Raw genomic sequence first — 70,659 nt, forward strand, 5'->3', positions numbered from 1 at the left:
CTCTTTTCACTCAGTGCCAATCACAACCGTTTTCTCCTAATTCAGCACCAAGGTAGAACTGAAACAGCTGGAATAGCAAATGCAGGATTTTTATGGTACTTTATAAGAAACTGTTGGAGCCATTGCCAAATCCACCCAGACAAAACATCCAACTGTTCTATAAAATGCACTATCTCACTGCAGAATTAGGAAATGTTCCTTTGCAATGCAGGAAAGCTATTCAACTTGGTGGTATTTATAAATAGACACGTATTGCAGTCATGAGCTTCTGAAGAACACATTCTTTCCAAGAAGAATGTCAAGTTAATCCACTGAAGAGTGAGTGGGTGAGTGCGAGAGACAGTGTGAACGTGTGAGCACAGCGGTGCAGGGTGCCTGGCAGGAGCTGTGCTAGAAGAAATGAAGTGTGGCTCTTGCCTCAGCCAGCTGCCAGGGCTTGCTCACCTCCTGCCCCCGTGCAGTCCCCCAGCTGGGTCCTCCAGCCTCCTGGCACCGGCATGGTTTTAAGCCTTGTGCATTTCACAAGCTGCACTATCTTGAGAGAGGAAGATAGGAAAGAGAGAGATGGGAACGTAGCACATCAGGAATAGCTTCCATTGCATCATGGACCGTATCTGTGCACTGACACTATGGCAGGAAAAAAGTCCTTTTCCGAACTTTGGAGGCTTTCTGTTGAGCTGCTCTTGGAGTAGGATGTGGAAACAGATTGTGGGGTGGCCTTGAGAAGTCTATCCTAGTCTTCAGATTCTCCTAGACAAGGGGACTCCTTGTAGGAAGTCACGATCTTCTCCTTAGCAAGAAAGGAAAGCATCCATCAGCACGGTCTGAGTAGCGAAAAGAAGTAAGAGTTGTTATCCATGTGTAAGGCTTCTTATAAGTGGACAGGACAACCTCCCTTCTTATCTGAGCCATGAATAAGAAAGTCTGCAAAGGGATTCCCATGAAGATTTCCATCAGTCACACTGGTATGGTTACTCCGTCATGAACAAGCTCACACTCTACTGAGACAGGACTCTTATCTAGATTTTTTTCTGCTTTTTCATTATACTAAAATGTCTAGCAGTGTTAAATAAATAGCATACCTCATTTATTTTTTAAAATGAGAAAAGAAGTTGCAAGTTACTAAAAATATTGAAAGCTCAAAACCCTAAACCCCATTATATTACAATAACAAGGCTGAGGTCTAGAGGGATTTTTTTTCTGGGCTTTCAATTTGTGGCAGAGATTTAAAAACTATTTTAGTAAAGGAAAAATAATCCTCATATGAGAAAAAATTAAGAGAAATTAGTTCAGCACTGGACCTTTCACAGACACTTGGTCATAAAACAACAAACAACTCGTCATTCTTAATGTTATTTTTCTCTAGGGAGCTAAGAGTTTTGTTTGCTGTAATAAAGTTTTATAATTGAGCTCAACTTTACTGGAGCAAAGCTTTTTTCTTAAACAGCTGAGAAATTGAGATATTGTGATTTAAAAAGATGCTTGCAGCAGAATAAACATGCATGTGGTATAACCAGGTCCTTCTCTTTGGAAAATGAAAAATGAAATTCTGTTGCTTTTATTTTATATTTTGTCTTTCAAGGAAAGGCATTTTATTTTCATTGCTAATATATATGGGGCAGAGAAGATCAGATGGTGGATATTGTAATGAACACTTCTTTGTTTACAGAAAAATTGTGTTCATGATCTGCTTAGAATGTCTGACGGTTTCATCATAAAGAAATGGAGGTCTCAGGTGGAATTGTTGTTAGTTGTGCCTGAGGTTGATTTATTTTCTCTCCAAACTGAGCTGATTTTATTGGAACTAGTAACTGAAACTTATCTTGCACCTTTTGCTATGGCAGTGCAATGAATGAAATCCTAACGCACTGTTGTATCTCAGAAAACTCCCCATCTGAATGCAGTCTTTCCCTCCCCGCGTGTTAATTTTTGGGACTATAATGTTTTATTAGGAGCTACAGGTAGTAGGTAAATCAAGATACAGACATCTCTGCTCTTAACCTTTACAACTACCTTTCTCATCAGAGCTGCTCATTTGTACCGAATCAAGAACCCACTTACAGCACAGACCAATATATAGCAGATACAAAAGCAGAATAAAAGTCTTATTTATGCAGCTTGATCTCAGGACCATAGTGAGGTTTGTGGTGTGGCTGGATAATCAGCCCACAGGTGCAATTTAAATACCATCTTACCAAGCACATCAGATAGAAAACCTCAGAGATAATCGTTCTTGTCTAAATTGGGCTTGGCATGCTGTTTTACAGCACCCATTGGAAATCACAGAGGATAAGCCTGGCAAATAACTTTGTCTAATGAAAAAAACGTGACATATAAGTGCTGCTTTTGATACAGCCAAAAAATGCTCTAGTGAAAGAAAAGCACTGCGACAGCAAAAGATACGTGAACCTCCCAAAGCCCATCACCTACTGGCTCACTAACCAAAGGCCAGTTCCTAGCTTAAGCTCACTTCCAGAGGAGCATCAGCCCCATTGCAGTGCATTGCAAAACAACCCATGAGTTTGGGGTGTATGATTTTTTCCATTTGAATCGCAGTTATGCGTTTTACAACAGCAAAGGAAATCTGGGGACTTGAGGCCTGGTTATCATTTATACAGTGGTTTGCTTCTAAGCACAAATCAAAACCTCAGCAGGAAACCGTGTGCAGGTGGAACTTCCTTCTCCTGTTCCTGCTAAAGGCAAGGCATGTAAAAACCATGCTATTTTCTCACTGAAAATAATTCGTTTTTGAAAGTAAGTTTGAATGGAGACAGAAGAAGGATATTTTCCAATAGACATCAGTTAACATGACTAATTTCCTATTTCCGTCACTACTCATACAATATGAAGTTGTCTTTGTACAAAAGAGAATCATATCTTCCCTCAGACATTTCTAACCTTTCCTTAACTCATCTCCAAACTATCATCTTTTCTACCTTTCCTTATGCTAAGCTAAACAGAACAACAGCTTTACTTTTAGTTCATGTTTGGAAATGCATTCAGACTACTCTTCAACCCAACAGCCTGTATCTATTCCTTTTGACAATGGCAAAGACTGGAAGGTTTATGTTCTTTTAAGACACTTTTCATGCAATCCTCTGAACTACAGCAAGATGCCTGCTTCTTGCACAGAAACCCCAACGCATATATGGCAGAAAGACGTGATTTGACCTCCAGAAGAAAAACCTTCCACTTGGCATGACGAACTAATTCATGTTCCAAGTCCATATTTTCTTTTTGGTTCTCGCAGTCAGAAACATCTTGTGATACTGAGTAACAGCAACATAATCTGAAAATTATGCACAGATGAATGAGCTCGCTCATAGCTGTTATTCCTCAATCTATGACTTACACATTCCACATATTATGCATTTTTTACCTGCATACTGTTCCAAGGGATACACACATGGACAAGTTTTTGAAGGGACCCTGGGGTAATGTATGATCCTACTACCCACAAGTCTTATGATCATCCTGTAATGACCTATTTTTGGTTTGAGATTTTCTCCATATCTTAAGAAAGTCTAACTTCTTATAATTGTTTCTTAAGTTTTGTTTTCTAGACATATTAATATATATATTTTAGGTGCTGCTTAACATAAAGCATTATAAACAGATTTGCACCCAATATTAACCAATTAATGTATCCAGACATTAGCTAATAAGCCAAAATTCGTGTGTTGCAACAAGTTATAGTAGTCTGTGGCTGCCCTTAGAGGCCAGCTGAAACGAACGGAAGACTCTTTCCCCTCACTGTTACTTGAAGTAAATCCTGGGCTCACCAACCTTCCCAGAGCAACCACAAAACGAACCACAGTCATTCAGTCTCACTTCCGCTAAAAAACTGAGAACATCAGTTTCTGCAAAGCAGCAAGATCTATTTGCTTTCGTGAGTGCTCACTTAGCTTTCTGCTCAATGCTCTCAGCCCTGTGATATCAAAAGGAGCAATCCAATTCTTTTGAGGAGAAAGACTGAGCTGCTAAGATAACTTGCAGGTGTTCCTTTTTATCATTTGATACTAGATTCTTTAACAAATTGCTTGCATGAAACCACCACTACCAGTGCCAGCCAGCCTTGAAGAAAATTATGGACCCTCAGAACTGAATCCTCTCTCATTCCTGCTGCTCTAGATTAGGTCAGAAGAACGCTAATGGGACAGCACGAGCGCAGCAGCACTGCATTTGTCTTTCTTCTGGCTGCATTTGCAGCCAGATTGCTTTCTCTGCTATTGCACTTCTTTTGACCCAGACTTTTGAGTGTTCGACATCAACTCTGAAGAGAATAAGAGTAACGATGCACAGATAAGGAGCTCATCAGATTGTACATTTTCCCAAAGACACAGGAGAAAGAGAAAGAAATATTTCTCAGGAAAGATCATTCCATTTTTGTTCCCTTGGAGGCTTTTGGGAACTGGCTACATAAAAATAAATTGTCTTATACTTCTGAATTTTCCATACCGAAGGAAACCTGATGGGTAAAATTAACTCTATTCATATGGGAAATGAACTTTATTATCTCCCACTACCGTGCAATAAATAACTGTAACAGAAGCCCAGTAAGGGATGGGACACTTGGTCTAGCTTCATCCCATAATCTGTCCAGGCTGGAAAGAGTATGTGATGGTATGTGTGTAGTATATGATAGCCGTGGCCATGGTTTGTTCACAGCCTCCACGTGTCACTTTCCTTCTTCCTTCAGCCAATCCAAGGTGCAGTTAAAACACTGTTCTCAAATGCCACTCTCCTCTGTTCTTCTTCTGACCTCCAAGTAGCTCCTATCTCTTGTTGAACTTGACCACCTCAAGTTCTTATCCCCATGCTGCCAAAATCCAAACAACTCTACTTAAATTATCATTCAGGCTATGACTAGCTCTGGTCCTCAAGTCAAAAATACCTTCAGACTGAACACATAAGCCTTCAGAGCTTGAAGTCAACCACTTCCCCCCAGAAAACAAACAGCGAGATCCAAATCCAAAATGTGTTTGGAGAAAAGACATTCTCTGATCTCATAGACAATCAGGGCTGTCTGCATACCTTTCTGTTCACATCATCTTCTTTCCTCAGTAACGCTCTGTGCTTTTCTTTCTCCCATGCTGAAATATAAAACCATAGCTTCCCACATCTCCGCCGTACATCCTCTCAACGCATGCCTTTGCCAAACTAAAGGCTCATGAGGACTAGTGCTGCCTTTTCGTCACCTGCGAAGTGCCAAATATATTTTTGGTCACAGGAACTAAAATTTTTGTAAAATGGTCTGAAAAGTTTTAAGCTAGACACAATTCAAGTTCCATGATCTCTGTCTCAGTTTTACTGGGGACATACCTGGATTTTTCCAGGAAGATTTCCCCCTCATTCTTGACTTGAGAGAGATGATTATTCGTGAAGAGTGAAAAAGTAAAGTAAAAGCTGAACTCAGGGCTTTACAAAGAAAATGTTCTGGATGAAAATTTGTAGACTCAATATATATATATATATATTTTGTAGCAAGTCAATAAGAGTATCAGCACTGAGAGAACAAAAGAAAAAAGCAGAAACAGAATATAGTACACTACACAATCTGCTAATTTAAGAAAAAAATATAAGCTAATTAAGATAATGATCCCCACAGTTAATTTCCCCATGAAATTAGAAAGCACGTCCCTAATTCAAATACGATTCTTCAGTGATGGAGTACTCGGTTCCCTTTGCTCATCTCCACAAGCTGTAGTATCTCCAATGGAACAGGATGAAATCAATTTGAGAAAGACTTGAGAACGTCCTTCTAGATGGGATAGCAATGACTCCTGCGCATTCACTTTTACAGGGACTTCCTATGGAGACCTATTCTAGAAAATTCATCTGAAAATACTAAAGCTGCATACTTAAAGCAGATTCCTAAAAATTGCATTCCTGTTTAGCTTGTAGTTATACACTATTGTTGAAAATTAAGGCGTCCTTCATTCAGTTTAAACTATTTCAGAATAATAGCAAACTGATTATCAGCATTATAGTTATGCATGGGTGTGCACCCCACACGTTTAAACACAGTTTAACTACGATAACTGTTTCATTAGCTTGTATGCAAATCTGATCTCACACATCAAACAAAGTATTAATGCCCTCACTCTTAATATGCAAATATCTATTTTTTTTATAACCCCTTTTCTTCTGGGACACAACAGGATGCTGATTTTCCCTTAGTTACTATCACAAGATGACGTGTAGTAAGGAAGTCCTTTTTGGAGTGCTCCGTTTCTGTGGGTCACAGTTAGCAGCTGATTGCCAAGCCAAATGAAAGATAACGAACAGAGAGAAAATTTCAAATTGGATATGCATCATTTACTTAAATAAGGAAAACGGATGATGTTTTGCTTTACTGTTTGGAAGAAGGCACAGAAGAGCCTCATTCTCTGAAGGTTGAAAGTGACTTGAACAGGCTTTGCTCAGTCTCTTCCTCCCCATTTTTCTATTCCCTATCTGAAATGGGAGGGACAAGATGACCTTCCTGCGAACACTGGCATCAGGCTCAGCTGCCCGCAGTTCTGGCCATGACCTTCTCTCTACTCTACAATACCTAGCGCAAGTTACCTCCAACTATTGGTAGGGCCATTAAATGCAGCCACAATAAGCGTGCCCTGTACTGTCACAGTGAGGAATTGAATAAAGGGATATCCAGTCTGCTCCCAAATTCTTTTAAGCTTATGGAGTCTGTTTTTGACACAACTATGTTGCTACTATATAAATCTTGATATATTTATGAGATATATATATTCAGAGAGAGAGAGAGAGTGATGTGTACAATAAATAAATCCATACGTGAACTAGTTTACTTTCCTCATAGACAGGCACTCTGCACTATCTGGCTCTCTTCACCATTAGATAGCCAGAGTCAATTATAAACCTTTTATGTTTCCCTAGCAGGAAGGTTAAAATTCAATTCTCTTTTATTGCAGTTTGCAAATATAATATACTCTCCAGCTGGCTTGGAAAAGCTTTTTAGTTAAATCATCTTGTGCAACACTGCTTCTTAGGTGCTGGTACTTTCCTGTTCAACAACAAACTGACAGCCATGCACTTCCAGGGTATTTATTGTTCTGTTCTTTAAATATAATAGTTATTTTACAACTTTTTTTTTCTTTTTTTTTTTTTTTTTTTAACTGGGAGGAGGGTGGGGGGAAAGCAGGCAACCATGCTTTTAGATTTAAAACGTCTCCTAAAGATGGTAAACGCTGTCCTTTGTGCCTCTCCCCAGTAAATCAGTTGCTTGATTCTTTTTGTTTTCAGGGTTTAAAATACTGCTACTAACAGAAAGTAAAGTGATGTGTTAGCACAGCAGAGCTTGCTGTGTTATTGAGCTGAGGCAAGAAGCCCAGAAAACCAGAAGAAAATGATCCAGTGAAATCTATAATCCTTCCTTCTGCCCTCACCACAGCTCCATAGCATGAGATTATTATGCCTGTTAGAATAACCACTTATCTACCCATGGCCAGTTCTGGTGTCTACTGGAATGTTAAAAAGGTTCACTCCTAATTACTGTGCTGACTCAATTCTTTTTGTCCAACTCCAACTTCAAAGAAATTCATTATAACTTATCCCCCAACCAAGGGAAGTAAATGGACTTACTGGAAGGATGAATATGCTCCAAAAGGGTGAGAGAGAAATAAAGAGGAGAAATTGAGGGTCTTTCTATAGGGTCTTATGAAAACTGAGAGCCCTGACGATGAGTTAATTATTTCTGTTACCAATGCTGCAGCTCACAAACCCAGTCAGGTTTTCCTGATCTTCTTGCAACAAGGCTATCATCTGGCAATCCTGTTTGTTACAGGTCTGAATAATTTTGTCTAATTTTGACTGCGTAACTGCTTGGGACACAGACTGTTTCTTCTCTGCATTTTAAGAGTTAAAGCAGAAGCACCCAGTGCATAAATACTATGTACAATAAACTTAATATTCAAGGCACCTTTGTTGGTTCCTATTTTCTATGACTCAACAAATTTGATGTGCTGAACACAGCTATGATCGCAAGAGGAAAAAAAAAAAGGTCACTTTTTCTGTTATAGGAGTTTTGTAGAAACCCACTGATGCTGACGCCAATATACTGTGTGTAGGTTTCCCCTCTCCTCCAAGATGTTATTTTTGTGAAAGTGCAAACCACCAGCCTTCCAGCAACATCTGTGGGCTAGAAAGACTGAGCATCTTTGGCATTTTTACAAGCAGAAATGTACTGCCCTGAAAATAATACCAACAGCACTAATGATGCTGAGGGGTATCATAGAAAGTTGCATTAATACAGTAACTCCAGAAGAAAAAAAAATGAAGTCCAGCTAATAAAACACTTTCTGTAGGAAAAAAATGTGACATGCGCTTTCCAGATGCCTGTCCTTGCCTGCCCTTTTCCTAAAGGGTCCAGTTAATCTTCCTATAAAGTTTATTATGTACACAAAATCCCCCCTGCCCAAGAGTCTTAGTGGGATGATTAAATCAACATCTTACACAATGTCTCATCTTAGGAAATCTTAATTAATGATTGCCGTGTTATATATTAGGGCACCTAGGTGGAAAAAGCATCACATTTTTACCTCCAGGGCTGTTATGTGTTTCTTTTCACAAATTCGCCACACATGGTTAGGCACAATTAGCACCAGCAGGTCACAGGAGGCCCGGGTAACAAGCAAGCACAGCACCGAAATGGGTCTTTTCTCCTGAGAGTCCCTCTGAAGGTCAGGGTTGGAGTGGGCAGCAGAGCGGCCTCACAAAACTGCCCATCCATACATCTCCCTCGAGCTGGATATGAGGAAAGTGAGTACAATTCCCCCGTAGTTTCCCCAATGGCCAAATGTATTACCTTAGGATCTCTGAAGAGGAATTTCCTGCTGCAGCTCTTCTTCTTTCTGCCTCTTTATTATTACTGTTCATTATTTCTGCCACATCAGCACGCTGTAGGGCCAGTCCCTACATTTTCCCCCTGACAGACACCCTACAGACAACTGACAAGGGTGAGTAGAACAGCTCTTGGGGTGCGTTAAATCTGGAACGTTATTCCATGAAGCTTTTAGGGAGCTACTTTCTGACTGTATCCTTTCTGTAAGCACGGCCGGTAAGCTCCATTTCAGAGCTGGGACACCCCCTGCCCCCCTTTCACTTCTACTTCTGAAAAACAGAAGATTAAGTTCAGCTGAAAGAGTTCATTCCTCAACATTGAAAAATGCATTAGCTTGAATTTGTAACAGAAATTCAAATCTCTCTGAAACGTAAAAATAGCGCTCAGCTGCGAATTCAACTGCAAGTTACCGAATAGAAGAACTTGCACTATAACCAACTACAAGACGAGATGAAGGCATCCCCGGCCCCTTTGCCTTTAAAATGCCCTGGAAGCAGTGGCTTTCGGCAGAACACCTTATCTGCTCTCGAGAGCTGTGACTCTTCATCCTTTCGTTGTGAAGACCCAGGGGATTGCTTACTTAGCATACACCAGAGGCAATGGGTAGGGTGAGCAGTCACTGCAGCCAGAAAACCCCAGCACGGAGCAGAGGCAATTACCCTCCGCACACGGAGACCGTGGAGCTGAATCGTGCTGAATAGAGAACCCCTCCGGCTGGCAGAGCCATGTGTGGCTGGGAAGAGCAGCCACTTTCGCTCCGCTGAAAAGCAATGCAGTAAGTGACTCTGAGATTGCAGCAGGCACTGGTTCCCGAGGTTAATAAGGAGCCGAAGCCTTGCAGCTTTTGCTGTGAGAGAGACAACCTCTGGTCCGGGACCAGTGTCAGAGCCGCACAGTTTTTGTTGCTGTTGTTTCTAAATCGAGTGAAGGAACCGAGCCGATGTGCAGTGACACTAAGCAAATAATTTTGCATTGTGTGCATGTGTGTGTATTGCAGGGGAGTGCTTGCTGTATGGTCCTGTGCCGAAGTAGTACTGCTAGGTTTGTGGCTTTTTTCTATAGTCATGTTTGACAGCATTTAAACAGGGATGCTGCTTAATAACTTATTGTCGGCGTGTGTTTCTGTGCTCTTTAACTAGACAGCATGATTCCTGTGCTTGGGTGCAAACTATTTTCTGTACTATTATGCTAGATTTACAGAGACTGTGTCACCAAATAATGAAAAATCAGAGACTGCAACTATGTGAATGAGTGCCTTGATGAAAATAATACTTTAATTTTACTTCATCAGATGCAGCTAGCTTCTAGTTTGAGGTAAATACTTCAGTGTGGTTTGAAACTGCAGATGCCTTTTTTTTTTTGTAGATAAATGTTTATAAGCAGTACTTTACCATAGCATAGCTGTGGGTTTCTTCAGATTCAAATGATGTTTTTCTGTACCCTGCAGTAGCACAGCTTTCTATTTGTAACGTGTAGTAAAGAGAAGGCATGCTTTAAAGTTTGGTTTATTAGAAGAGAGGTTTTTACATAGCTTGAAAGTGTTTGTAAAACAAGAGTTTGGGAAATAATTGCAGACCTTTGGAAGAAAACATACAGCATTTAAATCAAATTTGACTGTGCAGTTTTCACTCTGTTAATTTTGGGACTATTACTAAGCTATGTTCATCTGGTTTCTTAATACAGCTTTTTTCAGTGACTTACAAGACTCTGGTTTAGACTAACTGCCTGTTTTGAGAATAAGTGCCATTTTCGGCTTCAGGCACATTTAACTCCTTGAGGTAAAGCATTCTGTATTATTTCAGAGGGCAGTACATATAGGCCCAAAAGTCAGGTATTCTTTTTTGCTGTTAAGTCAAATCAAATGTCAATATTAAATAATCATGGATCTCTTGAAAAGGGCACTCATGAAAGCAGTCTTTAGTTCTACGACTCGGTTTTTGTCTAAAAGTTGGAGCTCATTTAGTTATTGTAAACTATTGGGAAATGTACAGGAAGTGCCCACATTTTGAAGAAAAAAATTCCTTCTTGGCATGTCTTTGTCAATTTAGTTTTGCACAAAATTTGGTGTGTCATGTTATCAGAAGGGATGCTTCTCACAAATAAGACAACTGAAGCTCAGTTTCTGCTAACAGAGGTTTTGCAGGAATGCTGCTAAAGATGTGTAATGTTTAGTAACAGGCACAGCTAAAGGCTTGGAGGAATTAATACCCGGGAATTACAGCTCTGAGTTACCGCTTTTCTACTCATATGCAACATGCATGTCTTAAACACTTTACTCCTTGAGAGAGAGGGACACGGGTGCCAATAATTGCTATTTCCCCTGACAACGCCATCGAGAATTTTCTCCTTTTGCCTAAGACAATCCTTGTGACTTATGGTGCTATTGATTCGTAATCATTAAGTTAATGAACCATTAATAAGTGATAAATATTCTTCACTATTTGTACAACTTTGAAGACGGAGAAATCTACAAGGAAGGTGAATTGTGTCTGACTCTGACCTGCTCACCTCTTCCCTTTCTCTCCTATCTTGACTTCTCCCATTTCCTTTCTGTGTGCAAACATTTGGTAGGTGTTAGAGCTGCTCATGATTCGGGACCTTAACCCATGATCTGTGCTCTTTTTCCAGTAGCAGGTCCATGATCAGCGTGTCATCTACCTCTGTCTTCTTCATCCAGATATCTAGCTAAGCCAATAAGGAATTTGGAACATATGAAGATTTATTATAAGATAGTTCAAAAATAGATGTTTAAACCTAGTGTTGATTATCTATCATAAGGAAATAGCAGGGATTTTACCTGTAATCAGGATATACGCAGAACATGCAGTTTTGACGATATTATCAACAGACATTTTCAGGTAAACTAATCCTGGTAATTTAACAAGTCACTGTTTTCAAAAGATTTTCTCCGAGGAAAAAAAAATATACAAATTAGGAGGAAAGAAAATGCAAATAGGAGTTGATGTTGGAAAGATACTGGATTCATAATAATAATCACAAGAGGAAAAGAAAGATTATAGTTGTTTTTATGCCTTCATGCAATTCTGAGTCCCTAATCAAAATGTGTTCCCTGAACTGGAAACTTACAGTTATTTCCCAGATATTATTGTTCATGTCAAAATTAAAATGGGAAAACATTAAGCATGTAATCTAATACCTCAGCCGTCTAGAATAAGTATATTAGTAAACAAATGCTTTCGCTATTTCATCCTGTCTTTTAAGTTATCCTGGCGAGAGCCTTGCCTCATAAGTCAAGTTTACTTTATTGCACTGAAACCTTAGAGAGGCGCACACAAAGAAAAGTTTACTAATTTTAACTTACACTGTCAGTAATCAATTGCAACCCAATTTAATTAACGTTTAGAGTACTTGAATTCATGTTACTATGTTGCTACCATTTTTTCACTTGTAGAAACACTGACAATTCTTTACAGTATGAAATATGACTGCACCATCTTGACATCTAAGCACCAGAGACAAAGCTTCCAGTACAAAGCTGGAATGAAGAATATACCATAGGCAGATGAACGCGCTCCTTAATTTCAACGCACAGTGAAAATGAGTCAGTTGCAACAGGAACCAATGGTGCAGACAATGTTAAATTAAAAGATACGACATTTAGCACATTCTCAAAGAGAAAAACTTAGGGATTTTTGAACAAGAGCAGTGAATTTTTCTACCATGCTTAGTAGAGCTGTCATGTTTATAAAGAAAAATGTCTTACAGCTAGTGAAATCCAAAACGTGCCATATACAGTCAATACTTTGTTTCTGACTACAAAAGAAAGGACACTTTCTTCCCTTTCTGTTATTCAAGGGTAGACTTTCTGATGGTGCCTAACTACTTAGATATGCTGCATAATAATTATTTTATTCATATGTATGAAAGCAAATGGCTTAGAATCTTTGTTATACTTATCTGCTGTGAGCATCAAGATTGAATTTAATTGGGATTTTCAGATATATGTTTAGACAATCCATTTTCAACAACAAAATGAATATGCTAAGTATTACTTGCTAGCACTTCTTACAAAAGGCAGTAGTTTAATAGTCTGCAATAGTTACAATTCAGAATACTTTCCTTGCCAGGGGGACTATCTGCACTTTCCACACCCACACAAGTCCCCAGAAGCTCCTGTGCATAAAGCAGCAGTGCAGTAGTGTTCAAGGAGGATTAAAGGACTAAGATCAAGTACCTCCTAAATACTGCTGCCTGAGCTGTCGTTTTAAACAGGAGCAAAAATAATGTACCTGCCTCTTCCAAGTGCTGTTCAAAAGGAACAGATATGCATCCAAAATACATCCAAAAGTAGAAAGATCATGGTCTACATTTTGCAAAGTACCTTCAAAGCGTACCTAGAAGGCAGTTTGACCTTCAGAAGATACAGAAGAACTGGTCCGTGATTCCTCCACCTCTTGTACAAGTTCTCTAGAGCTTTAGGAAAGTATTCTGGCATCTGTCTTTTTGGAGGATAGTTCAATAGAATGAACTTTAAAACAAGGCTGTGAAAGTGCATATCCTAATAAACTAGATGATCAGTGACAGACTGCAAATCAGACATCTGATTTTCACAGAAACATCTGGAGGAAACTTAAATGCTGTATGCTCAGTTTTGAATCTTTAGGAGTTAGTTCATGGAATCTTTAACAATCTTTTCGTCCCTTTTGAACATAAATAGAAAGGAAAGAGCATGTCAGCTGAACAAGGGTTTGCTTGAACAATAGCCACAGAGATAAGTACACTTTCCCAGCATCATTTTGGCATTTAAATTTGAAAACTACTTCACCTAGCCCTGGCAAGACTAAGTCTCTGGGGGTCCTATCCACAGATACTCTGAATCCACAGCAGCCAGCGAGGGAAAGATTCTTAGACAGGAAGAACATCATATTCCCAGTGTGTCAGTCAGTACTTTGTTCAGAGGGAAAGATGAGGAAACAAGACAGAAGGTTGCTGAAAACACAGATGCTCACATTTCTTCTGCTAGAAACAGAGAAAAAATTTATTTCATTTTATGATAAATCACAGGTTTTCTCTCAATGTTATGCTTTAGACTTTCAGTCAGGGCCAACGGCAATAAAGAACCACATCCTCAAGCAAACAGAAACTATCTGGTGGAAAACCTTTCTTCCCCTTTCTGCTCCTGCCCCTTCTGATTGATTTCATGATTTTCGGAAGAATTTGCTGCCTTATACCTTTAGCCTGTATTATAAACTGGTCCAAAGTAAGCTGATATCACCCATCCAGTATTATTTTTTCCTGTGTTCATATTCAGGCTCCTGTTGCCTCTGCCAACATCGCCAACCTGCTTACAACTTCTTACCAAATAACCACGTCACACTGTACGTTGCAGAACTATACTGGATTTTCATCAGCCTAGTTTAAAATTCAGCCCTCAGCCTGAGCATAACCCAACTAGGAGAGCAACTAAGAGATATAATAATAGAAACTTTTTTTTTTGCCTTCTTTGGAGGCACTAAGTATTTATCATACTTAGTTTTGCCGTGTTGATTCCTTTACCTCCACTCTAAAAATGGAGCGTGTTGTCAGTTGCTCTGCCCAAGTCATTTTGTGACTTTTTTTTTTTAACGGGGAAAATCAGGGAAAAGAACATGTTATATCAATGTGGAACATCAACATAAGGCAAGGACTATAACACAAGGAAGTGTCTGTAACGGAGAGGTGCTATGGAGTTAGAACAAAGGTGAGCATATACACGTTTACCAAGTGACCCATTTCCAGTGAGATTTCCAGAGAAGTTCAGGAAGAACTGGAACTAGGTTGGGAAGGGAGATCATTCCAAACTGACAACTTGTCAGGAAAGTATCTGCCATTATAAGAAGTCCAAACAAAGACAAATCATAACTACTCAGAGTCATGAAACTTGGGTAATCCAAAATAAAAAGACTGAACTCTGAAAAAAAATAAACACTGCATTCTTTTTGTCTTCCATTTTCTGGAATATTTTAGGATTCATACTTCAAAATGTTCATCTACAAGCACATGAGAGATTCTCACACAAGAAGATCACAGCTTCAAAAGCATCACCTCAAATAAAAATCATACAACTTTAAAGTCAGGCAACCTCTACATTTAGCAGCACAAATTCACAAAACATTTTCTTTTGTTTTTATTCTTACCATTTTACATCCCTGTCATTATGTCTTGCAGCCAGTGGAAATGTTTACTAGTGAAAGAAAGTAAAGTATTTTCTAATGCCTATATCTGCAAACCACCAGAAAATATTGTTTTCCCCATCACATTCTGCTACTGAGTTCACTATATCATCATTGCATTTTGCGAGTTGTAAGCAAAAGGCAGCAGGAAAGGAAATATTAACACATACTGATGCAGCTCCTGTTCAGCTGCAAAAGTATTCCAAAAAACTTCTCCATTCTCTTCTCACGTGCTGTATTTGATCAGCACTTTGAAGATGACTAGTATTATATTCTCTCACCTTTCAGACTCTGTCACACCACTACAGCATTTGCAATTCTCATCTTCACATTCAACATAGGTATTTTCTGGAAAGAAGCAGACTCTCCTGTTCAGAAAACACCTGCTCTCACTTCATAACATTTTCCTGCTGCCATACATAAGTAGCAATTTCTTTTAAGAGTTGGCTGAAGAACGGGAACAGGTTGGTAATCACATTCGAGCAAGTAGAAAAACAAAATGAACCCATAATTGCTCCTGTAAAGGGGTTTTCCTACACTATTCTTCTAGTTTGGGTCTTGATCCCAAATCAGCAGGCAGCAATGAGGAGACTCCCAGGGACTTTGGATCAGAACATATCAGACTTCTAATAAAGGTAGCTTGAGAATATTTTAATAATCAACAGCTACTCACATTTGAAAAATCCTGCTCATATTTTTTCTTCAGAAAAAGGAGTACAAAAAGATCCTGACCTTGCAAACACTCACCTTTGTGAGCAGTTCTCTCTTTTGTAAATAGCCAGCCTCTCATCAGTGGCTTTATTTGCCTAAGTCCTTGCACATGCATTAAAAATTTATAACAGCTGTTACAGACAACGAAGTTATCTGTCACCCTGGTGTTTTCTAATAGCCATTTGATTTAAATTGTGGGAAACAAAGGAAATAATATATTAAAAGAGGAATGAAAACATAATGCAACCACAAAAACTTTGGTTACACATGGAATTTAAGTAGATGGAATAACTTTTCTTATGAAGAAATACTGTGCCTCAATAATGCTTTGTACCCTTGCTCCCCAGCCTGGGACTTGATGTCAGCTGCCCTTTAGACACCCTTGGTTCTCAGAATGTAGCCTGCTGGAGCAAGCCAGCAAAGGGATATGTCTTTATTTCTAGCATTTATTTCATATAATCTTCATAAAACTGATATTTTGGTAAGAAATAGGAAGTGCATAAAAATGAAGCAGTATCTTTAAATGAAACAGCACCAAAAAAAAAAAGGCAATAAATCAAGATCTGGAAAGAAAATGAAAGCAGCAGATATTCCATAAGGTTTGCTTAAACAGTATTTAGTACTAAGGCATTTATTATCTTTAATCTGTAAGAAAAAAAGCAAATCTGTAAGAAAAAAAGTAACGTGCCACCTGAATGGGTCCCACCTGGAAATACGCATCTCCTGATGAAAGCAGCTAACCATTTCAACAGCAGCTAAGGGGATGCTGTGACCAGTTTAAAAGGACACTGCCTAGCTGTTAGGAAGCACAACCCATGCAGAAACTTCATTGTCTGTAACAGCAAGAGGTTAAATGTCAGTAACGTACAGCTGGGGCATTTTATATCTAAGTGTGTACGTGTACACATGAACAAAAATGTAAACCTTAGGGTTCATCCTTGGTCCTTTCCACCAGCTGCCCATTAAAAGCACTGCTAAGAAGGACTTGAAAACCACTGGAGCTCATAGGCAACATGATTTTTCTAGCTCTTATCCACAGTATGGGAGGAATATACCAAATTTCTTATGGAACAACACTCAAAGCTTTTCTATTCTCCTGTTTTTAACACTCAGCTGCAGATGTGGCATCTCTGAACTTTTTTCCTTGAGCTCCTGTAGGACTCCAGAAATAGTACCTTACAGGCACCGCTCCCACCCCTGCCCGCAGGTGAGGGAAGTGAGATTAAATTCAACAGAGGCTGAACTGAATGAAGAGGTGTGATTTGAGTCAACAGAACTGTTTTCTTCTGATTGCCCCGCAGCTAGGATCTTGCTCCAAAGGTGATGTTATGTTTTCAGGTGATATTTAATCAAATAGTCACTTGTACATTAGAAAACACCTGAACTGTCTGCTAGGGTTTTTATGTTTTATTTTTTGGCTAGCACTGAAGTATAAACATACCAAGCACAGAACAGACACTTCGCACCTGTACAGCCTCATCTCCCAGTTGTAGGAGGGCAAATTGCTCCCCTTACTTAAAGTCACTGAAATCTCATCAAAGCACTTGAACACCATACTTGGTTTAAAAGGCCCCAGCAGCACAGGTGAGGAGAAAGACTTCATCACTTCAGGCACAGATCTTCTTGCTACCTCTTGTCCTTTGCACCTGAGAGATCACTGATGCAGACAGTACAGTCAATTTTCTTCAGATCTACACAAAACAATGTCATTGACATTGTAATTCTCTCATGCTTTCCCTCTCTGGCAAGGCTCCCTTTTTCCTCCCTCTGCCGCTATTTATATATTGAGTTTTCATTCCTGTAAGCAATATGCTCCTCTGTTATTCTCCAGCCTCATGGGAAGGACTTGTGGTTTCATGGGCAGTTCGGTGTGTAAATAGCAGTCACTCCCACTCCAGAGTCCACCCTACAACAGGTGCTTCTCTGCATCTGCATGAAATGGTCACAACTGGGCTGGTGACCAGGTTGGGGAACAGATCTGGGTTAAAACTAAGCTAAAAAAATATGGTTTGCTTTATCCCAGATCCATACCCTGATCTACCCAGTTTGGTGTGTGGCTTCATAACTGTTTTGGCCATCCCAAGTGAGGGATCAGGCATAGATAGGAAGGAATAGTTCCTGGCAGGTGAAGAGACTGGACTGCTGCACAGGGTTAAACCCCGCCAGCAGCGGTCTTCCTTCCCATAAAATGCCTGGCTCAGCTCTTCCCTCACCTGCTGCTCTCTGAGATCTGCATACTGTTTACAGTCAGATTAATAAAAACAGAGCTTTTAAAACATCCGTGATATTTTCTTCTGTTTCAAATACCTGGACTTGTTGTATATGTAGTAGCTGAAACCTATCAGCCTATGCTTTGCTTCCAAATAGGAAGGATTATCTTCCCATTTATATACAATAAGCGTGCATGATAGCACCACTGCTATCATAGCAATCCTGTCCCGTGGATTCAAAATTAAAATGCGTGTACAAATACACTGCTCTCAAGACCATTTATATATGCTCCAGTGACATCATTGGGCAGCTTGGTAACAGAAAACCTCATTGAATTTTCTTAGCTAAAATTCACAGAAGTTACAGTTTAAAACTAAATTTGCAAGACTCTGTAAAGGAAATGCAGGTGCAGTCAGCCTAGGTTGAGCTTTTTAAAAATTCTTTATATATTTATTTTTTTTACAAAGTCTGATTTACTGGTTTAGACTTATTTGGTTTTCTCATATGGGCTAAGAGCACCCAGGCAGTCCATTACTTTGTCTCAGCTGACAGAAGGTAACTTCTAAAGATTCATTACCTCCATTACTGGCTGTCCTGAAAACATAACCCTACCATATTACAAGTATTAGACTATAAAAAGTTCCCTACCATACCTGCAGTTATTGCCATGATACGTGTTACGGGGTAGTAATAGCTGAAAGATATCAACATGAAGTTTGCTAGAAACAGCTCTAACACAGCTTTGTAAGCTACTTATTCAGGTGAATGAAGAGCTTATGCTTGAAACTTTTAATCTTCCTGTGTCCAGGAAAGTCTTTCTAGTGCACTTCAAAGACTTGGGCAACTGGAAGCAGGCTCTACAGGAAACTGCTGTAGGATCCATTTGGAAGCTGACTCCAGCGCAAGAATTCAAAGAAATGAATTTGGCATCTATAGAGAGAGTGGAGTCAACACTTTCTAAGCAGGGGACAGAGAAAGATTTGGCAAGGCTTGTGCATTTTTTATTGACATTTTACATCACAAAGGGGCAATCCCAGATCTTCTAACTCCCTAAACCAGCTCAGCCTGGAGTGGTCTTGAAGGACCCCTTCCTCAGGTGTATGGTCTCTGTAGCATAGGCCACGGTCTCTGTGGGTAGGTGAGTGGTAGAGACCAACAGAAAACACACACGTGCAAAAAAAAAAATATCATTTTCCATGAACCCATGCTTTTCTGCGCTCCCTACTACCCACCAACCAAAGATAAAGCTTTTATATGGACAGTTGTCAGAGAATTAGCATGGGAATGTAGAGAAAGGGAATAATTATGCCTGCTTCAGGTGATTCAAACTGAAACACTTTTTAAAGGAATCTTTGGGAAATAGAAATCAACAGTGGTTGGCATCATGCTCAGAACATTGCCTTGGGACAATGAAGCACACAAATGCTTTGCTGATATTTTGGATGCAGCACAGGAGAATTTTCCAAGTGATTTTTCATCTCACAGCAAGAAAAATGTTACTTCAGCCTTAAACATTTTCTTATTTACTTGTGGACATGTATTTGCAGCTTAAGCAAGCATCTGCAAAACATGAATGCCTACAGCACTTTTTAAAATTAATAGCAGAGGAGGAAATAACACTGCTACTCTAAGCAAAATTTTATCTATTGGATTTGCTAAGAATGGGATGCTCTGTATAAACAAAGTCTTGTTTCCTTATTTGTGTAAGGATCAGAATGGCTGTCTTCAGCTTGCTTTTCTCCTGAAAATTCATTCCTGTAATCCCCTTATGCTCCTACATTAAAACCTAGGGCTCAGTTGAGAGGTCACTTAACTGACAATGTAAGTTAGCTGTAAGTAAACCTAACAGAATGCAGCGTGGCAAGCCACCCCACAAACAAAGCAAAACAATAGCAAATCTGTACTACCTCACCTACTACTTCATTCCTTTAAAAAAAAACAACACACTATTTCTTACTATGTCTTCTTTCTCTGTTCCCTTGCAAGTTACATCTGTTTATACTGAGTTGCCGATATGCCAGTTTGCTCAACAGCCATGTCTGTTCTGAAGAGATCCTTGTTATTTAACAGTGGTGGGCACATAACCGCATGAATAACTGCATGACTGCAGGATGGTGAGAGTCTAAGCACATCCAGGAAGGACCAAGGCAAAGACCTGAGAGGGGCCACTGTTTGGGGGCATACAGGATTCCTCCAAATGGCTCAGCATCAACAGAAAGCATCTTTTTGAGTGCAAGGCAGATGGCGTCACAAAACCTGATCTGAGAAATCACACAACAGGTAGCTCTAGGTAACTCCTCAGAAATACGGACACCATTTACCACACTAGGAAATCTCCATATTGAGTCAGACAGACGTGACTGTAGCTAATAGCACTGGCTTCTCTGAAACGCTGGCCAACCGGGATATTCTGGGCACATATAGATGCTCAGAAAGGAGTAGTTCTTGCCATGAGCTCACCTCTCGGCATAGGCAGCTGGACAGCTATGAGAGGAAGGAATAACTTGAGGAAATTTGTTTCAGCTACAGGGAATTTCAGTCAATGATTCTTCAAGAAAAACTGGGCAATGCAGTCCTGTGTATTGTACAGGGCATTTTTGCTCCAGGGAAGGCAGTTATGGAATCATTCCCCAAAGAGTATGAGGCAACATGACAGCTTGATCATCTCAAAGAAGTGCAGAATTCTTCATTCTCTCTCTCCCCCCTCACAATTGATACTCAGTACAAAGCATTCTCCTATTGCACTACCAGCTGCACCAAAATAGAACCCCAAGAAAATAATCACTTCCCCAAAATTCCTGTCTCAGTCAGAGTTATGAGCTTGGAGGCAGAGAACTGGAAACCTCTCAAAGGATTTTGCTAACACTGTTTCCCTGGGCAAAGATCACAGACAACAACCACCACAATTAGTATTTCAAACCTGTTTTCTGAAAAAAAAAAAAAAGAAAAAAAAAGAAACAGACTTTGCATCTAAAAATAATCTTGTGATAAACAATCTCTTTTTCAAAAAGGTTAAAAACATTTGGTATTTTGCCTTTTTTCCATTAACAAAACAATCCACAACTTCTGGACAATCTGTTCCAGTGCCTCACTGCCCTCAGAGTAAAGAATTTCTTTCTAACATCTAACCTAAATCTCTCCTCTTTTTGTTTAAAACCTTTCCCCCTTGTCCTATCTCTATCTGCAAGCGTAGATAGATTTTGTACTGAAAATTTTAACAGAGTTGAAAACTTCTTGTCCCATCGGTACGGTGAGTCTCATTCTAGCAGAGCAAAATTCAACCTGACCCAATTTCATGAGACGGTACCTCAGCCAGGAGCTGGGGCTGCACCACCAAAGTGACCTGTTCCTCAGAGAGAAAGAGGCTGCGTTCGAAGGAATTCGTCTGAAGAAGCAAACTAGAGCTGCACCTACTCTGCTCTCCCATATCCCTGTCTTTTCCCCCTCTTTATCATGGGATACAACACAGTGTCTCACCCACCAAATGTTGGGAAAATATAATAAGTTTGATCAGGAAAAGAAAAGTTTATCGAAGAGCTCTACTAAATTCACTAGGTTTGCTGAGAGAACAGGATCTTTGAACAGCAATGGGATGTGTGATTGCAAGCAGACATTAATTTTATTATGCAATTGCCCAATTTCACTTTCCTGAAATATCTGGTTCTACTACACAGAGAAAGTCAGCATTTTTAGAGCAGTTTAAGCCATAAAATAGACTAATAGCATCAGAGGAAAAAAAAAAGAATACCTGTTCCTTCAAAAATTTGAGTGATTAGACTCATTTTCAATCTTTCATACACATGATCTCTTATTTAATCTCCCCCCTTACTTGATAGTGGCAAACAACATCTTTTTACTCTAAACTTTTGTTTTTCCTCCATTATTGATGCATTTCTCTCGACAATAATGGATTTTCGCAAAATGCTTCTGTGAGAGATCAGAAAGCAGGAGCGCTTGCAAGCAAGGCTTCAGATGGCTGTGCCAGTTCTCCCCAGTGCAATGTCATGTTGCTTCTATTAAGCATATTCCTGCCTTGAAAGCCAAATCAAAGAGAATTTTAAAACAATGAATAAAATTATGAGGCCAAAAACGTAAGGGTGAGGAAAACCAGAGATGATCCAATACTCACTAGGATAAATGAAATCAAAATTAGGCTCTCTTCTTCCTAATATCTTGTGATATTAGGATCAGGATGTTCTTTCCCATATTTGTATTATCATTAAATAAAAATCTCTAAATACAACCTTTTGTCAGAGGAAAATGAGGGTAGTGCTTGGATAGTCAAAGTTGTACAATTTTTTGACTTTTCTCATAGGATACATGGGAAAACTATTGCTTCTTTTTTCCACTTGGCCTCTTTGTAAGATAATCTTCATGAGTTCCCCCCAGAATTTGATGAACTGAATAAAAAGAATGGTCTTTCTGCACAGAGTTTCTGGGCAAAACTGATTTCTTATAGTCCTTTCTGGTTGTTTTAGCATTTTCTCTTTTCCGTACAACTCTGCCTAATATAAATTTGTACTTGAATCATGTATCATTCAATGAGCACATGAAAAAATTTGCACATAAGGTATTAAATAACCAGTAAAGTTCTTGTAAAAACAAATTTGGCAAGTGAGAAAGCTAAGTCATGTTTGAATAACTACCATGTCTTCAAAATAAAGATAATTCTACAAATTTCTTTTTCTAGATTTTTAGTTCTCAGTAACTTTCTGAGAAGCCATTATTTAAAAAATGTGAGATTAGTGTGAGAACAGAAAATATTATCTGGGGTCCTTTTCTTGCAATTATTCTCAAGTACGCTGCATGTGCTTATACAGCATAACAACTACCATGACTCTGAGAGGGTGCTGTGAAAATCACTGGTCCATAAATCCTTGCTGGTTACTGTTTAGAAAATGAGTTTGTGAAGGAATAAAAGCAGTTTTTCACCAGGTTACAGAAAAAAAAAAAGGAGGAAGAAGAAATAGTTTCCAACTACAAGAGGAGGTTTTAAATCAGGCTTAGCAGGCCATAGCAAGGCCAGGCCTGCCTGCAGGCACCACACCTCATGACATGGAGACACGGGGCTTTGCCTCGCAGGTCTGAGCGGCCTGCGGCTGCCGTCTGGCCACCCACCCGCTGAAGGGCAGGACCCTGGGGGATTCAGGCTCCCTCAGGGCTCTCCAGGCTTTAGGGCTCAGATAAAAGCTCCTGCCTAGCTGGGGGCCATGGGTGTGGGCACCCTGTGGCAGACAGGTTGGCCTACCCGAGGCCCCACAAAACCAACGTGGAGCCAGGGTGCCCCTCAGCAAATCGGGCTGGAAATAGCTCTGGTGCCAGGTCCTGTGTACTTGGCCACACAAAATTGTTGGCTCCCCTCCCCACTTCTACACCATCTGCGTCTTTATACAGCATGAGGAAATATTTATAATCAATTTTTGGTTGTCCAATAGTGGTTCCTGACATATTTCCTTGCAGGCCGATGTTGTTTTCCCTGCTTGAGTGGCATAGCAATAACAAATACATCTATTATTCATTAAATGACATCAAAGTACATTAATATGCATCAGCATTTCTGAATGACATCCACATCGCAACGATACACAACACTTCTCACCTCATTTGCCTTATTAACAGCTAAACATTATAGTTTGTGGTTTAAAATTTGAGTGTTGGAAGGGGAGGCAATTTGTTTCACTGTGCATTGCAAATGAGATACGATGAGAGAGCTCACGGTGGCAGGAGAGCAAAAGCTTGTGCTGCTGAAGCACAGGACCAAGGACCAGAGCAGTTGTGTCTCTCTGCGGAGATACCACAGACTGACCTGGTGAGCGTAAGACAAGAAATTTAAGGCCACCGCTGAAGATTTCAGTCTATGGGTTTGTCTACAGAGCCCATCAAAGCCCCAGTTTGCTAGCTGACTCTCAGCTTGCCATCTACATGTGTGCAAAGTAACCACAAATCCTTACAAGGTCAGAACACGACATTTTTAGACGCTTTGTATACCAGTAAATATTTCCAAGCAGAACAGAGAATCACTTAGGTCAAAGTCAAACCCATAAAGAGGAACTTTCTTTTTAAAAGTGAAGGGATTTAGTCCTACAGAGCTCAGTTTTAACATATTTTAAATCAGGATTTAATAAAATTCACCAAGCTCAGAGTGTGAGAAATGTGGAAAAGGACATTTCTAAAGTAAAGGTCAATCCATAAATACATGCTCTTTGTGATATGTGCTGGCGTTGTTTTGTTGTTGTTGTTTGTTTTGTATACAGAAAAAAAATAGGAAAGGAAAGAGGAGTCAAGAGTATTTACTCTTGTGGCTTCCCTGCTCACTGCCTGGAAGCAAGCCTTAGCATTGCTGTATTAACTGGCACCACAGCCTACATTTGCAAGATGGAGAGCTCTGCATAACATTTTCCTGACTGCCAGTGTAAGTCAAACTAGATGGAAGATGATTTATGGACTTTGCTGTTTACGGGGATAAATGAGAACAGAATTATGCCTAGTTCACTGTGTCCCAAATAATTCCTTGAGGTTATGAAGTCTGTATAATGCCGTGTTACCATAGTTTTATGCGAGCATAAAATCAAAATAACAGAAAATGAACTACTGAAGCAGAAAGCATAGGAAACATACCAAAACACATAGTGCTGTGGAAGGTGAATTTCTCTGTAGCCAAACCACGTCAGTGCTGGAAGCCATGAGGAACTACCATGTTTTACCTCCAGTTAATATTCAGTGCTTCCACTGGAACACTTCTAGACTGTACCTGTTATTGCATTATCTGTGCAGCACTTGGCGCACTCTATCTAAAAATAGTCCCGCAAATTTTAGCGTATAAGCAAATGAATTTGAGAGCTAAATACTTTCTCTTCTTAAAAGAGGAGAACTCAAACCATCCAACAACAGCTACCAATATTGTGTCCTGGTAAATAAAATGAGAAGGATCCTTCACTGATTTAAAAGCAGGATGCAATACAATGAACAATAACAGAGAGATGCTATACTCTTCAAGCAGCATGGAGATGACTGCTACCATTCTTGAAAGCAGTTCAGAGGCACTATAGACAAGATCCTACTTGAGATCCTACAAGATTGAAACTGGAAGTTACATCTCAGAGATACAGAATAAGGCTGACAGTCAATATGCAAGTCCATTATTATTGTTTCTACTTACTGTATACCTTCCAAATATGATTATGGACCTCCAGGTTTTTAAAGGATGATTCCCAGGGGTCTGCTTGTACTGTCTGCTGAGTCCTGACAATGACAGATCTGCCATTCAAGAATTTAGGCTGATCCTAAGAGCTAAGGCTGTTTTTGTCATTTATAAATGTTACTGTAGTTAGAAACTTAAAATGGAACGTGAATCTAGTTGTTAGAACTCTAGCCACAGGTTTATTACAAAGTTCCCAATTTGATACATAAAATTTTGCTTTCATAGACATGTAATAAGATAAGGCATTGAAAAAATAGCTGCAGTTTGGGGCAAATGCTACTTAAATGGTTATGTGTAGTTGCGGTCTCAGTAAGCGTGGGGTAGGATTTACTCTTCAGTTACAAAATGGAAGAGTCCGGTATTTGTAAATGAAATGCTCTTTAAAGGAGTTAGGAAGAATTCCTGTGTTAGGAAGAAAAGCATTCCAAAAAGATTTCTATCTACTTTGTCCAAGTCCAGAGTTCTTTAATGGTTTTGTAAGCAGTAATGTTTTTTTTCTGCAAGACAAATTCCCATTGATTTTAGTTTCTAATGACTGCTAGGTCAGGCTTTCTCTATATTTGCTTAATTAATTAGTCTGACCTTCCTTCCATGTAATACTCAGGATGACAAACTTCCATTTTACCAGCTGTTTGAATGTTATTCTAAAGCACTTATGATGTCAAAGGCTTTGTATAAATTTACTAAGCATCTATTTCTAGTCTTTTTTTTTCAAAACTGCCTTGTCAGCATGAATTTATTTATTTTCAGCTCAATCTGATATCCCTTGTCACATGGATTTAAATTAATGTGTACACACTGACCTACAGGAAAGATAGCTACTGTTTCTTGAGATATGAGGAAGTAATTTGAACGCCAGAGAAGACTTCAGATAAATGTATTAATTTTTGAAGTTGGAAGTCTCCTGCAATGCTTCAATTTCCTGCTTTGCCATTCAACAGTGGAGGTGGAGATTGGAAAAAGAAGTACTGCATCCAGTACAAAGACTGCAGTGTACCGACTAGTCTTGGTGTCATCCAGTAAACCAAGCAAATACTTAGAGGATGCATTTAAGTCTGACAGTATTATTTGGACTTAGGTTAAAAGTCGAAGGCACAGGAATAGATTGGCTCCTAAATCCTGCCTGAGCACCTCTGTTCTCATTAAAGTCAATGAGAATTTAGGATTTAAGAACCTAAGTGAAATTAGGTATGTTGGCCTTACACTTCACTTCTCAGGGCTGCTGTAAGTGCATATGACTGTTATGCATGTACTGAAGCCCTTACATGAAAAAATTGTTTCAAATAGTTCAGAGAAACCACCTAAAATTAAACTATCGCCCTGATTTTTGTACAGTTACAAATCAAATTTATTTTGACAACAGGTTAACATAAGACATGGCTCAGACAGAGAGCCTAGAGCTAGACAGATTGTATGATTTAATGCTCTGCAATTAAAAGACAAAATCCAGAGTTGCTGCCTTTCAAATGTGTATGTTAAATTTTTGCCAGGATTCTGTTGTCTGCATGAATGCCAGTAAACTGGAGCAGTTGCCATGCTACTTCATGGAAAATTATTTAAGGCAATGCTTTATTTAGTCTGCTTAAAGGTGGTGGGATAAAACACCAAGCTGGTATTGCTGAGATTATTATAATATATATTTTGTTCATTTATTAATACTGAGCTACCTGTACTGCAGCCAACTTCAAGGTACTTCAGAAGTACGCTTCTCATTCTTTGGCTGGAGAATAAAAGCCTTCATTCTAGACAAGGGTAAGATAAATAATATTTTCATTCTAGGACCCTACAGAAAACTACTTGTCCTAGAATTTTCCATGCGTAGGCAGAGAAAACAGTCTTGATTTTACTGTCTCATCTTACAGGTGAGGTATTAACTTCTTTTTTTGGCCATATCTGACAAATGAAATATAAACCAACCCTTTACCAGAACAGCCGGAGTCCCAGGTTTGAAGATCCCAAAGAGAAAAATCTCAATTCCTGTCTACATGCTTCTACATTGCAATGGACTGTTTACCAGGATACAGTTGGATTTGGCCTTTCTCATACTGACTCAGTATAAATGATTTTTCCACCTGTCCATCTAAAACTATCCATCATTCTTCCCTTTCCAGCAGGCCCCCTGAAGTTTGCCAATATAATTACCCTTGTGGTCACTACCAAACCTGCCCGGGGCTATTAAGGGGGAAATTTTTTAACCTTTCTGACAGAAGAGAAACAACACCGAGTGTTATACCAGAGATCTGGCATCACAGTAGAGGGAAAAGAAAAAGGAAAAAGCAGCAGGGCACAGTACCCTCAACTCACGTCTGACCTCTACCCTGTACCTCCTTCTAGCAGCTTAACTTTGTATAAGCACTGGAAAACATTCCTTCTGCTCACATGGGAAAGAGTGGGGTTTTCGAATCTAAAAGACCCAGATATGTTGCTGTTGCCCCACTGCTGAGTTTAGCAGGGCAGAGGCAGGTGACTGTCAGAACCGAGTGACAATGTCTGACTTGTGAAAAACCACTTCTATTTCCATACTGCTTGACCCAGTGAAGAGAGCCAGTTAACTGCAAACCCATCCTGATTCCATGCTATAGCATTGTGCTAAGTCCTTAATAGAAACTGTTTTCAGAATCTATTTTAATCAATTAAGAACAGTTGGACCCTTTAGTTACTGTAGTCTTATTATGCATTTAAAATGCAATTATGGACAGGAAAATAATGTTCATTCTCTATTGACCCCTTTATACTCAAGTGAATTAAGCCTACTTCTCATCTGCATTCAAAGTCCCAGCTGCTCACTGCCGAGCAGATTCAGTAAGCTTTTTGTATCCCGTAGCAGCGCAGCACTGCCATCTGTAAGGCCAGGGTGTGTGGTGGGAGCAGGGATGGCTCCTGAATTATCAGCCTGTTCCAAGTTCATTCTCAGGGTGGTGATTCATGAGGTAGAAAAGAACCTAGATCCAGTTCCCAGGCTAAGCTTTGCAGGGCTAGAAAAGCTTCTGAAGCTTAAATATATATATATATTAACACTAAAAAAAAAAAAAAGGAAAGGAAACCAGTTTTTAGAGTCACTTTCTATAGCAGAGCAGATCTTTGAAACTGAGAGTTATCCAACATACTGGGGGAAGAGCGACAAGGGTGGATGTAGAAGTGCACTGTGAAGGAATTTTTCTAAACATAAATAAATAGCAAATATCAGACTTTCACTGCAAGAAGCAAATTTGCAGGAGGAGCAAGTTATGCTTTGAAATCACCTCAGCAACTGAAATGTCTCCATACATAGTTTCAGCAACCAACAAACCACATCTGAAATTTAGGACAAAACAGCAAACAAAAGCTAACTAAATGACTCTGATGCAAGGAGCTTGCTATCATAATTAGTGATGCCAGTAGACCTCCGGCAGAAAGATAAGGGGAGTCATTTCTGACAAACTGGCTGATACATGTACTAGAGTGGTATGTAGTAAGGATGTCCCCGATTTCTTACAAGCAGATCTGAATTTGTTCCTAAACACTGCACTTGTATTGTCATTTGATAGAGAGATACGGATAGGCCAGCTATGTTTCACCATTAGATTGCTAATATAGCTTCAAGGTCATATTCATTAGAAACCTGGCAAATGCTTTAATTGCTATCCACTGCAGTAGGTCACCAAGAAAAAAAAAAACAACCAACCAAAACCAAACAGTGTGGCATTTGGGAGGCTACTTCCTAGGTTTAGTGAGGTTGTAAGTTGGGACAAAACAGCCTACCAGGACTTGAGGCCACTGTAAAGAGTTGTCACTTCAAACTACTCTTCCAGTAGATGCTGAGGGGACAGTTTGAACACCGTTCTTTGTTGTCAAAGTTGCTACCTACCTTAGGGTTTTATGCTGTTACTGTAGCTTGCTAATACTTCCTACTAAAAAGTGCCTATCAGTAGAACTGGCCGTACTGACTCTCAGATAATTACTGGCACTTCTTTTTGCAAAGTCAAAACTCCACTTGGACTTCCTTTGGAAGGAAGAGTTTTATTAGTTGGCAGGTGAGGGGAGGTGATACCAAGGGGAATTTGTTTTGGGAATGCAGTGTTCCAGTTAGAGCATCCTTTCTGGCAGAAAGGCTTTCCTCAAAGACAAGGTTCAGCACTGTTTACTGAGACTGCTTAGCTCTCAGACCCACCTTAGGTTTTATGGAGGCCTTGGAAATGGTGCTTGTCACATCACTGCTTAATATGGGAAATGCCAAGTGTAGGCTGTCAGCCTTTATGGCCCACTGATTTCAGATAAGCGTCTTGGAGGCACGGTCTTTAGTCACACTGAATATCACATTGAGCCTCCCTTTCCTCAAACCTCACTGACCAGGTGTTCATGTGAGTAATACCTGATCACTGCCACGTGTCTCAGAAAATAATTACTCTTAATATTCCTGCTGGTGAGGGACACTTGACAGAAAGATGTTTGTCAAGCACAGGTAAGTCCAAAAATACTAAGTTAAAGTGAAGCAATAAGAAGTTTCTACCTGCCCACAATCTGTCTGAAGTCAATGCAGTTTTTATGAGGCATTTTATTAGAAAGAATTTCTCTAGAAATCAACCTGCCCACTACCAGCCCAGTGTTTACAGATCTAATGTAATTCAAGGGTGCTCACAGTCAAGTAAATGCAAGTCAAACATTATTCTCTGCTAGGGAAGAGTCATTCAAAGAAGGGTGCGATGTGCAGATTGTATTTTAACATGACCATAATGTCCTATTTTCTAGCTTAGTGCTGTACATCTCTCTGCTTTTGAAAGGTTTGCAGTTACAATGTTCATTCAACCCAGGAAAGATGCCCTGGGCAGCTTTAACATATGAGTCCCATTATTTACTGAGCATATCAGTACAGGGTGACTGACCTTGGTAACTTTACATGCATCAGAATGCTTATGAGCAGGTTCTCTAACCTCCTTCCCACACTCTGTCTTCTTGAGCAACAAGCCAACATGCGTCTTTCCTACTCTGAGGCTTGGTGTATACAAAAACTAATTTTTATGGCAGTCTGAGGCTATTTTCCATTGCTGTCTCCCCCCAGCCCCTGAAAAGCCATGGGTGCAGTTTGTAAACAAATAGAGAATGTTTGGCTAAATCTCAGTTTGCAAAGTTCAATTTGCAGAGCAGGCTTAAATAGAAAGCACAGCATTGAATTAAAAAACATGGTGCAATGGTGGAGGCTTCTGATATTCAAGGAGCTTCCTTGTATCTTGCTTAATATATTAGCTTTAGTTATTAAGGGTTGCCTTTGGATGGTAATTGTGAACATAGACACGTTCTCGGAGCGTTCTTATTACACCTATCCACCCCTTAATGATAGTGTGAGGTCTGCCTATTCTCTTCCCTGTTCTTCAGCATCGTTTGCAGGGGTCTCATTTTTTATCAGTACAGAACAAAAGTAGATAAAAATCACACCTTTTTAGTAAAGATAAAGTATTTTTTCCCCCAGGCATTGGGATCTGATAATTCTTAACATTAATCTGCAGTGACGGGGAGATCATGAGTTTTATTATTTTTATGAATCAGCTACTGTCAGAAATACTGCAAAACTGATAAGAACCAGTTGCCCTTGTTCACCTCCTAAGAGAAGACATGTTGAACCATGATGGAGTTACAAAGGCTCTTTCCTGCATTTGACTCTTGCCCCTCCTCAGTCAAAACCCCGTTTTAGGAAATCTGACTGTGGCTGACACAAGAACAGGAGTCACTTCTGAATCTGGCACTGATGGAATAACACCATCAGAACTGCAGCTGAGCAACTGAAAAGCTGGCACCGGCTTTAGGCCAGTGTGCTGTCCTAGATGCTCCTGGACTCAGCTGGTGCATATTGAAACTGTGGGAGATCTGGAGTCATTCCTTACCAAAATGCACGGCGCTGGGATCATCTAGAAGACCTTGCAGGGAAAACAGTCCAAGGGGAAGGAAAGAACAGCTCATCCAAAACCAATTTCAGATCTGTATGTGCACATACATTAAAATTTACGTTAGGAAAAGCTAGTTTTTTAAATGAGGAATGACTGCAGTCCAGTTGGCTCCTGCCCTAGCACAGATCTTAGCATGGAAGCACACCAAACAAGGCAGGAAAATTTAGCTAATCCTAATGGTATTATCAAAACTTGGTCCCTGCAGCGTTTAAAACATCCTTGGCTGGATGCTCTGTACTGAGTTACATGCCTGGAGAGATGGGGATCAGAGAAAGGTAATTGTATCTTTTTCAGGATGTACTGATTTGGGGATGTAATGTCTATCAGTTAGATGCACGGTTGTTTCTCTCCAAAAGTCATATTCTGCAACTAGCCCCTACTGCCTGTGCTTGCAATTAACTAAACCTCCAAGAGCACAGATGTGAAAGGAGCCTGTGACAATAAACAGGCAAATACCAGTCGGGGGCTGGCCAAGACCCACTGGTATACGTCTCACCTAATTATTGATGGGACAGAGCTGTTTGAGCTAAGTTCCCTTTCATGCATGAAAAGCTTTTGAGGAATCTCAATATTGTGCTGTATGCGTGTATAAAAACAGATAGTTAACCTAGAAGCAAAGAACAGTACCTGGTTTTAGAAGTATTAGTGCTATCTAACTTAAGAAGATAGGGATTGAAACTGAAGTTGGATCACAGAGTTCTGAAAAACCTTTAATATAATTTTAAAACCTTTTAAAAACCTTCCTAAACAGAATAGTCCCATCTTCTCCAGGGACTTGCAAAGCAGCTGATAATCCCTTTGAACATTTTAGGTGTTTTAAAGAGAAGTCCTTAATGGAAGGTGTTTATCCCTTAGCCCAGTAACTTGCTTCCAAATTATGATCTCAGTCCACCAGAAACCAAAATAAGGAAGGTGGATAGATGCAAGTTTTCACCAGCATTAGTTCTGAGATATTCAAGCACGTTCAGAAGTTAGTGTGATCCCTGCAAAGAGGAAAAGACCTTCAAACTGCTGAGTCAGTTCAGGCAAGCCCTTGTTGTTCGCTGTACATTAGGTTCGCTTGAAAATGTTCCTTGTGGCTAATGGCGCATTAATAAGGTATTGGCTCTATAGCACTGTCAGATGCTGTGCCAGAAAACCAGCCTGTTATAAATTGAGCAGGTACAAAGGTTCTGGCAACCTGATTCCCAATGACCCACTGACAAGCTACTGATGTAGCTGAAGATGTGGAGATGGAATGTAATTGCACACAATCTTTTTAACCAAGGACTACATTTCCAATAACCTGCTGAAGTGACAAAGAAAACATCGGGCTGTAATACATGGCTGGAATCAAAGCTCCTTTGGTACAATCTTAATTAAAGAGTGCCTCTGACTACAAGTCTTACAGAATAGTCAATGAGCTTCCAGCTGAGGAAAGGATCTTTCTCGATTTGATGAAATGGCTGCACGTGTGTTTAGAAAGATCGTGATCAGGAAAAGGAAAGCAGAAACACAGGTAAAACTCAGGCCATGGGCTGCACTTGGTAATGCCATCAGTATAGGTTTGGATGAGAGGGAAGGAGTGAGATGGCATTAACCATGCCCAACAACACCAAGCACAAAGCTGTGGCCAGTACCATCACTAGCAGAGGTCAGAGCAGCTTCAGGGAAGCTGTATCCCAGCCTAGCTTGCAGCAGCCCCCAGGGGCTTGAGTGCTTGAGGACTGCAGGCTTTGAGGTGATCAATGGAGCACGTCCCAGAAACAGGCATGAAGAGCATGGTACAAGTCATTGTGTGGCTTTACACCACCCAGCCAGTCTTCAGTGTCCTTCTGCTCTGTTCTGGTGGGCGCTAAATCAGTATTCGACCCACCTCATGCCACCAAAGGCCATTCAGAAAATGACTAATTGCTTTACCATTCTCAGAGATCATTTTTGACTGCTCTGCCTTTGATTAAATACAAACTGTAGTCTATTTCCATCCACCTGGCACATCTCAAACATGCTCTGCAACTAAAAGATACTGAAAGTATAGAAGTTTGTTTTCCTCTTGCTCTGTGTAACCCCAGTAACATAATGACCTGTCTCAGAAGTCAAGTAGCTTTAACAATATTTGCATGATCTGCCCTTTCCCAGCCAGCCTCAATGCCAAAAAACAGTCTTGGGCACATTTGATTTACTAGCACAGATACAGCCCACACATCCTATGAAGGACAACAGAGACCATAAGCAGCTGGGACAGACTCAGGACCCTGACTGATCCTTGCTCTCCTAAGCAATAGGCCATTTATCCTCTTACCCAGCCTCACTCAGTGACGCACAGAATTTGGAAGCTGCTATATTTGTCATGTACCTGCAGAGCTGGAGACTAGAGTTCAATTATCCTTAAACTCTTATCAGGATCTTTCACTCCTGCCAGTGCTGCCATGGAAATGTAACGCATGTCCTGCCTCAAGGTTTTGGTTCATTTGTAATAAAAATCATCTGGCCTCTCTGAAGGAAAAGGCAATCCATCCCCACTGGGAGACAGTTGAAAAAATAATCCATCTCGATGCCAACTGGATCCTCATCAGAAAGGTTTTGTGCAGTATTCACGGATGGAACTGTACAAAAAAGGGGGCTGAAAAGTGGAAGATTGGGATGTTGAACTGTTTGTTTGCACTGATTCCAGAGGGTGCTCCAGGCACTCAGCACCTCTGAAAATGGGCCAATGCTCATTCTCCCAGTTCTTACAGTTAAAAAAAGTTATCTTGAGAAGAGAAAACATGGAAAAACTAGTAATGATATTACTAATTCTCCTGTTGGCAAATTATAACAAGAATTGGCTGACATGCTGCAACAAGTCTGCCTTTCCAGCTGGAGAGGGTGAGTAGCACTGAGCTTCTTGATGCCTCCCATAGCACTGAGCTCTGCTCCTGAACCAGCCCTAACCCAAACTCTCCTCAGAACACCTGGGGCCCTACCTTCTTGTTTCAGATCCTGTGATTGTTTTCTCCAATTCCTCATACCAGTGAAAAGAGAGAAATCTGTTTAAGTAGGGGTGTTTTTGCCAATGTTTTCCAAGGTTTCTCCTTAGAGATATTTTCTCCTTACTCAAGAAATTTCTGGCTTTTGGACAGTTTCTTCTGTAGGTCGATTTTTGTTCAGTGACCTGGCAACACATGCTGAAAAATATATAACAATATTTCCTCATTTGCAGTCAGATCTGTATTACTATCAGGAGCATCTCTAAGTTCCATAGCTTATTCCTTCTCTAAGTTTCCTTTGCAAAACCTTTTTTTTTTTCTCCAGGTTAAGATAATAAGTAGTTCAGCTGGCATTGTGCCTCTGATATCACCACAAAAACAGAAATACCACAGTAATTTGTCTTCTGTGGACTTAAGCAGTTCTAAAAAGGAACTGAGAAGAGCGGTATCTTTCGTGGGAGCTCAGTGTAAAACTTTATAATTTTGTTTTCTTTTCAACCAGAACACAGAACTCTGGACTTTAAGCTCTGTTCATTCCTATGGTTATTTTTAATCATATCCCCTCAAATTTCTAAGTATCTGAGAAAACTGATTCAAAATCTTTTTAATACAGACATCGTATATTTGGATTGATGAGTACTTGCATACACCGAACTCCTATTTTTTTTTACTATAGCAAAGGTAACTGTAACTCAGTTTTGAGTGTGTATTGTTAAATGAATGCCTTCCTGAACCAGGAGTTTCTTTCATCTGTGGGAATTTAGCTTTTCATTTTAAATAAGATGTTCAGCCATGAAGCAGTGCTACATGATTTCTTCATGCCAATGTCAGTGGCAGTTATACACGAGTAACCCAGTTATTTTTGTAAGCTTTCATCCACAGTACTTTTCCTTATATCAAAATATTGATGCTGCCTCAGTCTGAGCCAGGCATGTCGCTTTTGAAGATGAAAGGTCAAAAGATATGAGAAATATTCTGCAAGTTAAAGAATACTGGACATCTCCACCACAAGGTAAATGAATATTCAAGCAAAAAGGAGCTGCTATTCCACCTCAAAGTGCAGCTTGTTTTTGTGAAAATATCATCAGATCAAGAGTGGAAAAAAGTAATGCTTCTCCTTTTTCCTCCCTGTCAGCTTTGCTGCAATGAAAAATTTCCACGTGGCTATTCTTATGATTCTCCTGGGGAACAGCCACAGTTTAATTTATAAAGTAACTGACAAGAACAACAGGCATGTTTGTCTCTGTCCATACGATTTAAACAGCATGATGTTTAAACAGCATATAGTCCATTAAACTGTGTTCATATAATATCTATTCAGACCTTACAAGCCTCGGCTTAAAGGCCAAATCCATTTGTTTCTCTACGACTCCTCTGTTTGCCACTCACCATGATTAGAGAGGATGCACACACTGTGCATCATATCACTGAGTGATGAGAAAAGCAGCTTCAGACTCCTTATCAAAACACATGCTGAATGAAGGATGGACTTGCTGCAGACAGACATTGCTTTTTGAGCCCATCTAAACTTTACATGTCATAGGCATTGCTTCAGATCATCTACTAAAGGATTTGATCATCTACTAAAGGATTTCCAATGGCTGATGAATGCTCCCAACAGCCCTCCTGGGTGGAACTGAGTACTTCAGGAACAAGGATGGGGCGAACCATGTTACAAAATCAAAGCAGCTCTCCCACACCCACAGCAGAAACACAAATGGGGAACCAAAGAAGGGGTCCTGTGCACAGGACTTTCTGCTTTCCTTTTGGAAAATAGCTGGGCTATTGGCTCACACATCGCTCAGAGCCTGGCCAGCTGAAGACAGTACTAGTGAGATATTAAATGTTAAAAAAAAACCCTCTGAAATGGGGACCCTGTGCTCCCTCATGAATTGTATAACAGCTAATAGAAAAAAAACTTTATAATATCAGACCTGGCTTACCTGCCTTAGTTTAGTTAGTGTACGTTGCTCAAGTCCTAGCTCTTCCTACCAGTGTGCTCGGTAGCCAACAATCCCTGAGGTGCACCCTTGATTCTGCCCTACTCTTACCCCAAACTAAGAGTTCCAGTCTTATAAAGCTTCCTAGATGTTCTCAGGATCTCACTTCAGCAAAGTTTAATCAAGGATTATCCACACCAATTGAACTTTGAAAGACTTGAGCTTCTCTCTCCAGAGGCCAACTGTCCATCATTTAGCTCAATAGCCCTAAGAAGCAACACGCTCCCAAGTATTTCTCTTCTTCGGCTAACAAGTAATACCACATGCTCCTCGAGTGAGAAATTATTTGATTTAGGATGCTCTGAAATTATAAGCAGCCCACAGTTATTTTAAGTGTATGTTGCATCTTTTTCTCAATGAAGATTAATGTTACACTTACCACGGGGTTATGCCAGAAGGAAACATTTGTGCAACAGCAATTTTTAACACTTTCTTCAGATTGATTTATGTGTTTACTTGTTTTCAACTTTTTGGGCACCGGTAAATGATGTCTTTAGTCTTCAGAGGGTGTACTGACACCGAGTAATTTATGACTGGCTAAAAGCAAGTTTATTGAGGGAAGATTATTTATTGCCTGACCGTAACCGAGGGGGCTAGATTGAATGAGCTTGCATAAACTAAGCTGAGTGTAAAGATTTGAAGCCAGTACTTAAAACAATAAAAAAATAAAGCAAATGTTTTAAACCCAACAAATAGTGGGTTAAAAAGTAGATTAAACCTGCCTGTGTGCTACAGGTACGTAGAAGTCATGCTCATAGAAGCCGGAGTTACTGAAATAAAGTATTGATTTTCTGCTGAAAGAACTGTAAGTATAAAAGGACAATTAATTTCTAAATGAAGGTAGTGGTTATCTTATTGCTCTCTGGATATAGAAAGAAGCTCATCTGTCTATATCAATCTACAGCATTTCACTTTGTGCTCAGAGACAGTGAGTTTTTAATCGAAACTAGATTGTTAAGAACATTAGAGTATGATTAAGTGTCCAGACTCCTCTTTTATAGATTTGAACTTCAAACTGAAAGCAAGTTCATTTGACACACACAGAATACATCCCTGAAACAGCATTTCAGCTTCCTTCACCTGGGCTTTGGGGTCATCTTTGGCTCATTCTTCTCTCCAGCCTTCACATCTTAACTCTTACATCCTTTCCATGCCAGCATCTGAGTCTCACCATCTCTGTAAGCATCCTGAAAACAATCAGGCAAGCTGTTACTGCTTCAGTTTTAATTACCACTACCTCCTCTCTTCCAGCTTTGACAGATGTCTTGTCCTACAACTGTCTGCTCCAAATACCAAATAGTACCAGAAACTTCAGTTAGCAAAACTGAGTGGGGAAACGTGTTTGTCACCCAACAACTTTTAAGTTTGTTTGGTTGAAATTATTGTGTGTAAAAAATACCATCCCCAATCAGACTGAAAAATCAAATTAACTGTTTTTAAAGTGTTGCTATATCAGCTCAGATCAACCATATTATTTTAAGTTGTTGAAATGTTTCACTTCGATTCTGGCCATTTTTAAAGAAAAACAACTAAAGAGGCAGACTCTTGAGCAGCATCAATTCAGACCTGGTTCGTCTTTCACTATGGTTTAAAAGCATGGGTTTTGCTTAAGTAACAACATAACTTTGGGCTCAAACATTGCTCTCTATACATCATAAATGTTCAATGATTTTTGCCAGAAATTCCCATCTCGCATCTGACTGTATGATTGCCTCAGGCTGTCACTGAAGTGAGTCCCTACTGCTTAATGACTCTAACGCCCACATCCTGCGTGATGTGCAATTGTGATTTTTTTTTTTTCCAGAACACACCGGTGACAAGAACTGCTTCCAGGTCTGGATGGACGTGAACCTGAGTGGAGCCTGAATGCAGCTGAAACCACACTGACTAACAAAACTTTTAAAATATGACTACAGAAAGGATTTTAACTCCACAATGCTGTCATGCCGGGATGTGACAGGCTTTCTACCCAGGTCTGGAAGGTAAGAATCTGCTTGCATGTATGAAATTGCATAGTTTCCCTTCCCTCTGCACATTTATTGATTTGGGAAAAGAGCAGAGAATATTAAAGAAGCATTTTGAAATTTATTCTATGGGTTGAGATGAGTGGAAATATAATTAACCAGTATAAGAACTGGTATGGTTTAGACAAGTGCTCTGCACTACATGGTACATTATCAGCTTGTGTTTAAAGTGACAGTGCCAAGATTTTCAGGTCTGGGGAAAAGAAAACATCTTTTAAAGCACTTTACCTTGGTATGAATGAACATGAAATTCAGCCACACCAATCAGCACAAGCATTATATAGAAGCTGCAACACAGCTGACATAGGAAAGAGGATGCCAACATTAAAAAAATGAATATATCCTCTCATCTGTGACATTCCATGCAGAAAGTGCTAGGAAACAAAGGCGAAGACCAAATATTTGGAACAGATTTTCCATTGAGTTACGAGTTCTTCATCCCCGGGCCATGGTCCCTGCCCATTATTCCACATAACTCATGGACCACAGGATTTCCTGACTGCAACAGTGCTCAGACAAGAAGCAGGGGGGACGAGAGCCTCCAAACCAGATGATGCCAACCCCTCTGAAGAGATACAAAGGTGCCTGGCCCTGGCCAGGCAATCCACATGGAGCCAGATGCACACAGGCACTTTTGGTACTGAATTACACTGACCACTGCAACAAGCTGGCACAGCTCCATCCCTGGGGTGCTGCAGCTGCAGAGACAAAAATTTCTTAAACGAGTCACTGCAAACAAAGGCTTTGGGCTGGGTTCTGGCCACCAGAGTTTGCAGGTGGTCTCATCTAGATGCAAGAAAACAGACAGCCCTATGAACATTTCCAAGAGGTTACCTGTGATGCCCATCTATTCTCAGAGATTATATCGAAACACCTCGGGATTTACAGACACTTGCATCACTGCTAAACTGCTTGATAAATTTGAGTCTGGGAGTGTTCTTCATCTGATGGCTTTTATTAAACCAAATTGTTTTCAACAGATATGAAGAAATTAAAAATATTATTCTACTAGGTACTCACAACCTGGAAAAAGTCATTTTCTAAAATTCAGCTATTCAGAGAAATCTCGATCAGTCAAGTGTGAACATTTATAATTGTTTCTGCTAATCTTTTTTTCTCCCCACACATATGCTGTCAGCATCACCAGTGCTGGTAAATAAGAGCAAAGCATCCAGCCTACCAGTCTGCAGCAGGAGCGAGAACTAGTTTCAGTAGCACTATGCTGGCCTGATGGATTTCACGAGCCAGACTGGGATGTGCAAAACTGGTCTGCTAATGCACCCAGCACGTCCCCCGTGGCTGAGAGCGCTAGTGGGATGTGCAGGCAGGGCCTGACTGTGCTTCAACATAACTTGTCCTGGTGAAGATGTGAAGACATCTGAGCAAATAACTCCTTTGCAAGTGTTCCTCTCTTGCTGGTCCGATCCCCAGAGGCCTGATCTAGAGCAGCGGTATGTTCCAGCAGCACTAAATGAATCTGGAAACAGCAAACTGCCCCAGACACAACCCCATGCCAGGACCTAGACCCGCTCAGTGCTAATGGCTGTCCCTACACTGCCAAGCACGCTGAAATGGGATTGCAGGAACTAACAGTGCAGAACACCACCAAATGCCTTCTGACAACTGATCCGCCACGCAACTCGAGCACGGGCGTTACGCTGGCACTGCTCTGACAGGCTGGGTCTGCAGGGGAAGCCTTCCCCTCCCACAGTGCTGCTGCACGGACAGATCCGGGTGAGCAGCCAAGCTGTGAGTGAGGAGATCGACCCAAAGCCAGGCCCTTCTGGCCAGCCCCAAGAAATATGTTTTCCATCTCTATTGACTTGATGCAGAATAATAGCCACATCGTAGAAGCCTTACGTTTACGGGGAGAGCAGAAGGAAGACGTACAATTTGTTTAACCTCAAGACTACAGCTTTCTGGGAAAAAATCCGTATATCCCCACTGAAAACGCTGACATTTTGGCAAAACATATCAACTTAAGCCTGAAAAAAATCAGACTCAAGTTGTCACTAATTTCCTGTGTGAGCTATAGATCAGATGCCACATGCTTTCACTCTGATCTCTAGGTAAAGCTTTCTGCCTGGCATGTCCTTTCCTACATTTCCTGCATGATAGCTCAGGTGTTTCATAGGAAACATCCAGACAGTCCTGTGGGTAAAGGAGCACTTTAACCACATCTCTCATGAGATTTGTGATGCCATTTGAAAAGATATTCAAGGGTTTGGGGTTTGGTTCTCCCAATGAAATCTCAGAACACTGAGTAAATTTTTTAAAAGGTACATTTAATTGAAAATGCAACTTTTCAAAGATTATTACTGATGGAAATTTCCAGGTAGTTCTGATATTCTGCAGAAGTTAACTTAGTATGAAATAATAGCATGTGGTACAACAGCCAGAAAGTCAGGAGGGAAGAATCAAATCCATGCCTCTGGGACCTTTACAAGAGTACTAAAAAGGACAAGGCTACATTAGTAGTTTTGACAATAAATTTTTTCTTCTGCTCCACAAGAAAAAGCATCCACACTTAATACTCAGCCTTGCTGACAAAGTCTTTACTCTTGCTCAGAAAAATAAGCTTTAAGTTATAATGTAAGGTCTCTCGGCTAGCAAAATAGGTCTAAAAGCCTCTGCAGAATAGTTTTTTCCATCATCAAATCTGGTGCTATTTTCTCAGCACTAGAGACTCCATTGGAAACTATGAAGTCTCCTAACCAGAGAGTGACCAAAATCCCTCCAAGTCCCAAAGCCTCAATGAAAGTCTGTCAAACTTTTATCCATTCCTTGAATCCACTCTTCCTCAGACACAGCCCAGAATCACAGTAACTGTGAATATCCAACAGTGGTGACTCCTGCAATAGATTTCAACCCATACTACTTTGGGTTCCAGGGTCTTCTGGAACAGCAGCAGGATCTTCTCCCAGAGCAACTCCTTCTAGCAACACTGGTAAGAGAGTCCTCTCTATTAAAGACCTCTAGTCAGGCCAGGTGAGCATCACAAATCTTACCCCCCTCCTCAAACTTCTTTGTAAGCCTAAACTTGTTGGTCTGTCCTAATCGTCAGACTGGTAAATGCACAAAATGTCTGCTTGGTTTCATGCACTTTTGTCTCATCAGCATCTCTTTCAACTGCCTGCTGCAGGACTGGCTGTTGCAGTAATTTCTGTGCTTTCAGGAAATAGAAATCGGCCATCCTTGTGCTTAAAATAGACCAGAGAGCCCGGCTGAATTATACATTGTAGGAGCTGGGAGTTGGCGAGACTGGAAAACAACTTGAAAGGAAGTGAATTATGAGAGGAAGTGCTGCGATTTTTATTTTTTATTTTATTTATTTTAAACAAAAGGTCCTCAGTTCACCCTGGGAAAAATTCTCAGGGCGTAAGAGTTCGGTAGCTGCTGGGACACCCACAGCTGGCACAGCAAGATGCTACAAGAACACAGCGCTGCAGCCAGATGTGAGTTGCTACTGAAATAGCCCTGCCAGCAGCATCAGATCCCTGGAAATGGAGCTGGGCAAATTTGGCTGTGTAGACAAAGCCTGTGCCTGGGTTTTCCTCACTGCATTAATGCAGTTATAGAGAGCAACTACACCATCTGATACCCAAGTTCCACCCAATTCCCCCAGTGGTTTAATATCTTCTCTCCCCATCTCCTCTAAATTAAACAGGGATCAGTTTGCAGACTGGTTATTTGCTTTGATGCAACAGACACAGTGGTTTATTTTAAAGAGGCATTCCATGTTCTTACCTTTCTACAGTAGAAACCCTCAACAATTCTACCTCCCACCTTGACCAGGGGTGGATGTCAGGAAGTTTCCCCATCCCTGGGCAATGACGCATTCTGTGAGTCAGCTCAGTTCCTCTCCCGCACCATCATCATACTGAAGCAGTCTGGGGTACCAGCTCACACACTACCCAGCAGCATACCTGCAGAAGGGTGCCTCTGCTGAATCGATTCTGCTTATGGATTCAGATGAGGTCAGAAGAGACCTTCAGCAATGCACACATCTGCATTAAATAAAATAACCCATGTAGGAATCACATAATCACCCATAGCTCTCTGGGTGATAAAACACGCACTTAAAAGGATATTGCTCCTAAAAATAATGGATTGCCTAAAGAACCTACAAGTAGCAGAGATTAAACATTATGGAAAATAAGTACGCATAATTTTCACTTTGCTTTGTGCCAGTGAGAGACAGGAAGTGTTTGGACAGAGGAAAAAATTGGGATAGAAACAGTCTGTTCTGCCATTTGTCTGGTCTTCCACATTAACAGAGGAGAGGAAATATTTTTATGACTGGGAAATAACTGAGACAAGAACAGTGTCTGGACCTCTTAAGAGATGATATTTCAAGGGGATAGTGTTCATTCACCACTGTCTCTTTTCTTTTGTTAAGATCTGTTTCTATTGTCTAGCATCTTAGCAAGAAACATTCATGGGCTAAATGAAGATGGAGATTAGTGTTCTCCTGCTCACAGCTCTGTTACCCAAGCCATGACATCTCCAGCAGGTTTATTTCCCTCCCAGAATAAACAGATATTCCAGATATTGTTTCCTGTTGTACCCCACGCTCAGGGCAGCAGTCACCAGTGTCTAACACTGTTTGTTTTGCAGGTGGTCGATGATGTTAGCAGTAAATACAAACCCAGATGAGGAGCGGCAAAAGCAATGGAGGGACCAACCCCAGAACCTGTGTACGTTGATGTGGACAAGGGACTGACACTAGCATGTTTCGTCTTCCTCTGCCTTTTCTTGATTGTGATGATCATTCGCTGTGCAAAAGTCATCATGGACCCTTACAGCGCCATCCCTACATCTACATGGGAGGAGCAGCATCTCGATGACTGAAAGGACTTCACTAGACAGAGCCATAAAATGCTGCAATCTAGGAGGCCTTTCCCCACCTGGAAGGCGAACACAAATAGCCATTTTCAGACATGCAGGGCAACTGCAATATCTTTAAGAGCATGTAGATCAGATGATTCTTGCTCAACAGATCAGGATATTGGCAAGCCATTCTGGCAGCACAGTTAATACTATGCAGCAACATGCATTTTAATGAAAACAGTGATCATTGTAACTCAAGTAGCACAAGACTCTCCAGACTTTTCCTGTAGCTGTAGCACAGTTTGCCCTCTCAATATCTCCCACAAATTCAGGGCTTTGTTCAGAAAACAGAAAAGCAACAAGAATATTTTATCTTCCCTGAATGTTTGCTTCAAATAACTTCCTGAGTCATTATATTCATGTTTCGAAAAAGGGACAGGTTTTGTATCCCAGAGCATCATTGAGTAGAAGCACTAAAACGCCATGGCTAAGGAGGGTGCTATGAGCAGATTTATTCTCAGATAATGTGGTTGCACACATATGCTCCCTACCACACTGCAGTCATATTTCCAGTGGTCAGAGTACAGAAGTACTCAAACTACAGTTCCTAAGTGGTCATGGAGTATGGCTGACTCTGCAGCCTCACCTTGCTCTATCCTACTCCTGGAAAACACTAGATATTTTGTCATCTGCCACAGGTCTGTGGATTACCCAGATGTACCAGACCACTTGCAATGAGCTTGACAGACACCAGAAATTCATGGAGCAGAACTTGGACACCACTGGCTTCAACTACATTGAGCTTGCCACGATTTTCAAAGAGCGATTCCACATGAAACTTCATTGACCTTTCCTTTCAGGCACAATTCAGTGTGATCACACACGAAGATATTAAAGACAATAAGCAAAGACATGGCTCCTAGCTTTGTCAGATTCTTTAGCATAACAGATACAGTAGCATCCAATAATATGCATTCTACCTCGAACAAGCTCAGCACCTTTATAAGAATTTTTCCACAAATTTGTAGGATGATTATCTGTACATTTCCTTCTCTCACTTCATTAAGAAAGCCATTATGAAAGAAGGCATAAACAAACAAGGGAGCTTTGGAAATCTGTTATTTACCTTTTGAAGAGTGGTGTTTGAGGGATTCCTGTGTCCAATATTCAAGTTCTAAGGTTTGCCCACAGCCACCTTTACTGAGTACACATTGGGCCTAATAGATTGTAAAGAGTTGCTGAAGCAATAAGGAGTAGGTACAGCAACCAGAAGTATCATGAGTACACAAGACCTGAAAGCACAAATTTGTAAGAAGGGCATTTCACTTCTTTACCATCCTAAATGACTTCTAGATTCTTGCCATAAGACAAGGTACAGTGGTTGAGAAAGGTAGAAACAAAGGATTAGGATGTAAACTTTGTAGGTTACTGCTCTCAGCTCTGACAGATTTGTTTGGCCATCACACAAGTCAAGTTTCTCTGTGCCTCAGTCTACGCACTTGTAAAATCGGTACAATAACAGTAACTTCTCATTTTTGTCTGTATCATACCACCATAAAAAGCACTTGGACAGCCTTAGATAGGGACATGAAAATAAGGTATTGATTTACAGGTCTTCCTTGTGAAACTAAAGGGGGAGAAGGTCTGAATCTCAGTATACAGCAAGTAAAGTTCTCCCCAGGCATAGAACTTGTCCAGCCCTCCATTCACTCTCACTGAGGTTGGAATATCCCTGGTCATGCCAATGGCACCTGGCTTTATTGCCTATTCCACTGATTTCTGAGGAAACTGGAGGAAAGGTGCTCAGCAATTATTACAGAATAGCAGGTGGTGAGGTACATGGAAAATTTTGCATGCGCCTTCTGCACTAGGCTCAGTCGCACAAGTTTTGGTCATCTCTGTTCTAGGAGATCCCATTCAGGAGGCAGGAGATTTGAGGATCAGCTCTTATCCTGCTATTCTCCAACAAGAGACCTCCACTGCTTCAATTACCCACTGCAGGTTGCATCAGGCTGTTATTTAGCCTCAGTTTCTGCTAGCCAATTAACCACCAGTAATTGAACATTTTCACAAGTGTGAATGCTGATGTTCACCATAATTTGAGAAAATATGGTCACCTCTTATTCACGAGTGTGCCTATCTATAGGATAGGAACTGATGCCCTAGCTCAAAGGAGATTGTTTCTGTCCTCTGGGCTAAAGTTTAGAATCCATTTTTGTCACCAGTCTTGTATCCCACTTTGATGCTAGCAGGGGTACAGAATAAACAAAAAATAATCTATTTCCAGGCTAGAGACACTTTCTGTTTTCAAGTTACCTGGCTACATTTGCAGCTGATAGAGCAAGAACAGTGCTTGTCACCACTCCTGACACCAACACTCTCAAGGAGTACCTGCATGCTTTGGCTTTGCTGTGCATCACCAATAAGCCCCTGTTCAGCTAAGGACTTGGGCACGCACTTAGGTTGAAGCCCCTGAGCAGGCTGCCTGACTACCCAGGGACAAGGGTCAGCCACACGCTGTGTCCTCGGCTGGGCGGGGGCAGTAACGCACAGCCCTCGTAGGAACGAAGCCTGTATGAGAACAAACAGTGACAAATGCTGGAGAGGCAAATTAATAAGTTAACTTCACAAAAGTATTTGCCATTATTTCTATTTCCAGCTAATGCAAACCACTTTAAGATTTTTTTTCCAGAATATTTTAGAGGAAGGATCCCCCTGGGTAGCTCAATTTTCTGAAAAGGCACTTATCTTATATATACACCTATCAAGTCCATCTGTTTACAAAATGGCCTCCTCTGCATCCAGCCTGTTCACGACTATCTAAACATCAACAGGATTGTTTTTATAAAGATAATGTAACCCTATTCTGATTTCTGCCTTCCACCAATGATTACAAACACACAACCTCACCACTCTAACTTAAAGCAATACTAAAAATCATGGCAAAAGCAGAAGTTTCATCCTGCTTGCCTTTGAGTTGGGACCTGCCCACCCAAGACACGTTTGTTACTCCAGCTCCTACCAAAGCTGAGCCTGTGAGCCTGGTTGGCAAAGCTACGTTCCTGGCCAGAGGAAGTTTTGCGTTAGCAGGGGCTGCATCAGTGGGCTTGGCAGTAATTTTGGCTGCATGTAACAAGTGCCTCTGCTAGTTTTGTTATTTTTAATCATTATGCCATACTACCAGCAATTGCACTCAGAGGAAATAATGCAAATTTACTGCAAATGTATTTACCTAATGCAATAAACAGCTTCTACATTGGAAGACTGCGTCAGTTGTGGTTTGCTGCTAGTTGCCAGGATCTCATGAACAGAGAGCATGGAGCATCTGTGGGGTCTCTTTGAAGAAGGCACAGAACAAGGGACATGCTGAGTGAAAGGCACCCAGGGAACTCCTCTTGAGAAAGATGGAGAGGGAAATCGCTGTTTCTCTCGCCTTGTGAAAGGACTCAGCTGCCTCAGAGCTGGGCACTTCGTATATCTGCTCACCCCTGCAGCAAGTCCTCTGGCAGAGGGACCTTCATGCCTGCAACCCAGCTTGCCACAGAAGCAAAAACCCACTGATAAATCATTAACCATGTCCTAGTCAGAAACAGACAGCAGCCTCCATGCTGCTTTCAGAGCAGCTACTAGGGCTAGTAAGAGGTCAGACCTGAACTGAAGCCAGCAGTGGCTCAATTTGGGCAGACGCTCCAGAAAACAGCGAACATAAAGCTTTTTTTTTTTTGAAAGAAACAGGGACCAATGCCAGCCAAGAACCACACAAACACTGCTGCAGCATCCAAAGGTGTCCCCAGCTCGCTGGGTCCTTGCAGGTCTCAGCAGGTAACTTCAGCCCACGCAGCTGGAGCTCAGAAACCAGACCAACACAGGATTTGGAGGGAGAAAACACCGTGCTCAGACTCCAGCAGTCTCCACAGCACACCTGAGGAGGAGGTGAGCACAGAGACCCTGGCTATTGACCAGCCTCGCTTTATCAGCCATCACTGGTGCCCCAGAAGAGAGAGGGAGCACACGAAAGATGAAGGCAGTGCCTTTCCCAGACAGACACAAATTCAACTTCCCCAGAGCCAGACTGATGCTGGCCCCTCGCATTATCTGCACACAATCCCCGTTAGCACATTCGGGCCATATTCAGTGCATTCAGCACCATCGCAACAGCTTCAGCTGAGCTGCTTATGCTGTGAAAGTGCTGCCTAATGCAGGCCGGGCAATTTAAATTCCTCTTTTCCTCTGCCTCCCATCGCTGTCTCTGACCCTGTCAGCCCAGATTTGCCAGCCTTCAAACCACTTGTCTTAGCTGTCCTGTGGTTTTACATCTCGGGTGATTTGATTTAAATAAAGGATATTAAATCCTGAATTTTAACCATGTCTTTATGCAGCCATGGGAATTCTTGATTTCAATCTACATTACTTTGCATTTGCACTTAAATATATTTTCTTTAAGAGTAGTTAATACCCTCTGGCCAGCATTCTTTTTTGCTAACCAGGAGAAAAACAGTGATTACACATACATTTTTAAAACAATGCACAGCTTAAAACTCCTAGATGCATTTATTCTCAGGGTTCAACTCAGTCAGCACACAGAAGTATTAGGAAATGTTAGTTGCAAAGCTCTGTGTTTATGACTGGGACTTGGCCAGGCATCTCAGAGGAAAATCAGAAATCAGTCAAAATACATTAAAATTGCATTAAGCATGCTGAATCCATAAGGAAAGAGAACTTTAACAAAACATATTTTATATTTAAAACTAAATGGATTTTTCAAGCAGCAGCCATGCTATCATAATGGGTTTGTAAGGGGCAAAATGGGGCCAGTGCTTCAGCATGTTCTTTGCGTACTTCCAAAGACTTCCAAAGCTTTAAATCAATTTTAAGGTTCCAGAAACACTCTCCCTTTCTCTCACTAAGCAGTGACCATGTGAGCATCCTGGACAGAAGCTGCAATCAAGCCTGAAAAATGGCCTCCCATATTCCTGCTTAAGGCCAAAACCTATGTGAATATCATTATCAGCAGTGCCCATTTTAGCAAAGTCACTACCTTGACCCTGAACAGCCACTGAAAAAGCATTATACTTTGAATAATTACTGCCTGGTTAATAAAGGAATTAAGAGTATTGCACCTGACTGCTTTCATCAACACCAATGGTTTTTCTCATCATATTGCATCAATTTCTAATTAGAACCTCTGCAGAAAAATATTTTTGGTGAAAAAGGCCAGTATTTCACACTGAAAATCCATTGTTTTGTTTAAATTCAGAACTATGCTTTAGGGTTTTATTCTGCTCTTTTCTTTTGGCACTCAATTATACCACAGTGCTATCATAAATTATACCCAACTCTTTCGTTACACACCAAAACCAGCTGACACTTTGATCTAGAAAAAGATGCATCTTAAACGGTATCAACCAGAAGCTGCCCTTAGTGTTTTTTTTTAAACAGCATAATAAAACCAGATGGATTAAGGTACAGGAATGTGATTCGCTATGTCATTATAAAGCAGCATGATGCCGAGGCACACCCACACCCTTCCACCCAAGGTCTCCCCACTACTCGTCCCCAGGATGGCAGCGGGGAATTGCCACGATACACTCACCGGCACGGAGGGAGCTCCAGGCAAGTGTTGAAGCTGAGGTTTCCATCAGCCGTGCTTTTCCCTCTCCTCTGCCCAGGGAAGCAGCAGCTCCCTTCCCATGCAGTATTGCACAGCTCCAAATGAGGACGCCTGGATGGGTTCTACTTTTCCTCCAGGCCTCTGAAGACAGAAGGAGGAATTTCTTCCCCTACATCCAGGTAGGAAACCTGGTGCTATGACACAGCAGAGGAGCAGGAGCTCTAGGTTTGACTTTTTTCCTTTCGTTGTTGTTGGAAGCCAGTATACAAGAAACCTAATGAAAGCAGACTTATATTGAATTAAAAGTAATCAACTCTGGAAGCAAAGAGAGCCACGCTCAAATCTAATTGCAGCAAAAGCTTCCAGAAGCATAGAGGAAGCTCCCTGTAGAGACGGGGAAGCCATTTCAAATGTCCCTTTAAAAAATAAACTCCTCTCAGTACGAGGTCTGTATGCTTCACTAAAAGCCCCTGAGCACCCTCCTGCTCCAAAAGCCTCATATCAAGGCCTTAGCTTCCTTCCACCCCTGCAGATGCCTTCCCCCAAAGAAGGGAGGCTTTTAGCACCTTCATCTTTTAAAGGCCGAGCCCACAAAGTAGACACAGCTGCCCCAGGTGAAGTCGAGCCCTCAGGAGGTGCCCGGAGCACCTGGGTGTTTTCCAGAGCTTTCTTTGTGGTACTACGGTGCCCATAGCACTGCTGGTTCCTTAGCAAGTGAAAACAACGTGATTTTCGGGACGTTGCAGTGCAGATACAGCCTCACGTCAGGCAGTCTGCCCTGGCAGGGGTGGGGTCAGTGCTGTGGGCAGCCTGGGCCTGCTGGGCCTGCTCCCTGTCCCCACAGTGCACACCCAAACCAAGCCCGCGTCTTCCTCCTGGGGGTGAAACGTGTCACCTTGGGCATAAAAACCATTCCTCTCCTTTTTTAGCTTCTGTGGGACTGTGGCATTGTGACAAAGCCACAACGTGGGGCAGCCACAGCTTTGCATCAAGGACAGCATGAGTTATTTCTAAATCCAAGAGGGAAGGTGTCAATTTGTGGTTGTCCTTTGGGGTCAAAAGAGAGCACAAAGCATCCTATCAATTGACAACCGAGTCAGAGTACGATAAATTAAATATCTGGCTAATAGTCCAATTCAGAGTAGCCACAAGAGCCGGAAGAAAAAAATTACTTTTTCTTGATAAACAAAGAGCCACTGTTTTCCTGGCCAGGCCATCCCTTCTGGTAACAGTGGAATGTCTTTGGCTAAAATTTTAAATTGATTTAGGGATGATCCTCCCAGTATCATGCTTGGAAGGGACTATTATTATTGCACACTGAGGCTGCCTGGAAGAGAGCCCATTTCAGCAAATACACCCCGTTGCAGTGATTTATCCACTCTGTCACATTTTTTCATTAATCTTCATTCCAAATTCACTTTTCTCTTCTGCCTGGCCAAGGGGGTCACATTCCTGATGAGTACTGGATGCTCCCCCTGGATGACATTAAATATCAGCATGGCCTGATGCCATATTGCCTAGGCTTTGAAGTGGATGGGCCCAGACCCTTTCCTACAGGGAGCTCCACAAACAAGACTTTTGAACTCAAAAGCTCCATCTAGCCAACCCTCCTGCTGCCCACCAACCCCAGCACGAGGAGCTCCTGGCTCTTGGGATGCAGCTGCAGCTGTTGGTGGCGATGCTGTGGGGGCACATTGCCCAAAATTACCCACAGGCCTCAATAGGAGCAATCGGGCAGCCATGGAAAACAGCTCATCCTATTGTCCCTGCATGAAGCCAGCAGCCTCATCAGCCCCTTCACTTTGAGGAACAAGCACATATTTAGCGAGTTTCCCTTGCACCATACCAGAGTTCATTATCTGGTCTCCCGAGCTCCTTCAGTCAGTAATACCCTCTAATTGATGTGATCTGGCACTTGGCCACAGAGTTAAATTGATTTGTAGGCCAGCAGGACGTAGCAGATGCCCTTTACACTTGAGAAAAGCGTCGTGTGGCTTTGTTTGCTGCCCGCTGCAAGGAGCTGCCATGGCACTGGGTGGCACAAAGGAGGGGGGCAGCCTCCTCCGTGTCATGGCCCCTGCAGGGTGGCAAGGTGGGACAGCCACCGCTGAGGGCCTGGGGACCATGCCAGCCACCACGGTAACACTGCCTTCCTCCCTAACGTCAGGGAAGCTGGTGCACAGCCTTCGGTACAGCGTGATTTATTTTCACTCTGTTTAAAAGGTTGTTTAGTGCCTTGTTTCGCTTTCCTGTGCTTTCAGTTGCATCAATGATCACATTTGCCAGTTGCTTTGTTATGTGTTAGTTGAGGGCATGTTCCTGTAGCTCTTCTATTCGGAAAGGTTCATAAGTTTTTAGCATCCATCTGAAACTCACCTTCATCAGAAGATGAACACTGGAGACACCAGAAGTCAGCATTCGATCTCTGCTGGTATCATCAACCCAGTGCTCTGAATATTTAAGTTTATTTGAAGACCTTTTATAGCTGCGATAAAAATATTAATACAGAAGAGATAAAAATCTCACTTTCTCTTTAAATCACCCTATTCTCATTCCAAGAACATTAAGCTAGCATTGAAAACTTTTTCTTACCACACCACAGAGCCACATTCATCTTGAAGATATTTATTGATAATTAAAAACAGTAAGATTCCAATTGCTCATATAAAAATAATAAATCTGAGTAAAGTCGCATGTCTATTGGGGGGGGGGTCCTCCTTCTCTCCTTCTCCTCCTTCTTCTCTTCCTCCTCGGACACCACCTTACAGCAGTCATCACGGACCTGACATGGCTGGAAGGATTTTTCCTGAGCACTGGCCGAACCCCACGCGGTAGCCGCTGCCCTGGCAGTAACCTGGTGCCGAAAAAGAAGGGACAGGTTGTGGAGTGAGGACAGCAGGGTTTTACCAAGAATTAAAGTATATAAAGATACAAAGAGACCAAAAATGAGTAGAAGTATCCTCAGGTGGATATTTGAGGTTAAGAGTACAACATTCTTAAAGTTTGACTGACAAAAACTTTCAGAAATGCAATGGTGGAAAAAAGTTCAAATAGGCCAGGACTGTTTAAAAAAAAAAAAAAAAGTGAAACACAGCAATATACAAGTTCAGTGAATATGATCAAAGAACAAACAAGATGTGCAATATTCTTGTTTTCAAACCCAACCTGCAGCATCATCAATCTAAGCTGATTTGTGGCTGGCTCAGCCTTGAAAATACTAAAATAAACCTGGGTTCTCTCTCTGCAGCACTGGGACTACTCATGGGACATCAGGGTGCTTAGAACCAGAGGGACAGTCATTAAAAGCCCCCAAACGACAGGACCTAAATAAAGCAGCATAGTTCCACGAGAAACTCAGCAACTAACACAAAATATCCGATTATCCTCTGTTGTGCAGACAGACGCCACAAGTGAGCTGGCTGCTGCTGAAGCTACCGGTCTGTGATGACATGTCCCTCTGCAGGAGGGCGCAGACCTATGGGAGAGGTGACACGGTGACACAGGTGCCACTGCAGCCCTTGCTGCCATGGGCCAACCCAGCATCCACAGCACAGCTGCAGGGGAAGGAGGGGAGCGGACACAGCAAGGGGCTCCCGGCCCATCTGGGAAGACTATTTTGGGAAGAAGCAGCCGAGGAGACCTACTGCAGCTCTCCGCTAGCAACGGCTGATCAAAGGAAGGACACAAGTGGCATATGCTGTGCTGATTTCATAGTTAGAGATGGGTTTCCTAAAATACTGGAACACATCATCTTCGCCGCCTGTGATAAAAGCCAGCTGCCTTTGAGAAGCTGGGAGGGATGTGAAAACAACAGAGCTCAACCCTCGATCCCCACCCGCAGGGGAGTCAGGGGAGGAAGAGGAGGATGGGGTGGGCTCAGGCTGCAGCAGGACAGACCCTGCCAGCACCAGCCCACCAGCGCTGCTGTCACGGCCAGGCAGAGATGAAGTTTTCCCGAGGACAGCAGTGTCTGTAAGTACCTGTATAACAGCCGGCCTGCAGACATCCTCCCAGTATCTGCTGGGCCATCCTCAATCCTCAACATTACCGGAGTAAGATGCTTGCTTTGAGGCTCAGCTCACTTTCCATTTTTCTCATCAGGCTCCATTGCCAGCTTTCCTTTGAGCACTGGCTTATTATTTCAGTCCAGTTTAGTTATCCCTGCTGTCAACTGTGATTTAGAGCAGCGCCAAGGAGCGGCACATTTCACAAAGCCAGCTCTGTGCTGCCGGCAGTGTCGGCCGGAGCAGCGTGCCAAGGAGCTGCGGCGAGGTTTGTGCAGCCGGCTGCTGCACGCCCTCAGAGAGCCACCACTAACAGGGCTCCCTCCCCGAGATGTACTTTTTGGAACAGAGTATTTCTCTCATTTTGTGTGGTAGGGCGCTGAAATGGTTCCCACGAGGGGAGAAGAGATGAAAGTGAGCAAAAACACAAAGTTGAAATGGGAGACAAGGAGTTATGGGCTGGGCACTTGGCAAAAGCTAGTGGTGCTGCCTGGGGAGAGGATGCAATAGCAGCAGCCCTGCCTCAGGGGTGCCCTAAGGTGCTGGATCTGCCATACATCACTAAATAGGAGCACATCCCAAGCCGTCCCAGCAGGCAGTCCCAGCAGCACATGGCTCTCGTGAATGGCGTGATGCCCCTATCACCACAAGCTGCAGCTGGTTTGAAACAGCACAGCAGGCTGCTTGATGTGAGACCGTCCTCCTGGGGCAGCGGTGCCTTCACCCAGGTTAGCAGCAATGTCATCATACCAAAAGGCATTCAGGATTCTTGCTCTGGGCATGAAGGTCAACATGGGTTACAGTCTAGTCCCATTGTCCCTCAGCTGGACACCATGTGCCAGCAGCTCCCAAACCGCAAGGTGCTCATTGCAGATCAGGATGTCAGCATGGAACTCCAAAGGGACATTCGTGCACCTAACTGTACCCTAATTTAGGGTTTCTGGCATAGCTACTTGAGAGAGACCTGCACCTCTAGAGGGCAATGGACGGCAGCGTCAGACATCTACACACTGCAGCATGAATATCCAAAGGCTTGTTTGAGGGCTGAAGTATGTCAGAGGTACCAGGGACTCCTTGGTACCTCTGTCTCCATCTCCCTCCAGCACATCTCAGTCTCCAGCTGTCTCAGCACCTTGCTACGGAAAGCTGGCAGCACCTCACAGAAACTCAAACCTCATATGGGGGCTGCCAGACAGGAGGCACTGGGGCTGCGGCCCCACTGGGACAGCTCGCACAGCCATTGCTGGCAGACTGGAATGCAGCCATACTTATTTTTCTCCGCAGAAAGGTCCTTGCTTTTTGTTTAAAATGTTTCTGAAAGAACGAGAATTTTTAGACTTCTTTGGCAAAATTCCTGAAAGTCTTGGCCAAGAATAGCCCATAACCACCACTCCGATACATGGGGAGTGATAACTACAGCACAAAAAAAAGCTGTTTTCCAGCAAGGAGTTGTGTGGGAAAGTTTTGTGCGTTTTGACTAGTTTCTAAAAGCTAAATACAGCATGTGTCCGGCAGTCATTTACCCCAAGCTGGTTTGCAGTGTTCCTAGTTCCTATCACCTCCTGCCTCGGCTGAGGGTGATCAGAGCCAGCCAAGCCCTGGCAAAGAGCTAGGACAGTGGGGCAGTGCTCTTCCGAAAGTTTTAGCACAACATAACTCTGATATTTCACCCTAAAACAAACAAACAAACAAAACCCCAGCCATTCAACCAGCATATATATGTAGCTTATATATGAACAGATGGGCAGGCCCAGTGGCCATTACTGCGTGCAAACCCTCTTCTTCCTCATGCTGAGTATCTCAGAGGGGAGGTGCTGCGGACTGTGTGGTGTGCACCTACGTGCGTGCTGCTGGATTTTGTCACTTCATCCATTTCAGCATTGCCATGAACGCTGCTCCAACATGTGTCCTGCATAACTTCAGGCTCATGTTTTGCTTAGATGTGCTTGTGCTTTACCATGTTGGGTTTTCTCCAATTAAACACCTCTGTGGTAGAAATACAGCTAGGTAAAGGACCTTTGATTTTACCTGCATTAACTAGATCAGGCCATCATAGCTTGCAGCACATGCCACAATCTTATTTCGCCAATTGCATCCTGCTGTGAGGCTTAGTGTTGGCATCTGGATCACTGCTTGGGGAGTTAAAAAGTTTAAATGGAGATACTAAGGGGTGTGAAGTAAATGCCTTGCAGTGCAGAAAGAAAACAAAGTAGCCCGTGCTTTTGCAAACACCAGCACTAGGAGATGCAGGCATATGGCAATGCCTCTATTGACAAATCCCATCTATTCTTATTACCATGTGGGCTGGATTAAGTAGGCAAAGACCTGTGAACACATACTACATCACGCTTTCACATCCTTCGAGTTACTGCATAGGCATTAGTCACTCACATTTTCTCTGTCCTACATCACATTTGTAAATGTTTTCTCGTCGCTTCAGAGCCAGGCGTGTTACTGGCTGGGCCTCAGAGTGGGAGCTGCTGATGCACAAAATCCCAGCAGATATTCTCTAAAAATTCATTAGGCGACGTAGCAAGACGTTTGAATAAAAGTTTCACATGACTGTTCTTGCCAACTGTTTGCCACCTCAAAGCCATAACGGGGTTGTCAAGATGAGAGGAAAGGAAAAATAGATTTGTCTTGCACTGGACTGTGGATTAAAAAGAGGTAGGAGTGGGATCTGGATCACAAAAGGCCATGTTAGATTTTAATGCATAAAATCCTTGGTTTCTCAAAATGAAAATTAAAACCATGGCCGAGTATGAAAGAGTTCTCAAGCACATCCCTTTTCTGAGGGGACCTGGTCAGCTGTTCTAGCAGGCTTCATGCTACTTCCCACATATTGAATTTGCAACCCATTTAATTGGATATGCATATGTCGCCAATTAAATATTATTTGCAAAATGACTTCTTTCAAGATTTGCCAAGATTTGTAAACTCAGACCATGGTGGCAACAATTTATCAGATAATGCTAGTCCCAGGGTATTTCAACCCATAAAGGCAAACCGACCCCAGCATCCCATTAGCACTCACACAGAGGCATAGCAAGGTCATTCACTCATTTAACAAAACAAATAAACTAACCCAGAAAGCATTTATTACAGGGAAATTTCTATCTGCCTCCTTTTACCTGGTGGTAGGTGGGATGGAAACAGCTGGGGCTGCACGGCAGGCACGTAGAGCACTGCCTGTGTCCTTGCCAGGGGCTTGCGCCACTGCCATCAACATCTGGAAACATCTCTTAGGTACAGTGTAAGAGCAGGAGCTTGGCCATTACCTGTTAAAATGATTTCGTCTCCATCCTGCAGGAATTTACGAGACTGTCCACTGCCAAGGGGGATTTCTTTTGTCCCGTTCCAAGACAGCTCCAGCATGGAGCCAAAGCTCTCAGGTTCCTGCAGCAAAAGTTATCAACAAATAAACAGCTCTTTAGCACCTGTCCCACTGCTGAGCTACTTGCTGCTGAAGGTAGATTCAGAAATACATAAAAATATAGAATGGGCTTCTGCTGCTAATTTGATTCATTGATACACTGTCTTATTGTTTTGCCTTCACATTTTAATGTCTTGCTCACCGTAAGCAGCCGTGCCTTCCAGACTTTATCTGCTCTGTTTAAAATAGTCCTAAACCCTTTAAGAGAAGTTTGAGCCTGCTACAGCAAGAAGGGAAACAAATATAGGGCACTCCTGCAAATCCAGTGCTTTCATGTAGCCGTGGTTCACAGTTTTATTTACATTTTGTTCTTCAGAAGAGCAAAGCTGGCAAAGGTTTGTACATCTTCAATGTCAATCTGCAGTGCAATGAGTTAGAGGAAGCAGAAAGCACTTCAGGAGTGCTCAGAATGGAAGTACAGGTAACCCTGTCTGGAAACCACTTCCCTGAAGCTGTCTTCCAGACAGTGTGAAGAGCATTTATATTTGATGTTTCAGCAAGTGCCAATACCTTACTCAGATATTGCAACAACTGTCTGTACAAGAAGAATAATAGCTTGTGAAGTTAGGTCCATATATGTAGTATTAGAAAATCTACAAGCTATGCCCATGCACCTTTAATATTATCTTCACAAATAATCATAATTTTAAAAGCTGCATGTCATAAAGCAAAAATAGGCTTGTGTGGATGCTTATACACAGAAATTAATTTGCATCTAGAGTTAAATAGTTCTTAGGGAAAGGAACACAGGAGAGATTAAAAACAACAACAAACAATTTAAAAACATCTCTCAGTGTGATTTTGGGGTTGCAAAACCATTAGCACAAAATGCCTGGAAAGGAACTGCAAGCATTTTCATGGCTGCTCAATCCAAATAGGACTTTGACCCAAAGCCCTGCTCAGTCGGTTTTGGACTACTGACCAGGTAACCGTGGCTATCGGTATTTGAACACTCACGGGCCCACTGATGGTTCCTGATGCCAGGAGGTCGCCAGGCCTGAGGTTGCACCCGTTGATCGAATGGTGAGCCAGCTGCTGCTTCATGGTCCAGTACATGTGCTGCAGGAGGGAGGAGGAGGAGGAGGCTAAAGCAATGAAGGACAAACCTCTTGCATGCCTGTGCAGGAGGTATTGCATTCTCTGGATGGTGCTGAACAGACTGTCCCTGAAGAAATTCCCTTATTTAATGAGGAACCTTCAGCAGCCTAAAAGTAACAGCCACAGCTACTTCGTGCTCTAATTTCAATAGTTACTGTGGCCTGGCTGATTGCTTTCTAAATGATGACAAGGAGCTGTTATGTACATACGAAATTCAGACTTTAACTTGTAATTTTATCCCTTAAAATCTCTCCTCTTTCAATTAGATGTCAATTCCCCTTTTCTTTCTCTTTAAGGCCAGCATTGCTATAACAGGATCCATGGTCAGGCCCAGTAGGTTCACAGAAAAATTTCCTAATTGTTGATTTGCTGACTACTGATTTACTGATTAAGGTAATTGCTAGAGATGCACAGAACCACGTGCGAATATAAAATTGACTGAGTCGTGCTGCAGCTGGTCCACGCGCCCCCTGGCTTACCATGTCCCCATCAGCCCACACTGCCACAGCCACCAACCACCCTGCCCACGCAGCATCCAGGACAGCCCCGGGCTTGCAGCTGTGTCCATGTGGAAATTACCAGCTGTGACCGTGAGGCTCTCTTCCACCTCGGCACAGCAAGAGGCAATTGCCTTTGCCTGAATCCTAAGCCGAGCAGCAGGAGGAGCTGCTCCTTTTTTCAGTGCTCAGGCACCAAACTGGAGCTGATGGCATCAGCAAGATTTCCAGCAGAGGCAAGAGACCGAGGTCTTACCTTGAAATTGGATCTGCATATAGTAGTTGGCGTGCTCATTCCTTCTCCTGAGGAAAATAAAAAATAAGAAACAGGAAAACAACTCGTTTGTGTTGGATGACTGATGCTAGAGTCTTTTCATTTTACAGATGGATGACTTCTTTTATCACTGCGATCCCTTGCAGCAAAGAAGCAATAACATTTTCCATTCCCTTATGAAGGCCAGCATTTCACAGAAAACAAGCGTGTGGCTGGCACCAGGGTAACATCAAGCTACCCATTTCCTATTCTCTACTCTACTACAGGAGCAGCAACTAGACCTCCTGCTCAGCAGGGCCATTAGCTGGGGGCTGTGCTGGGCTTAAATCTGACAGTCGTGGACAGCTGCTCCTTCCATGCCCTGCAGGCAGCCCCCGTAGGGACCCTCCTCCTCATGAGCTGATCATCTGCAAGCCCCGGGTGGGCAGCATTCCCTCCTTGGTGCATCGCTGCATGGCCAATGGGGAGCACGAGGAGCTTCCTTCTTTCCCTGACAGAGGCAAAAAGGAGCACTGCAGAGCCAAGAGCAAATTGTCTGAAGTACCCGGTGGGTCCTGCAGTCCTTAATTGGCAATTTCAGCTTTATAACTCGCTCAGCTTTGCCGTACCTTTAATGGCAACAAAGAGATTGATGTCGAAAGTGTAGGGTTCTTCATCCTGAAGGTAGGGAAGTGGCTTGGGATCCTAATAACATATAAAAGGCATGTCAGTCTAAACAAGCAGAAAGGAAAAATTCCATGAGCCGTCCCGGTGACTTTTTGTTTATGCAGGCTGTGCTGCACGCTCCATTTACTTTACCACTATTACTGTTCAGATTATTGCTTTTCTTGCTCCCATGCACATGTTTTTAAAGACCTTTCTGAGCTGATGTGATATCCACAGATCCAGATTCCCTCTTTTGCACTTGGGCTCCAAAATCCCTCTCCATCGCTATGGCATGGATGTTAATCTAAAACAAATATGCTGCTGGCACAACTTTGTTCTCTGCCTGCACAGAGAAGATGGCAAATTCTCTGTGAGACCTTCATTATCTTTTTCCATTTTAACTAAACACCTACATAACGCAGACAACCGGAAACATTTGAACAAAGTGTTTTGGAATGAGTCCACTCTCTCTCTCTCTACTGCTTCTTGGATGCTAAGCACTACCAAGAAGTTCTCTGATCAGTTTATTTTCAAGATGTTTTGAAGGAGATGATTTTTCTGCCCTGCTTGAGTAGGCAGAATGGCAGTCAGGGTGCCATGTGGCCATGCCAGTGACATCAATCAACATTTGACTCAAAGATCTCAAGGTTTCTCCGTGTATTTGGAAGCAGGATCATGCCTGTAAACTCTTCAAAGTTTCAAGTCTTCCCCTTGCTAACCTGGACAGGGTTGGGCAGCACAAATGGCATGAGAGCTTCCATGGTGACAACCCAAGGCGAGATGGTTGTGCCAAAGCTCTTGCTCAGGAACGGGCCCAGAGGAACGTATTCCCATTTCTGGATGTCGCGAGCTAGGAAGGGAAAATTGAAAGGAATGCCATTAAACACAGTAATTGTTGTGAGCTTTCACATTGGTTGAAGACACAGCTCTCTGCACAGCTACAGAACCAGCTGCATGGACTTGGAAATGTCATCACCACCCATTTCCAGCCATTGTGCCCAAACCCTGATTAAAATCCATCTCTTTCTGACCCTCAAACCATATTTCCCAGACTGGCTAGATTAGGAAGAAAAGGCAGGGATAATTAAAATAGCCAGACCGTCCTCAGATAACCACATTTTCTTCCCCAGTTTAGTTAATGCTTTGACACCCAGCCAGGGGTCCGTGCCAGTCATAGGGCTAATTTCACCTCGATAACAATGCTTTTGTCTGCTTAAATCTCTGAACAGAGAGAGGGATTTGTGATTGTCAAATCCTTTCCCTAATCCTGACACTGAAATCAATCCTCTGATGAAATCACCATCCTTAGGGCTGCTCCATCCCTGCTCAGAAGAAACTAGATGGATATTAGCTCCTTCATAAGTAAATAAATCTTCATTAGGCAGCAATCACTGGTTCTACTGATTGATCAAAGATGGGTTTAGAAAGAGCTAGAGAAATGCAGGTAGTGTTTCATTTTGATCCCTTTCAATCACACACAGTGGTTTCAAGCCCACTAATCTGTTACTAAAATACATCCTTTATCCATATCTAGGGTTTCCCGCGATGCTGTGATCCCCCTTCCAGGCAGGTGCCCGCAGTGCTGGTTACCACTCCAGTCGTTCATAAGGACCATCCCAAAGATGTGCTCGTGGGCTCTGCTGATAGGGATTGGCTCCCCGTACTTGTTTCCAGGTCCCACAAAGAATGCCTGAAGTTAAAAAGCAAAGTGTTGATTAAGTTTCTGAAATCGGAAATCTTTACCATACAGACGGTTACATGCGTGAGCAGCCAAGGCTGGGCAGGACGTGATTCTGCATCATTTCCCAGACACAATTAGACAAGGAACGTGGCCTACTCCCTCTTTCACCCCCTCCTTAAGGCTGGCAGCTTTGAAGTGCTTGGGAGCGTTGTATTGCCAAGAGCCAGCCATTAAACAAGGGCTTGACTGCATCAAAACATGGGAGTAATATGGTCTCCCCTAATCACAATCCAGATGATATATATTGTATAAATTACAAACAACAATCCTACAAAACTCTCTCCTTTAGGACCAGGCTAAGCCACAACATGCACTTCCCAAAGATGTTTTGTTCCGACACCCACAGAACAGGTTTTCTCTTCTTATCCAGGGCGAGGTGCTTGGATGGCACTCGCAGCAATTCCCGGCTTCCTCTGCTCTGGATTCATGGCACGGGCAGTCTGGGCTCCTAAAATCCCCATGTCTGCTAAAGGATCCTGGCTGCAGGGCAAAGGCAACTGCTGGCCAGTTAGCAGGCAGTGGTGCCTGATATGAAGAACATGCCGCATGCTTCCAGGTTGCTCAGGTCTGGCCAGACAACCTGTTTCCAGCCTGAAAGCTCAATTAGCAAAGCACCGAATGAGCTAAAACATCCTCCAGCCATCAGACAGGAAGATTTCCACCACAGAACTCTTTGTTGCCTGCTACACAGACCTATCAGACGAAATGAATGAATGGACCTCAAGACATTCATTTTAGAAGCAGCTGAATTTACCTTTTCTTTCCTGTCTTTAATGTTTCTCTATTACAATGGCAGGGCAAATAGCCTGTCTTACCATTTCTAACTCAATATCCAGACGCTTGCAAGCACCGAACACTGGAGGTTTATCTGTGGGCAGAAGGAAGAGTGCTTTATGAGAGGGAAGCAGACAGGGCAATGAAAGCATCATGCAGAAGAAACGAAGCAGCCAGTGCTGCCTGGCATGCAGACATAAGATGGATTTAGCCCTGGGCTTTCCTTTGCTCTCTGCCCTGACCCCAGCCTGGACGTCCCAAACCCTTGCTCCCTACTGCTGTACAGTGTGGAGGAAAAATAAAAGTTAAATAAGGAGTAAGAAGCCACATTTAAAGCTTGCCATGGTCTCACCATTGTCAGGTCTCATTTGTCCCACAGGTCTCCGGATAGGCGTCCCAGACACCACGATGGAAGATGCCCGGCCGTGATAACCCACGGGTAAGTGCAGCCTTGTGAAAGAGCATCACGGAGCATGGGTTAGTTTGGGGAGCATCACCACCCAGAGCAGCTTCTGGGGGCAGAGGCACCTCGGGGTCTGAAGTCTGACGCCTGAGCTCTGCATAGATGAGCACGAACAATTACACCTTCCGTGCTCTGAAATAAAGATGTGAACAAACCACAGTCCTGCAGCCATGTAGCTGTGCTTCTCCTGTGCCACTGCTCCCCTAAGTTCCTTGGAGCTTAAACCCCGTTTTCTTGTCATATGGCAGAACAATTTCTTAGGTAAATCTGCCCTTGAACCAGAGGTGTGCATTGCTATTGGTGCGGCTGCTGCACCAGCACAGGCTGGGGAAACGGGGCTTTTGGTTCTCTTCTTGAGCTCTTGACACACTCTCAAAGTTCACAGTTTCTTGTCCACTGTGAAATCAGTATTTTGCTGAAATACCCAGACCTTTAAAAATGTATATTATACCTACAGAGGAGCATACAAAACCAAGTGCCCCAGAGAACCACCTGTGTGACCCACCAGTTGGGCATCAGCGCGTTCTCCTTCCCCCGGAACATGATCCCGACGTTGGTGGCGTGTTGTCGTGACGAGTAGAAGTCGGTGTAATCTCCTGCGGGGAAAAATAAATAAATAAATTAAAAAAAAGTGGCTCAATGGTGGGAAAGCCCATCATCCGCAGGGGCTAAAGCGCACGGTATGTGATGAGAAGAGCAGGAGGGGATGCAGAGAGCGAAGCGGGGCCATTCAGCATTTCACATTATTACTACGGGGCTGTGATGAATAGCATAAGAGTGGTGATTAATGTGGTTCGCCTGGAAAACGATGACAAAACCGGCTCGTTTTTTGGTTTCCAGCCCCCGGCGGCGAAGACAACCCAGGGGCTGGCGCGGGGCGGGCGGCTGCTGCCCTCTGCTGCCGCCGCTGCGAGCAGCTCGGCGGCCCGGCGTTCGTTTGCAGGCTCGGGGCGTTAGTTTGCAGCCTCGTTGCATTATCTTGCAGCCTCGGTGCGCTATCTCGCAGCCCCAGCAGGGGATACAGGCAATGCTCGCTCTCAGAACAAGCAGGACTGGAGCACAAGGACGGAAGCGCTGCGGGAAGCTAAATAACGCACAGCTGCAAGGTGCTGGCAAGGGGATATTGCCAGGGTCGTGCTCTCACTAGCGGCGTGTATGGGGGCTAGGAGCCTGCAATTCTTCACCGAGCTGTCTGCTGGGGAAGCACGGGCCTATTCAGCCCGGCACTTTTTGCAGGTGTCACGGTTCCTGCAGGAGAGGGCAGGCTGTCCCACAGCCCCGCTGCGCCCCGCGGGAGCCAAAATGCTAGTGAAGCAGTGCTTGGTAGGGGAATGGGCAAGCTCACGCGATCCTGGGCTGGTCACATCCCTCCAGTGATTTTGGTCAAGCTGGTTTTGGTTCAAATACAAATTTCTGTCAAAACCACAAAGATGCTTCTCGCTCCAAAACAGTCTGCGGCCTGATGTGGGCTGCGACGCAGGGTGATGGCCTGGCGGCAGGGACTCGCGCTTGTTTATGAGGCTGTGCCTGAGTACCTGGCTTGCAAAATTTTGCAAGATCTGGGTTATTTTCTGATGACAAATGGGGTCAATGTTTGAAATCGAACTTGTGTTTCCTGCCTGGCTCTAATCACAGAGGCCTTTGGTGATGCAAAATCTGATGACAAGAGTTTTGTGGTACCAGACAACCCTGATTTAGTGAAAATCCAGGAATTTTCTGGCTGCTATTGAGCTTCCCTGGGTTTTTCTATTCCTGTGCCGCAGACAGCACCTACCATTCATTACATACAATAATCTACTTCTGGCTCCTACAAAGCCCGCTCCCTGTCGCAGCTATGATCTGTCTGAGTAACCTGGACATAAAGCAGCTCCTCTGGGCAAGAGCAAAGGGCAGCACCGAGCAGCCGGCGGCTCCGGGACGCTTACCGATGTGTGCTGGCAGGTGCATGGTAGCAGAAGCCTGAGGTACAAATGCTCTGAAATAAAAGACAAAGAGTTCAGCTCTCGGAAAAGTTGAGGCTCTCACCCTGAACTGGTTTACAAGCACGTAAGGGACTGAGCATTTCTCTCGAGCAGGTCCATCTTTGATTTGCTTTGCCAAACCTTGCAGTGATTCCTTTCCAAGTTTGGGGTATGCAGGAAAATTTAGACTGCACAGGCTGCTGCTACGGAGAGGGTTACAACTGAAGCGGCACCCATCACGGTGGGCAAGGGAGGTGAGAAATGGATGCAGGAGCAGGCTGTTTTGCAGAAACGTGCTCTGTCCTCTGCCCTCCTTGGCGAGGAAGGGGTGAGGCTGTGTTTTGTGGCTCTGGGGGTGTGCAGGGAAGGTCCCTGTGGCAAGCAGAGCTTCAACAGCTCCCTGGCACGCGTGCCACCTAGCAGGACAGGGAGGAGTGCCCTGCCCTGCCCTCCCCTCCCGCACCAACGCACTGCCACGTGTCTCAAGCCACTTTGCCCCAACAGGCTGGGGTTTGGCGAAGCGAGACGGCTTCTGGGGGGCAGCCGGAGGGGGCATCCCCCTGGCAGAAGAGCCACAGCCTGGGCAGACAGAGCTCTGCTGGGAGGCATGGACTGGAGGCCTCAAGGCCACCTCCCGAGTGGAGGCCGTGGTTGCCACAGTGTGTGTGGAGCCCCAGGTGTCCCCAGAGCCCAAGAGCCCAGCTCGTCCCTCCGTAGGGTTGCAGCAGATCCGGGCACACCCCAGGGCGTAATCTCCATGTTCCCAAGCAGGGGTTGACGCCCCGGATCTGCGGGCGGTGAGAGGATTAACCAGCGACATAAGGAGGAGTGGGAAGCTCTCGGCAGGCCCCAACGCCGGGTTAAGTCCCCCTCAGACGGCACCTGGCCACCTCGGGCCTGGCGCTTGCTCACCGTTTCCGCAGGCCCGCGTTGTCCCGCAGCGTTGGCTCGGCGGCTGACAGCAGCGTCCGCAGCAGGGCCCGGGCTTCCCTCCAGGCCGTGGGGCCCAGCCCCATGAAGGCGTTGAGGGTGGGCTGGCGGGTGACAGAGAGGAGTGGGGAGGCAGATAATAGACTGTGCCTTGTTTCGTAAAAACACCCTTCAGGTCCCGAATCCCCCCGCTGCCCTGGCCACCTCCACAGCGATGGGTTCTCCTTCAGAGCAGAACACAACCGATGGCACAGGCCCACGTTCCCTGTGAGGGGAAATTTGCCCCAAATTTGGGCTCTGCCACAGAGACATGCCCCCCAGCACCAGACTCTGGGAAATTTGGATTCCTCTTTCTGCTTTGGATTCAAAGCCGAAGTTTCAAAAGGAAAGCTGCTAGTGCTGCTCTGCGCTGTACTAACCGATCTGATGGAGAAGGCCTTAAGGTGGTCTGAAATATTTTGCTAATTTGGGATGTTTCTCTTTCACCCCTCCACGTCACCCGAAACTTGGGTGGCATTGCTTCATCGTGCTGCTATTTGACAGTTACACCAGGCTAAAACTGGACCAACAGAGCTTCAGTGCTGAGTAAAAGCCACCATTTACAGTTCATGGCCTACATCTCATCGCTCATTGCTAACAACTCATGAATATATCTAAAATGCATGCAGAAAGTCAAACAACAGACTCTGTGATAAATACCTGATCAAAGACATGTTGGTGTTTGGCAAGAGCTGGTCCATTGAACAGATGCTTGATGACGCTGAGATCCAAAATCTGGTCTCCAATCGCTACCCCAATCCTGTGCCGAGGCTGCAAAGCGATGAGAGCGGGGAGAAGAGAAGAATTTATGCTTGTACCCAAAAATCCTCCAAAGAGGGCATGGGGAAATGCAGTGATCACAGGGAGCTGGATCCCTCAGGGACAGGGGCTCAATGTCACAGCCGTTTGCTACTGACAGCTAGCAGAAAAGGCTGGCTGATGAAAAACATTAAGGCTCGGAGGCAGAGCATCAACACAGACTCCTCACCGACTTGCAGAGGTGGAAGAGCACATTCCCCTCATCCTGGCCTTTTAGGGGAAGGAGAGGACAATAAAGAGGTTTCTTTTCCTGCTCCAGAAGTATTTGCCCATTCTTCATTAATGACAAACGTTTCAGAATGAGTTCACGTATTTGAAATAGGTTGCGAGGTAGGAAGATGCTATTTCTCCTTCACGTGGGGACCTGCAGCACAGACACGCAATGGGCAGGATTGATCTAATCCCTGTGTGAGTATTTTTAGAAAGAAATAGGTGTTTCTACACCCCAGCTCCGCCTGAGGTGAGAGAAGGTGCTCTGTGCTCCACTGCCATGCAACTTGCTCAGCCACGTTATCCCTGCATAAGGTCGAAGGAGGCTACCCTGCCTGGAGCATCCTCACAGCACACCAGCAGTCCACCACCTGAAGGCAAACCCTGGTGTAGATCCTGGTGTAGGAAGAGCTTCCTGTGCATATGGGAGGATTGCCGTGGATGCATTTGCCTGCCAGATGCACACAAACAAGGACCGCGTTCATTTGCTGCTGTCCTTGAAGGGCCCGTGCTGGGCGCATGCTGAGCCTGTGGTGCCGGTGCCGGAGCAGCGCAGACTGTCCCACTGCAGCTCTGCCACAGCTGGGTGGAAATTACAGAAATGCTGCTGTGTTCAAAGACAAAATTTCAATTATTCGTGCCTTTAAGCAAGTAGAGACAAACTGGTCACAGTCATTATGAAAAGCAGAATAACAAAATGGGAAAATCATCGATGAAAATCCATGCTATTAAACCTATTTTTTAGCCTTTAATTTCTAAGCAAGTTTCCAAATGTGGTAATAAGTATTTATTCAGCAAACACTCCTGCAGAAAACTCTAAAGGTCACATCAGGTTAATTTGTAACTGGGATAGTCAGGAATTACATCAACTGCTTTAACCTGAAATCCTTGGAACATTGTACCACCTTTAAAACATTATTTTCCCAAATAATTTCTGCCTTTTAATAAGATCTTAGCAAAGATGTTTTCTTCAGCAAACAGTCACTGGAAAAGGTGGAAAAAATAATCCAAACTTGTTAGATAACAACACATGCATCTATGAAGAGATTAAACGAACCATCTCATTTTATCTCGGGAAAATACCAGATCAGAAAACACAATCTTTGGGTTTAAATTCTTTTTTGAAATGGTGTTGATAAGCAGAGACAGCAGCAAGCAGGAGATAATAGCAACGTTTCAGTTAGCAATCCTCCAGTTTTTCCTTCCCAGAAATCACTCTCTTTTCCAGGGCACATTTCAGTGGCTCTGGCAGGTCGGGTGTCTGCAGGTCTGAGGTCAGCAGTCGGCCTAACTGGGCTCAGCACACAGGAACTAGGAGCCACCTTCTTTGGAAAAGGTTGAACCATGTTTTCTTATGTGATGGATAAAATATAAGGCCTGAAGCTGGCTCAAGATGTAGCCTTTGGGCATAGCAGTTATGGACTTTAGCACATTTAACTCATTGCTGCAATGCTTATGCCCAATAAACCACAACCGGTCAGCTGCAGAGATGGAAATGACACACTTTGTGCCCTGCTTAATGCTTCTGCACCCAGCTCTACCAAATTGATGAAGAGCAGGCTCTTAAAAGAAAACAGAACAAGGCACCCACTTGAAAATACAGCTATTTCGGGACAGAATTCATTTTTCCCCCTATGCCAGTTCATATTGTGCAAATGGGACTGGACGCTACAGAGTTAATGGCAGATGAAATAGATATTTAATGTGGCTTCTTGAGGGTGAAGGTGTAATTATATCCAGTCACAAAGAAAATGAGGAATTGAGTTCAAAAAAAGCGCAAACAGTGATGTGAAAGGATCAGATTTAATGATTTTACAAAAACAAACGAACAAAACACCAACAGTCAAAACCACATAAAAACTATAGGATGTATTTGCCAAAACACTCTTCAGGAGTATTAACACTTTCCCTTTCTTTTGCACAATTTCAAGGAAGTTGTCACAAAAATGACCACATTAAGCAAAAAGACAACACGCCAGCTACAGCTCTCAAACCAGGAAGCCTGCACCAATGTCCCAGCCCGTGAAGTTTTTCCTTATCCCAGGTTGCTGGGAATATCTCCTCTTACTCATAGGCTCCGAACAATTACAACAGCCCCAGTGTAATGCATGTTGTTACTCACCTCCTCCTTAGTGGAGAAAACCCCATAAGGGAGATTTTGGAGAGGAAAATCTGAATCCTTATCTACCTGGATGAAAGACATGCTGTACGCCAGCAGTCCCTGCTTACGAACCAGAGCCCCAACCTGCCAGGCTGCTGTGCTCCTACCTAGGAAGAACCTCACCAGATGTCGCAAAGGGGAGCACAGAAGCACCAAATCCCACCCTCCGTCCTCGGCCCCAAACCAATCGCAGCCCCGTCTCCATCCCACCCCTCTGCCTGCTCCTGCTGGCAGCCTCCGCAGTTAATTAGTGCCAGAGGTTTGCGTGAGTCAGCAGCTGGTAACTGTTCCTGGCGAGAAACAGGCTCTTCCTGCTTGATAAACCCTTCCGTGAAACCAGGGCCGCCTTTTACCGGCTGCATCCTTGCGGGTGGCCGAATCCCAGCAGACGGCTCCGGCTGGCGTGGTCAGAGCAGGGACACGCTGCTGGTTTACCTCCCGTGGGTTGCGTACCTGCCAGGGTGACGATGGTGCCCACATCCAACCCAGATGGAGCAGGTCTTCTCCCAGGAGCCCTGCAACCCTGAGAAAGTTGCACAACTTGCACCTGAAACCGCACTTCACGTGCACAGTAGTTTTGTAATGGAGTACCCAAGCCCTATTTTCCCCAGATAGCCCCCATTGCTTAAAAACATGTACAAACAACAAAACAACAGGTAGATTTTTTGCCTTTTTCTGCTCCCAGCCCCAGCTTTTTCCTACCCACAGGACATCCATATTTAGGAAAAGTAGAAACCAATGAGGGAATATCTGTGGAATTAAAACTAAATAGCAAAGACCACCCCCTTTCAATAAAAAGTTAGATGGCTTGCCAAAGTTAGACTGCCAAGCCAAAGAACTGAGTCGCTGCTCAACTTTTTAATTTTTTTTATTTTTTGGCAGAGAAGACTCATTAGAAGAAACGCAGCAAGCTGTAGAGCCAGATATTCAGTGTAAGATCACACAACACCATTGACAACAACCCATCTGTGACAGCTCTTCCCTCGTGGAGAAGAAAGCTCACATGGTGCTGTCTGGCATGGGGTCTCATTTAAAACAATACAACGCCTAGCACTGACTCCCGTAAAATTTCCTGTAAGCTAATTCAGTATCTTAGGTACAACTCCATTCCAATGACTGTTTAAAATGTTTAACACAATGAAGAAGTTTCGTGCCAAGCTTATAGGAATTGCGCGTATAACTTTACTCTAAAAAACAAAACCTTGGAAGCATGTACCAAACACTGCGTGCATCTTGAAAAAAACAGATTTATTCAAGTGTTTTGTAGTGCTGTGAATACGCTGGTATTAATTAAAGTGTTCATCTGCTAACCTCAAGCTGATGACAAAATATAAAGCATTACTGGTTATCCAGATTGAGAGGCAGATCAACCACCATGATAACATAGAGCCAATGCCAAAGCAAACAAAGATGACACAACTCTTATTGTTAGGGAAAGAAGGATTTCCAGTCCAAATGCAAGCTTACTGAAAGATATGGTCCTGATATATATCCTTAACTCCTATCTGGATAAACCAGGCCACAAAGTTTTTTAGGTTGCTTTGAGAACGATGTGTAGAAACAGAATTGCCTAACGCTGACCCAGGCTGAGTACTGCCACCACACTGCAAGTCAAGTTTCCTCTTGGCACAGTCACATTTCCTACCATACAATCAAGGGCCACAAGAGTTGTTGCTTCATAGCAGGCAGTGGTAAAGGGATTATGTGAATTCCAAGGGCAGCCGCTTTTCTACCCTTTCTTCTTCCAGTCTCTCAGATACCAGAGCTTACAAAGCTCAATTCTTTTTCCTCCATTGTTAAACCTACAGCATCTTCTCTGCTCAGCCCAGAAGCGTCACTGTCAGATGAAAGGCAGACTAGAGAGGGGCATGTATGAAAAAGACACTTTCAGGAAGAGAGCCCAGTAACAGTGAATAGAGAAGAAATCAAACTGAGAAGGGAAGAAGTAGCTAAGAGGAAAGCAGAGACAGCCATGAAAGATGCTGCTGCTGTTCTTCCGTTGTCTGTGCTACGTCAGAGGAAGTCCAGCAAATGCTGTAAGGAAATGTAAGATCTTTGACCCATTAGAGCAGACCATTAATGAAACTTGCTGGAGTTATTTACACCCTCCTTTACTATAAAAAAACATTCCATAAATTGTGATTAAACCGTTTTTGCAAGCTCAAGATACTTTATTATTGGGTCTTGCAAATCACTTTCCATTGCTATCTGATAGAGAAAGCTCCTTCTGCTGTGTAGTGTTTATATGCTAAATGTAGTGCTTTATCTACTAATTGCCAGCCATAGCTTTTAAAGAGCATTCAGAATTTTAAAGGATGCAGTCAGCTTTGATTAAAAATTTAACATTTTAAATAAAGCCATGCAATCTCATTTATTTCACAAATGTTCAAAAGCAGCAGGCGAGTCACCAAAGTGAAGTTTCAACTGGGGAGCAGTACCATCTGGAGAGGATTTGGTTCTACTTTAGTGTACTGTTACGTTCTGTGGTAAGCAACCCTGGCTGAATTTACCGTGCTACTACACAAACCACTCAACCTTTGTCATATAGATGACCAGGATGGATGAATAGTTGAGGCACTGACTCTGATCTGACAAAATAGGCAGTCTTAACTAAAAGGAAATTAATGAACACCCCCGACAAGATCATAAAAGAATACCCTCTACCCCCAAAGGAGGATTACTTACAAGCCTGTAGGTGCACTAAGGAGCATAGGGAGGGTGGTTGTGGCAGCGTTCAATGTTGAAACCCACAGATTTCAAACCTCAAAAGAACAGCTCACTGGAGATGGAGAAACTGTCTCGAGAACCATTCTCTCACCCGTCTTTATCTTCAAGGAAGTTTGTGCAGTGCTCTGTCAAACAGTGGATCACAAACCCCACAGCAATATTACTTAGGACTATAGTCACACACACGGATCCACAGCCTAATCACTGACTTAAAGCTGGAGACATTTGTTCTTGTAGGCACGTCCCCAACCATAGTGCATTGTCAGACAGGAGTGACGCTGCACAGGAAGCGCGGAGAACTCCTTGTGTGGTATGGATCAATATATAATGTAGAAGCAACTGGGCACATCTGAATAGCAGTGCGTACCACAGTAAGTATACAAGATAGAAAGC

At 42.9% G+C, this 70,659-nt stretch overlaps 2 protein-coding genes and 1 long non-coding RNA gene across 5 annotated transcripts; 1 reads left to right on the forward strand and 2 right to left on the reverse strand.

The window, feature by feature from the left end:
- Positions 1-9,355: 9,355 nt before the first annotated feature.
- Positions 9,356-46,141, forward strand: CTXND1 (cortexin domain containing 1). 3 transcript variants are annotated; one of them, XM_080607973.1, is made up of 4 exons: positions 9,356-9,635; positions 37,830-38,007; positions 40,940-40,996; positions 42,667-46,141. In XM_080607973.1, exon 4 carries the CDS (start codon positions 42,721-42,723, stop codon positions 42,898-42,900), a length of 180 nt encoding a protein of 59 aa, XP_080464099.1. In that variant the 5' UTR covers positions 9,356-9,635; positions 37,830-38,007; positions 40,940-40,996; positions 42,667-42,720; the 3' UTR covers positions 42,901-46,141. The 3 variants fall into 3 exon arrangements, with proteins under 3 accessions (XP_080464099.1, XP_080464098.1, XP_080464097.1); XM_080607972.1 differs by lacking the exon at positions 40,940-40,996 and having other exon boundaries at positions 9,359-9,635; XM_080607971.1 differs by lacking the exon at positions 9,356-9,635 and adding an exon at positions 32,140-35,037 and having other exon boundaries at positions 40,940-46,141.
- Positions 42,819-49,051, reverse strand: LOC308201129. Its single transcript, XR_013956071.1, has 3 exons — positions 48,473-49,051; positions 44,006-44,171; positions 42,819-42,956 (listed from the first exon to the last, which is right to left on the reverse strand). It is a non-coding gene; the product is annotated as an uncharacterized lncRNA (long non-coding RNA).
- Positions 49,052-51,099: 2,048 nt separating this feature from the next.
- On the reverse strand, positions 51,100-67,596 carry FAH (fumarylacetoacetate hydrolase). The gene is made up of 14 exons (XM_080607455.1): positions 67,501-67,596; positions 65,010-65,120; positions 64,293-64,414; positions 63,345-63,394; positions 61,925-62,015; positions 61,309-61,406; positions 60,998-61,050; positions 60,032-60,131; positions 59,161-59,291; positions 58,405-58,480; positions 57,779-57,825; positions 56,885-56,986; positions 55,773-55,890; positions 51,100-51,344 (listed from the first exon to the last, which is right to left on the reverse strand). Exons 1-14 carry the CDS (start codon positions 67,579-67,581, stop codon positions 51,265-51,267), a joined length of 1,260 nt encoding a protein of 419 aa, XP_080463581.1. The 5' UTR covers positions 67,582-67,596; the 3' UTR covers positions 51,100-51,264.
- Positions 67,597-70,659: the final 3,063 nt, after the last annotated feature.

This window comes from Anser brachyrhynchus (genome assembly GCF_964034855.1).
Source record: "Anser brachyrhynchus genome assembly, chromosome: 11".
Taxonomy (NCBI): Eukaryota; Metazoa; Chordata; class Aves; order Anseriformes; family Anatidae; genus Anser; species Anser brachyrhynchus.

Excerpts from the sequence above, each read along its gene's own strand:
- FAH (XM_080607455.1), bottom strand. The coding sequence starts at position 67,581 with ATGTCTTTCATCCAGGTAGATAAGGATTCAGATTTTCCTCTCCAAAAT. Across the intron at positions 60,132-60,997 it reads TGGATATTGAGTTAGAAATG|GCATTCTTTGTGGGACCTGG; the intron begins GTAAGACAGGCT and ends TTTTAACTTCAG. Across the intron at positions 51,345-55,772 it reads AGACGAAATCATTTTAACAG|GTTACTGCCAGGGCAGCGGC; the intron begins GTAATGGCCAAG and ends TTTCGGCACCAG.
- CTXND1 (XM_080607973.1), top strand. The coding sequence starts at position 42,721 with ATGGAGGGACCAACCCCAGAACCTGTGTACGTTGATGTGGACAAGGGA.